The sequence below is a fragment of the Ixodes scapularis genome, unplaced genomic scaffold, assembly GCF_016920785.2.
Source record: "Ixodes scapularis isolate PalLabHiFi unplaced genomic scaffold, ASM1692078v2 PGA_scaffold3__209_contigs__length_174095766, whole genome shotgun sequence".
Taxonomy (NCBI): domain Eukaryota; kingdom Metazoa; phylum Arthropoda; class Arachnida; order Ixodida; family Ixodidae; genus Ixodes; species Ixodes scapularis.
In genome coordinates this window covers 169843458-169915546 of record NW_024609868.1, presented here as the reverse complement: position 1 = coordinate 169915546, position 72089 = coordinate 169843458, and the positions used below count along the sequence as shown (strand labels likewise).

The 72089-nt window shown below is 46.0% G+C and overlaps 2 protein-coding genes across 2 annotated transcripts; one reads left to right on the top strand and one right to left on the bottom strand.

Annotated features, from left to right (window-relative positions):
• The first annotated feature begins 56441 nt into the window (after positions 1 to 56441).
• LOC115318114 lies at positions 56442 to 57790 on the top strand. The gene is made up of 2 exons (XM_029977826.4): positions 56442 to 56509; positions 56600 to 57790. The coding sequence occupies exons 1-2, from the start codon at positions 56476 to 56478 to the stop codon at positions 57574 to 57576; spliced, it is 1011 nt and encodes a 336-aa protein (XP_029833686.3). The 5' UTR covers positions 56442 to 56475; the 3' UTR covers positions 57577 to 57790.
• LOC115318650 lies at positions 57655 to 65519 on the bottom strand. Its single transcript, XM_040214829.3, has 5 exons — positions 65327 to 65519; positions 64946 to 65198; positions 64267 to 64438; positions 62673 to 62784; positions 57655 to 59384 (listed from the first exon to the last, which is right to left on the bottom strand). The coding sequence occupies exons 1-5, from the start codon at positions 65361 to 65363 to the stop codon at positions 58555 to 58557; spliced, it is 1404 nt and encodes a 467-aa protein (XP_040070763.1). The 5' UTR covers positions 65364 to 65519; the 3' UTR covers positions 57655 to 58554.
• Between the last annotated feature and the right edge of the window lie 6570 nt (positions 65520 to 72089).

The following is a 72089-nucleotide window of genomic DNA, read 5'->3' as shown; positions in this document are numbered from 1 at the left end:
GTATTGCTAATACGCTTGAAGACAACGTAATGAAACAAGCGAGCGCGTTTAGAAAACACATAATTTATAACAAAAACAAACGGAATAAAAAAATAAGGCAAACACACACGTCTCGATATTATGCATATGATGAAACTAAGGCGTCACGTTTCCTGACGTATCGACGTCGGAAAAAAAACAACTTCATTTCAATGAACATGGGTGATTCTGATGTGTTCGTTTAGTGACGGCACGATGAATGCTCTCTATCCCCGAAAATGACGTTACCTTTCGAGTGGAAACGGAAGTTTCTAGTGACGCCTGGTCTAGTGAATACGATACTAGGTTGACACTGAATCGTATCCCGGAACTATAGACATAGCCCAAATTTTAATCCCTGACCCTCGCTATGGGAAGGCCGCCTGAAGCAATCTCAGATTTAGGTATTTTTAATAACGAAAACAAGAAATATTACGAAGTTTGGAAAACTGTAAGATGTAACGCGTAGCCGGTTCCGGGATCGATGGCTAGTGCCACTCTGGCCATAACTCCACTAATCATAGCACGCATTGATGCAGTGGCGTAGCCATGATTTTTTGGGGGGAATGGGGAGAAGGGGTTGAGGTGGCTAAGATGTCCATGACTTGCGGTGCTGAGAGAAGGAGGTGGGTCAAAAGGCATGTGCATATTATAGGATCGGCTGGATATCGGGGGGCGGCTGATGCCCCATAAGCCACCCCCTGGCTACGCCCCTGCTTTGATGGAGAGCACCTCAACCTCCCAGGCTGGCTTTACGCCTACACTTCTTAAGATCGCATTCGGAAGCGCGTCGTGTGTGGCTCTTTTACTTTGAAGGTGCCAGCTTCGTTGTGTCCAAGTCAATGATTACAGGCATATAATATCGTAGAAGTACTAAGAGACAAAATAAAACGAAACGGCACATACTATAATATTAAAGACAAGATTTCTAGAAAAACATTTTATGACGGCACATACTATAATATTAAAGACAAGGTTTCTAGAAAAACATTTTATCACAAATATAAAAATTAGTGGATAGGAAAGAGTTTTATAGCCAATTCATTTATTTATTTATTTATTCGGTACCCAAAGCGCAATTGGGCGTTACAGACGTTGAACGTTGAAGTGAGAGGAACAGCAAATATGCTGCATCCTTTTGAAAGTATTAATTTGTACATCTGAGACACTGATCGCTGCATGCCAGTTCTGGAATTCAATTTCATGGTGAGACTCTCAATAAATAAAACAGTGCAAGCGAAGTTTGTTTTGACTGTGTTGGCATGATGAAAACATCAGAACAATAAAAAATAAGCATAATTTTAAACCACTGTATCTTTGTAGTACTGACATCCGTTAAAACAGATACTAAACTAGGTTTTCCTGTCCTCCGTCTGTAACGAAGAATCCCAATCATTTACCTAGGTACTGTTTTATAAAGATCGCATAACACATAAAATCCCGATATGGGGCTGTTTTTGAATAAGAGGCACGCAACTTTCAGTTTAAAAAAAATCTATATACTCAGTTTTATTTTTTGTGCTCACCAGGAACACAACCTCCCTTAAAATATCCTCGAAGCTGCTCCTATAGTCGGGAGTCACTCCTATTGTCCTATTTATTTATCTAATTTGTACCGGGACTTCTACAAGCTATCCAAGTCCCGCCCACGTTCCCTCGGTGTTCTTGTTTCTTCAACATAATCACCGAAAATACGCCGATTTTTGTTTAAGAACCACGAACAGACACTGAAGAACAGTAAATTTCTTGGCAAAACATTAACTGAAAGAACACGCACCCGGATTTGATATAAAAAATGAAAGCCGTTTACAATTGCCTGCAACGTCAGTTTGAGCGCAGCTCTTGTGGAGGAGGATGGAAGCGTACTGAGGGATAGGTGACTCCTTGAGGTGACGTGACCTAGGGGAGGGGGGGTCGTGTGACGTCAGGGGGGTCACGTGACTTCCGGGGAGGGGGTCATGTGACTTCAGGGGAGGGTCACGTAACTTAGGGGGGTCACGGGGCCTCAGGGGGTCACGTGACCTCAGGGGGTCACGGGGCCTCAGGCGGTCACGTGACCTGAAGTGCCCGTGACCTCACGGTTATGCCGACGGCGACGGCGAAGGCGACGCCGCTGAAGCCGGAAACGAGCGCCTAAGAGCTGCGTTCTAATAAATCTCCAAAAGACGGAATTTCATGCTCAACATATACTCGAAATGCAGGAATGGATAAAAGTAGGTAATCGTACCCTCCATTTCTAATTTCCCAAAGGTAGGATAGCACTTTCTAGATTCGACTACCTATAACCATAAAACGCATGCTTTCGAACACGAAGTTTTCACAGAAAGAGTGTAGGAATTAAATATACCACTTGGTAATATTGTTTCAATGCTTTAAAATGACATTACTTCTTCGATCTTTCTTAAACTAAATAGAATAAACATTTATTTCCTGTGTTAAAATTCATATCTCGATAGTCCACTTAATTAGTGCATGTATAGTGGCGTAAATTTTATCATTTTGTCCCATTAAAAATACTTTCCCTACGATGCTGTTTAAGTGCTGAGGTTGAAAAGAATTTATTTCAGTTGAATTTTTGTTTCTCCTGCGGCCCAAAGGCATTACAGAGAGGAGTGACTTTTAACGAAAAAGAATAACGCGTATAACATTAAACGAGGCAAAAGTAGGAACAATTTCTAAGGAATAAAAAGAAGATTAGTGATCGCAATTTTAAAATCAGCAGCATCAGTAATCGAGACTATGGACGCGGTAAGGCGATTCCAGTCTATTCAGGTAAGGGGAAGGAAAGAGGTATAAAATCAAAAGGTGTCACATTTCGGGATGCCTACCTTTAGCTGTTGATTTTTTCGTTAATATAGGTAGGATGATTCTGTAAAAAATGCTTCACGAAGTGAAAGATGAGAGCGATAAATATTCTGGAGTATACTTAAACCGAATCAATTTCTACGAAAAGAGAGGTTAAGTGAGGATAGAGATGCTTTCATAATGGTGACGCTGGCCGTGTGTCGCAATGATCACCCAGATCTCATGACCAATATTCAGGGAGGTCTGTCCGTGCAAGCTTTAAGGAAAAAAATGTGTATCTATTGTCACTTCAAAAGTAAAAAGTGATATTTTCGTGCGAGGGTGTTGTCTGTCTTGTGCAGCGTTTATCTGCAGACTTAAACTTTTTTTTTTTTTTTTTAGAAATGGTTTAGTTGTTTTGTTATGTTGCTTCGTGTGGGCCGTATTTCTTTCCATCTTTTTGCAGGCTTGAGAAAAATTAATGTATGTCGTTTTCATTGGCCACGGCGTAGGAGACAGTCTATATTTATTTCCCTTCTTTTGACTTTCTATACAGTGTTCTTCACTGCTTCTGGGTTTGAGTTGTCATGATCGATTAGTTTTCGCACTGATCTTTATTGCAGTAGACTGGATCGCGGACCGCGGCCTCGGCAGCTGGGGCCGAGTGTCGCCACCGGCGGCCATTGATAGACACCAGCCAATGCATGGGACTCTATGGGAAGAACGAGAAAGTGACGTTTCCCCCGTATCTAAGCTGTTGTCGGCACTGAAACGTTTCGGATGCTTTGCGATAAGCCCGTCAAATAACTTCCGCACACACATTAAAACTGACAGTCCTCGCAGTTCTTATAAATAAATATTTTGTGGTTGAGAGTGACTCCGCTGTAGTGCAGCTCAATGAGGCGAGAGTTACCTAGAGTTACCGCGGAGTCGGTGGTGGTTTCTTTGAGGTGGGTTTAACTGACGACAAGCTCGAAGGCTTTGCTACGCGGAATTCGCTCACTCCCGGAAATCCGCTGTCGAAATGGAACTTCTTTGTCATTCATCAACTTCTGGGCTTCCCTAAGGACGGTCTTATTGACGGCAAGTTCTTTTGTTAACTTCACTACGAGAGCAAGCTTGCCAGCTCAGCCGTAGGTGCTCCGGTACGTTCGATTTTTTTGTTCGGCGACCGGACGTTTGACAAATATTGATTCGATCTCCAAACACCCGTCATAAGGATCGCAGCGCACCATGAAATACTCGCCTCCGAGCACAGCGTACATGCTTCAATATGCTTACTTTTGTGCGTTTCTCCCATAGACTTGCATGTGTTGCCTGGTGTCAAACAATGGCTGCCGGTGGCGACACCGACGGGCTCCCGACCCGCGATCCAGCCTAATAAAATAGAAATCAGTGAGTTTTCGTCCTCTGTCAGACATTCATTTGGTCCGAGCATTCTGGATGTATAGCCGTGAAGGGGATAGATGTCGCCTAGTGCCACAAAATAAGCTACGCTTCAGAGTAACGACACTCGGCCATATTGTGTCTTAATATCATGGTTGCCAGTTATCTGAAGCTTTATCTGAAACCACAGGAAACGCTTTTCCGCCCTCCACAAGTGTTCAAACAGTTAGCGACTAAGAAAAGCAATATTACATGATCTTTCTAACACCGAATCGAATGCTGAGGAAGTCGCGCTTTTGAATCATGACGATTGGCAGTTGCGTCTGCTCTGCATACGAGCCAAAATGGCGGCGTCCGCACAAATGTCGCGGAACGGAGTGCCGATACTCTAAGCGCAGCTCATTTAGTTGCTCTGGTGTCGCCTTGTCAGGCATGTCAATGCCATTTGTGGTGGCCACCCAGACAACTGTATTCCTCGACGGTTGTCTTAATAAACTTTTACTGATTTACTTCGAAGGAATGAAACGAGAGGAAAGATTCTGATTCCAGTCACCAGGAGATGCAAGGGTGGTAACTAACAAAAATAATTGAATAAAAACTATCGTGTTCGACTTATTTGTTGCGATATTTACGAGCAATGCAAACTGTGAATGCATGCGATTTTTAAATATTTTACAAACTTTTCTCAATTCTTACTCTATGGTGGAGTACTTTGCTTCTATTGCTTTTTTTTTTTTCCAGCTACTATTTTACAAACGAATGTTGCGTTTTTTTTTTAAATAATATAACTTGTTATGGTTAGTTAAATACACTCCTAGTCTAAAATGCATCACTTTTCGGTATTCAATTTTTTGCCCGCTTGTCACCGGATGTATAGGGGCTGCTTTCAGGGATGTAGGAGGCATCTACGCTTTTTGCCTTTCCTCCCTGCGGGGATGCCGCAAACAAATATAAGTAAGGACGAAATAGAAACCATTGAGATGATAAAGCTCGGGGTGCGAAAGATGCACATAGATTTTTGCACAAAATAACGCATATAAGATATAACTCTACCTTTTGACAGCTGAACTGAACCACGCAGAGTCATATCAGTTAAATGTATGGGCCTCGTAAGCTTCTCTAAGCGTTTTTGTTTTCTTTATTTCATTTGCAGGCTTTTTGTCGAGGTGATTTTTACTAGTTTATCAAATCGCCGCCTTGCTGACCCCCACAAAGCGTGTAAAGTGTGAAAATGGGAGTAATCGCCAATGAAACAGCCACCTCACAAAACGAAGCTCTGCCTCCTCCTCCGGTAAAAACTTACGCTTTAATGTAATTATATTCTGCATGTATATAAATCCAGCTCTTGAAATATTCTTTCATCGGAAAGAACCATTTTTGTTTTATTTGAACCATTTTAGCACGCCGATGTTTTTTTACATGAACTGCTCCCGCTTCTATGGTTATTCGAGTGCAATTGAATGCTTCAGGAATTGTTCCCGGAATTAAGTGAATTTTAGCCTAGTTACAATTCTCATGTCTGACATACGACGATGTGGTAATAATTACAAAACAAAAACACAAAGTAAGCAAACTTGCGCCTAAAGAAGTTTTAATAACGGGCGTTGATGTCGTCGTAACAGCAGCAACCATTGCTATAGCGAGCGCGCAGAGCCACCGCCTGCTGCATAACAAAGCCGTAGTGCTGAATGAGATGGCGTCACCAGCGAAAGCCAAGGCTGTATACAGATTGGAAACGAGTGCCGCGTCTGCGTTTAGCTTGGAATCAAGTTTGAGCCGAACGTTGACGCTATCGTCGTGTCCGATATGTGACCAGCTTTGACCTTCTCCGAGAGCACCAACTCGTTCAACACTACTGCTTTGTTATCTATGTGATGTTGGCAGAGTGATGTACGGAGCGTTTGATTGTGAAAATTCCAGATTCGAACGAGGGACCACTTACTTTATAAAACTGCATCGCTCAGGTAGAATCAGCAGACGATAAATATACATCAGCGGCAACAGAGTTATAGTTTCAAAAGCTTACTGCCAACCAAAAAGTTATAATAATTCTGGTGTGATATTGCTCGCCTTTTCAATGTCTAAGACAGGTGCATCGGTATGCGGAACACACTAAAAGGCTTCGCAAGAATTATGATTAAAACACTAAAACTTGCGAACGGCTGTTATTGTACAAGAAAGTTGTGATGTTTATAATGAGCGTGCTAGATTTCAAGCCAAAAACTAATAAAAAATAATAATACAATAGATTATGTTGTAAAAAGTCATTTCCTGACTCCATTTACTGCTATACTTAGTTTCATGACATGTACGACTAGATCCAAGGGCTAGAAGATGTACAAACGCAGATGCACAAGCTAAGAGCGCAAAGTCACGCCGCATGAAATGTGCCTGATATACTCAAAGGGAAGCAAAATGGGTTCTTTAAAAAAGCGAGTCAGGGGTGAACATTGCCGTATTTTTGTGCTGTGAAGTTGAATATTTATTTATTTATTCATTTATTTACCTTCATGACCAGAGGTGTTACAGAGGGGAGTTACACAAGTGAAAAAAGACGAGAAAAAAATTGATAGTGCAAAACAAAGTGTAGAGTAGTAAGCGGAAGGTTAATCATGGCAGTTCTGAAAAGCGTACTGTCAGGGATTTCGGCGATAGCTCCGTGAAGGTGATTGCACATTCTTGACGTTATCAAAAAGATTCACGAAAATGTTTTGTGCGACTGGACGAAATGGCAACTTTGTGATAGTGATCGATGCGTGCTGGAACATAATAGGGTTTTGTTTGTAGCCTTTCTTTCATAACCCAGTTGTTTCCAATATTCTACGGTGTGAAAAAATAGGTAATAATAAGCTCGATTTTATTGCAGTCACATTGGATGTGGGGTGATAGTTGGGGAGAATAAAACGGGATGCGGGATTTTGAGCGGATTCCGATTCTAAAATAAGCGATTTATGACTTGGATCTCAGACGGAAGCCACATATTCCAATGAGTGTGTAACAAAAAAAGCGCGCGACAGGAGAGCGGGTGTCATTAGAGCGTGCGTAACGAATAAGGGGTATACACTCGGCGCCATATTTGTGGGCGCTGTTTAGAGCGCATGCTCAGATTGAGCCTACATTAATAGGCTGCTAATACCGGCAATCTTGAGGGTGCGGAATGCACGTTACAAAAGAACTGTGGAAGCTCGCCATCAGCACGCGCTCAAAAGTCGCGCACACAGCTATGACCGCCAGTGAATACTTCCTACTAGCGGCGAGATGTTTTGTGGCGCCCTCCTATGGTGTCCTCTCGTGACGTCATTACCTCGCGGACAACAAGTTGGATGGTGTTTGTGATTAGCATGGTGAAAGCTCGAAATCATTCCGCTCTCGAAGCAACAGTGCCAACACCGTCAAGATTAAAGTTCTCACATTCCTCTTATTTCCGTCGATGGGAAATCCTTTGCTGACGTCATAGTCAGCGTTTGGCCAATCGTGGCAGGCCGACCAGAGCGACGCTTTTGATCGCGCACGTCGCCAATAAGGGGGCCTTCGAATACATGTTTTCGTGGAGATGAAAGTGACACCAAATGGGGTCGCGTTTAGAACGCTTGATGTCATTTATTTTTCTGAGTACGAAAATTAGGCTGGGCGAAGTGGTACAGGCGTGTTGAACGCAGCAGTCTGCAGTCACACCATTTAACGTAATTCATTTTGTTCAGGTGCTCCGCCTTAACACAATACAGTATACCACGCAGTTGTCATCCCTGCCGCTTACCGAGTGCTCCTTTAAAATGTATCCCTACTTTCGCTGTCGGCGCAATCTTATTTGTCACTTTTGTGAACCAGAAACAAAACTTCAATCCCCAATTAAATATCGGTGAAAAAAAAAACAAAAAAAAAACGGTTCAGCGGTGAGTTTTTTTTTTTTTTTTTTGGGGGGGGGGGATTTAATTTGTTTTTCTTTACTGAGAGTAAGGCTGCCCTGTTACATGTCACATCATCATCACGTTTAGTTCTGGCAAACATCGGGAAAACGTCGTTTTTGAGAGTGCTAAAATAATCCGTTAGTTTCACCAGGGATGGGCAAAATACATGCAAATATGTATTGAAATTGAAATACAAATACAAAAATACTTCGTCAAAAATGTATTTAATAAAAATAAAATTGCATTTAAAAGCACATCAAAGTACAAGATACAAATGCAACCAAATGTATTTGAAGTCCTCCAAATACTTTTCCAAATACATTCCTCAAAATTTGAGTCAGCGACTTCAGGGCACCTGCAACGGGTTTCTGTGTATCTCATTTTAATTTTGCATCGCACACTCGGACGTTAGTGTGCGACGCTCTAGTTGCGTAAGAGAAATATAATCACAAAAAATGTAATCATTTTGAACGTAACAGGTGAAAGAGATACAGAGCCTCAAGCAGCTTTTTTTGCCGATTACATTTTGGTATAGACCAACGAAGAACCGAGACGACCAAGACGCGCAGCACTAGCTAGATAATTGTTCATTGTTGCAACTCGTACCAGTTACGAAAATCTGGACGACCCGCGCATTTAGAATGTTCGAGGCAAAAATATGGATGGAAATCAGGCTGGAAGCATCACAAGTTGTCACAGGCACTTATTTAGCCAGTCTGCCCGTGAACGTCGATCTCGTCACTTTTCTTGCCCTGGACTAGCACCGTAATCACAAAGTCACCAAACGCTTGTGCTTTATTGAGAGACACTGCATTCGGTGCAGAACGTAGTTTTCTTGCTGCTCTGGACAGTGACAATAAATTTAAGGGATGTATTTTTGCCCACAAAATTGTATTTAATTACAAGTGGGTGATTCCACGTCAATTCATGCAATGATGGTCCGGGTAATAATTTAGATATTTTTGTTAAAAATATAAATGAAAGCCATGTTTTTGGGAGGAACATTCAGCTAGATATGAACGCCGTAACTATTTTTGTTCGCTGAGATATAAAATAGAGAAGCCTGAGGCGTGAAAATCAAGAAGATTTCACAATGCTAATTTGCACAGTCGTCATTTCCTTATCGAACCTTTCACGGCACCATAACTTTTTTAATAGGTTTTACGAAAGTGATACAACACATACACAAACAATTAAAAATATCCATAAAATATTTCTATGCAAACAAAAATATCAAACATGGCACAAAAACGCGTTTTAGAGACATATTCACAATTTTTTTTGCAAACAAACCATCTTTCATAATACTTCACAAAACATATCAAAATGCGCGCATTTAAATATTCTTTACGATTATATAAAGATAATATGCCCACCCTTAAATATATTTTTGTTATCAACGCGGAAATGCGGCTGATTTCTCAAAATGTGGCAAGATTGTTCGTCGATATTTAAAAAAAAATCCATCTTTTATTTTCTTTAAATTCCCCTTGGCACTTTATAGTGACTTGAACTAACCTGTGATGGCAAAAGATTGAGTAACATATGACCTCGAAGCGGGAAAAGCTACGACAAACCTTCACTCGGAGCGAGCCGACGTCTTCGTCAAGGCGGCTTTGCCGCACAGCACCAAACGTTTTGAGCGTTAGTTATGGCATGTATTTTATATTATTAAAATTCTTTTTTTCATAAGGGCTGAGTATTAGTGACGCGAAAATGGACTTTGAGCTGAAATACCATTAATTAGCTTACAATTCACAGGAACAAAACGGCCCCACTGTGCGAATTCGCTAACTATGCATAGAGAAGCTTAAAACTCTCAGTTATGCGAGTGGCCACGTATACATCCGGCCTCTTGGCATATGATGACTTCCACAGATGAGAAGCCTGGATTCCTCTCACAGGTTTTATGGTGGTCCACTCTGCTTGCTTTACCGCACGAAACTCTCGAACCCGTTCCACAGACAGGTGGAACATGCAGACATTTGTTACTTTTTTACGTAGCACTTCCACAAAGTCTTTAGCGGTGGCAATCGTTGAGTTGAGCGAAGATCTCAACTTGGTGAGCGTTGGTTCTTCCACCTACTTCATCACAAGCGCTTTCTCCGAGTCCAGTGGCTGAAAAGATCCATCTTGCCGAAGAGTGCGGCTTCCGAGACAATTCGTGGAATTGGAAGCGATTCTTGAAATGCGCCGCCGCTCCGTCTGATACAAAAATTATTTTAAAAAAGACTGGGAAATGAACATTAACATACTCTTTTATGGCCTATGTGGCTAGAAGAGCGTGAGCTCTTCTAGCCACATAGGTCATAAAATGTGTCGTGTACCATCGGTGACGACGGCAAAGCTTTGCGTGCCTTGCGTGGACGTAACCACACTTGTGGAGAGGGACACTTGAGTTTTTTTTTCAATGAAAACTCTGCACTTCGGTTAAAAAGAGTACTGTCCATTTTTCCGAAAAATCGAAGTGGAACATCACTGCCTTGGGTGGTAAGGCGGTTCTTGTGTCATGTATCAGGCTTCGTTCAAGGTCAAGGATGTAAGAATGCCTCATATACTTTTCGCTCTCCTATTTCCTCAGGAAGGCAGAAGTGTCCATAACTTTTTTGACGAGTTCGCCAGCGTCCCATAACGCGAAACAGATCTCTTCGTCTTCGTCGAGATGAAGCGACTGCAGCGAGATGCTCTGCGTTTTTGGGCACTTTTCGCAACGGCGCAGAAAGCAATCGTTCTGTGGAGCGCAGCAGAGGTAGATAAGCTTGAGGTCGTCTTCAGTAAATGTCTTCTTTGGGGCATTTGTTATTGCCGTTAAAAGCAACTGAAAATTGACGCAATATATCCATGCGCACACCTCGTGCTCGGGACTTTTTTTTTTACCCATTTTGGTCGTAGGGAATAAAATTTAGAGATGCCTAGTTCGGGATGGGGATGGTCCTTCCTAAACAGCTGGAAAGCTTCCTTAATAGAGCGGGTCATAAACCTTTTTACGACTTTGAACATGTCGTTGATCATGGCTTTGACGACGTCCTTTTTGGTGGGGCTTTGAACAGAGCATGCGAGGTCGTCGCGTGTGTAGTACTCAATTGCAACCCTCACGTCTTCGGCATTCGCCTTTTTCCCCATGTAGGGATCAGGGGTTGCCCAAACACCACCTTTGCGCTTCAGTTTTCATGTTTGATCAATCATGTAATCAGTCGCTTCCGACACCAGACGCAAGATTTTTTTCTTCAGAATGATTGGTGGCGGAAACACGTACAATCGCTTGCGTTCCTGGTGGGAACTACATGCCTTCAGCACTTCGCAAAATGCGTCAAACCACTCTGCGCTGTGCTCACAACTGTCTTCGAGTTCGAGAGTTTCGTGCGCTGAAGCAAGCAAAGTGGACCACCGTAAAACCTGTCAAAGGAATCCAGGCAACTCATCTGTGAAAGTCATCATATGCCGAGAGGCCAGATGTATACATGGCCATTCGCGCAACTGAAAGTTTTAAGCTTATGTATGACGCATAGGTAGCGAATTTGCAGAGTGGGGCCTTTTTATTCCTGTGAATTGTAAGCTAATTAATGGTATTCCAGCTCAAAGTTCCTTTTCACGTCACTAATACTCACCGCTTATAAAAAAATAATTTTAATAATATAAAATACGTGCCATAACTAACGCTGAAAACGTTTGGTGCTGTGCGGCAAAGCCGCTATGACGAAGACGTCGGCTCGTTCCGAGTGAAGGTTTGTCGTAGCTTTTCCCGCTTGGAGGTCATATGTTACTCAATCTTTTGCCATCACAGGTTAGTTCAAGTCACTACAAAGTGCCAAGGGGAATTTAAAGAAAATAAAAGATGGAGTTTTTTTAAATATCTTGCCACATTATGAGAAATCAGCCGCATTTCCGCGTTGATAACAAAAATATATTTAAGGGTGGGCATATTATCTTTATATATTCGTAAAGAATATTTAAATACGCGCATTTTGATATGTTTTGTGAAGTATTATGAAAGATGATTTTTTTGCAAAAAAATTGGGAATATATCTCTAAAACGCGTTTTTGTGCCATGTTTGATATTTTTGTTTGCATAGAAATATTTTTATGGATATTTTTAATTGTTTGTGTATGTGTTGTATCACTTTTGTAAAACCTATTAAAAAGTTATGGTGCCGTGAAAGATTCGATAAGGAAATGACGACTGTGCAAAGTAGCATTCTGAAATCTTCTCAATTTCCACGCCTCAAGCTTCTCTATTTTATATCTCAGCGACAAAAATTGTTACGGCGTTCATATCTAGCTGAATGTTCCTCCCTAGAACATGGCTTTCATATATATTTTTAACAAAAATATCTAAATTATGACCCGGACCATCATTGCATGAACTGACGTGGAATCACCCAAGTGTATTTGAAATACCCACGTTTTAGTATTTAAATGCAAACGTCAAATACATTACCTAGTTCGTAATTAAATACAAATGCAAAATATACAAAGTATTTTAAATACGTACTTCAAATACTTGTATTTGAAATCCTGCTCATCCCTGGTTTCTGCGAATAATGACGAAATATAAAGCTTCACTGACACATTGTCCAGTGCTGGCTGTCGCGGAATAGATGATCTAATGTTTAACAACCCAGGTACTCCAGACCTTTCCCAAAAAAGGGGCTTTTGGCCGGTTTCATTTTCAGCATTCATGTGCTTATGGCGCGTGATTTGCTCGCTTTCCGAAGCGACGGACATGCGCGTGCTGGGCTGAGATGAAGAAAGGGATTCGATGCTTGAACCTTCTGCCATGGATGAAACCACCCAGGCAGCACACTTGCTTGGGCTAGCTGGAGCCAGGATTGGGCCTTGGCTGTAGTAGAGTGGACCTGGACCGCCCAGGGAATTTGGTGAACTGCCGGCCTGGCGTCTCACCGTATTTCCCGGGCACCGGTATGCCACGGAACTGCCAGGGAAGTGATTTCCTTGGCGTTCCTTGTCTTCTCTTGGTCCGAGCAGACCAGTGTAGACAGGCGGCCGCCAACATTGGCGCTTCAGTGTTTTCATTGGCCCCAGGATTCTACGGAACTGCCAGGGAAGTGATTTCCTTGGCGTTCCTTGTATTTTGTTGGCCAGAGCCGACCACGGTAGACAGGGGGCCACCAACATTGAAGTCTTATCGGCGCTTCAGTGTGTTGATTGGCCCCGAGATTCCATGTAACTGCCAGGGAAGTGATTTCCTTGGCGTTCCTTGTATTGTCTTGGTCCGAGCCGACCAGTGTAGACAGGCGGCTACCAACATTTAAGGATTTTGTGGTGCTTCATTGTATTCACTGGCCCCAAGATTCTACGGAACTGCCGGGGAGTGGTTTCGGGTGTCGTTTATCCTTGCAAGATTCAGCGCTCCAAGGAACGACGATCAATTAACGCCGTTCATTATTTTTTGGCTGGAGCTTGCTTTTCATCGGACCCTGAAGTATTTGATACGGCCACTTTTACTTGCATAAACTTAAAATGTGTTTTTAGCTTGCGCTTAAATTCCTTTAATTTAATTTCATTCATTATCACATAGACCGTGACATAGCTTCGTCTACGAGTTCTGCGCTTAGACCTTTGGCCAGGACCAGTATCTTTTTCTTTTTAAGAAGGTTGCGCTTGTCGGCGTGACGCGATCGTCGGGCTTTATTGACACGGCCGTGCCGACAGTACATCGCAACCGCAAGCAGGGTCCGCAAAACAGCACCACGTCTGATTTTACAAAAACGCCAAATACAATAGAAACTGTTGCACTGCATGTGTAAATTTGAAAAGACAATACAACACATTTAATCAGATTCCAGACGCCGGTGTTTATTCCAGAACGAAGTAACTAATCGCAAATCAGTCGGCGCTCCAAGAAAAATAACGTAAAAAAATGTTGCTGAATAAATCTGCATACCTTGCAGCGGTGTTCAATTGTGCGGTCGCTCAGACCCCGCGTTTTTTTTTTTTTCAGACTAAAAAAAAAATTGACCGGGTGCTTGAGTCAAACTCACTGTTCCAACTTTAAATAAATAACAAAGATCAGAGGCCAGATTCTCAAAGCGAACTTACGACGAAAAAAATGCGTACGACAAATTTGAGAGAAAATCCGTATTCTCAAAACGAAATTGTCGTAACTTTTGCGCAGGTTACGACAAAATCCTACGACAGCTCCGAAGCTGTCTTACGCACTTTCTACGATCAAATTAACATGGCCGACAACGTCGCTCAGTTGCTCGGTCGCGACGACCCAACGGACATTTCTTTTTCTACCTGCTCTTCTTGCGCGTCCCGACTTCAAGCAGCAAGAAAAAAACGAAGGAGTACTTGAAACCGACCGCGATGAACGTGAACGCTGGATCCAGACACCCGGAAAAGGCCACAAAGGCGGCGATCCCACCGACCAAGCGAGCTCGGCAGCCCCGAGAGCGAACACAAGCGTCGCTGCGGTCGCCGCGCCCGGATTGGGTGAGGTGTACCGTGACGTCAGGGGGAGTACTCCGCTCCGCGATCTCGCATGGGCTCGCTTCCCAGCACCGGTGGCACCGGTTTCCTGGTTCGGCGTTGTGTGCCGCAAGCTCTTCGAGGAGCTGAACTTCGTTTACCCGGTGTGCAAGACGTTGAGTTAGGCCGATATTGACGTGCTTCCGTGCATTTTATAAGCCTGCTTGTCCCTTTTAACTTTAAAATTGGGTTAAAAATCCCGAAAGCTATCGGCGGAGGCAATTCCGCCGATGAACCTCCCCGTCCGTCCACACGACACAAGGCGAGGGGTCGGTGAAGCGGTGGCGCGAGTGTTTCAGACGCTGGGATTCTGTTCCTTGCACGTTTATGATTTAAGACGATATTACATCCCGCTTTCAAGGCATTTGAAGTGGCATTTATATCATGGGCCTTTGGGTGGTCGGCAAATTAGCTCGCGACCCTGACTCTGCGCTACCTTTCTGCATGCGCTGGTTCGCAGATGTTTTAAAGGACCTGCGTCTGATTATCTTGAATGTGCTCGTGGAACAGGGTTGTTTTCAATAAATGTAGCTTCTTCGTGAATTAATTATATAGTTTACACACGTATGCAGGCATATTTCTTAGAAGCTGCACAATTACTGGAAATTAGTTTGTATGGTAGCAGCAAAAACGGCCTAATTGCCCCCAGTTGTCTGTATGATATGTAATTGAACTGCCTAACTATGCACGGCAATAGTGCCGTAATATGCAATGTTTATACTTTTTCCTGACATTCTTTATTCCAGCCTTGGGTATTACGAAAATACGCCGTTTAGTCTGAATTTTCATTTCCAATTAAAAGGGACACTGCTGCAGGTCCCCAAAAGCTTCATCAGCCTCCAAACTCCCTACAGCTGGACTCTCTGACATCAGAGGCAAACAGGAGTAAAAGCAAGCATTCGAACGTCTGTCCAGTAATAGATGCAGCACTAGCAGCAGTAAATGTGGAACCTGTGAAGGGCGACAGTCTGCGTGAGAAAAGCTTCTGGTATTTTAGCTTCAGGACAATTCGATTTAAGTAAAATTTCAATTTTATTTAAATTTCAATTTTACGAACTGGTCGTCGGTCTTTAAGGGGCTAATAACGTGCTAGACACCTTCGCTTACGTTTGTTATACATTACTTGAGGGTTGATATAAACAAGTCCACAGATATCACCCGTGTAGTCCATTGAAACACTATCCGAATCCAGCAAAGGTCAAATGCGAGCAATGTAGATAATATATGTTCCTTGTTTTTTTTTTGTTTTTTTTTTTTTTTTACTTTGCCCTTGCACTTGGGCTGTCTTACTTGTGACTCTCTCTTCATGGCCCAGACTGTATTTAACATGTTGCTCGAGCAGCATGCAGCTTTTCTGCTTCGGCAATCTTGTTTAAAAACAGAGATACAAAAAAAAATAATATACATAACCTGCCAATTCATTTAGACCATCCGCAGCATTTATTGTGCAAAATGTAAATCTATAGTGATGCTCCTGCAATTGTGGCCATATTTCTTCATTTTCATATACCAGCTGTGATTCATGCGTTGCCTGCCCTGTCAAACATGCTTAAAATGTTGGTTGAAGTTTCGCCTGTAGCTACAGGCCATACCTCAATAAAGGCTCATATAAAAATTTACACTTCCTACGAAAAACACGCCAAAAAAATTAAATAGAAACGAGCGCGCCGTCAGCTAGCGTCGTCACAGCCTCCACAGGGCGAGCGGGCCGAGTCGGGGAAAAATTCTCTCCTCGCCGTGACGTCACCCCGGTTCGCCGTAAGGGGGCGCCACGCGAACTTCTCGGGGCTAATAGGCCTAGCAGGCACTCCGACCCGTTCCGGCGCAGCATTGCTCAGACGGTCCTTGGCCAAGACCGTCTGCCCACGACCGGCTGGCTTGCTGAATGGACTATGCCCGCGCGACCCTTGTGGACCCTCCCCGTATGAATAGTTTGATAGCTGAACTAAATTTCAGAGGTTAACCGATTCCCCTTATCATCTCGATCACCTTGTTTTCCGAGGCAGCGGTGACGAACGCAGTCGTCGAAAAGGGACTCCTCGATTCTATCTCCTTGTTTTGTGTGATATAGAGCTCAAATAAACGCCGTATGGATTACCTTCGCAACACGGTATGTACACTTTGTTATTAGTATGCCATTTTTAACTGTCGAGCTCTATCAGTTTGTGGGAGCTACGCAATGCCGGTCCAACCTTTCTTTGCCGAGTGTCACGTCAGTATCGAGTTGCAATCGTAGAAGATCGGTCCCGAAGCGCTTACCGAAACGCAGTCTGAATCCAGCACTTCGATCAAACGCACGCGTCCGCTCCGAGTGTAAACAGGCATTTGCGCGACTCTTGCTGACACTCTCGTAGTTCAAACGTATCTTTTTTAACGTCGGCTCACTCCTGCATTTCCGAGCCCGCGAGAAACGCCGCGGCGGTTTGTTTCTTTCTACGTCGCTTTGCAAACGACTGGCACGGGGCTTTTACCAACGATGACAGTTGTGTTGACTTCGTTGCGATCGAGTTTGTAGCAGTCAACGAAGCGTTTAAATCCTGTTAGCGTCGATATACCACTGCACGGACACGAACCCCAGACAAGCGGTGGTGGAAAGGTCGCCCGCGTTTATGAGAATCAGCTTGAACACTACACATTTACACACAGACAGGACAGGACATACACGGAGCTGTATATCAACGAGTGGTCAGCCTGTGTTTATTATTAAAATCCACGTGCTCCGAACTATGCCTAGCTCTCTAATTGGTTCGTTTTGCCGAAGACGCCGTTGCCATAGCAACAGCACCGGAAGCCATCGTTTCTCCGTAAGAGGTCGTAACTTTCCTCCTCTCACTTAAGAACGCGTTTGTGAATACCGTTCTCGTCTCATCTTACGATGATCGTAACTTTACGAACTTCGTAGCTAAGTTGTTGTAGGTAAGAGGTTTTTTATGAATCTGGCCTCAGTTTTACATGCTATGTAATTGCAGCCTGGTGGTGCATTTTATTCGCAGAAGCGAACTTGCCTCAAAAGCTTCAAGCAAAAAATGCTTTCTAAAATCGACATGTGCTAAGCCTTGCGACACGCAAAACTTCGACACGAGAAAGGCTTAGATGTTGGCTGGTATTTCTAAGTTCAAGAAAAGGCAAGACTGCTCTTGCTGCACCAGCGTCAAAACTTAGTGTCGCAGTATGATAAACTGATTTTTAGATTTATTTAAAGTGGGAACGATCCATCTGGCTCACCTGACACCACCGACACACGTGGAATGCGGTCCGCACGAACCGCACCACAAAGTTACGAAAGCCTTGGCCACGCGTGGCGTAAAGCAAAACCTTTGTATGTGCAGGTGGCGCTAATGATCAGGTACATAAAAAAAGAAGTTTATTCCATAGAAAATCGCATTCACTGATCAGTGATCGCATCAAAAAGGGGTCATGAAACGCGTTTCCAACTTTTTCTTGCTTAGCTTTCCTCCTCAACTCATAAATCGCGCGTTCCATCAAACAGTTCAAAAAGACGAAAAGAGGGGAGGGCTCTGTTGCTCGGAATCTGGTTCGTGTACCCGGACAGAGCCATTATCCCCCTAGAAGATTAGCCCGTCGCTCAAAATTCAGACAAAAGTTGCTTTTCCCAACCAGTTCACCCCGAAGCTGACAGTGCTATGGAAGCTACATGCTCGTTGGGCCAGCCACACTTTTGTCACGTGATCACGCTCCTTCGCGCACACCCACGCGCAGAAAATGAGGTCAGGTGATGAGAGGGAGGCAGCTGACTGGTCCGGGTAGCTTCCACCACTCTGTCAGCTTAGGGGTGAAGGGAATAAGTGAGGTCCGGTTTCGTGTGACGTGCGTTTAGACCCGATGATGATTTTTTTTTTGACCGCGGATGTATCACAGTGAGAAGGATGAGAGCTTACGAAGGGGAGGAGGTACGCAATAGTCCGCTGTGTTTTCAAATTTTCGCACTGAAAGTCAGGCTTTAGACTTTCTACCTTTTTTCTTTCGGCCCACTGAACGATGTCCTGTTATAATCGGCTACAATTAAAGAAGGTAGGAGAAGCTCCTCCCACAAGTGTGATGCGCCCGTTTCAAATCTCTCCGCAGTCGAAAGAAGAGTTCACTGGAAACGCTCCTTGTTCCGCTTCAATGGATTCCCACTTGTCTCCGATCCCACTTTTTAAGAAAGCGACCTTTGTATTCATCGGAGAGGAAACCGAGCCTCTGAAAGCAGCCTTTGTATCCAGACTTGTACGTAATCCGTTACAAGTAACGAAATTACTTGTAATCCCTTACATTTATCAGTAATTTAGTAACGGAATAATTACATATTTTCTAGAGTAATTTTAAAGTAATTCCCTTACATTTTTGACGTAACGTATTCCTTGTAATTCGTTACATTTTTTTTTTTGTGAGAACACGCCCCCCCCCCCCAATTCTAGTTTTTTTTTTTTTTTTTCATTTTTGTAAAGTCGAGCGCAGTGGCACTGTCACGCGAATTGACCAGCGAAAAGTCAGGCTTGACACTCTTCAGTTCCGCAAAGCCTTTTCTTGCAACACCAAGCCCCTGAAACTATTTTTTTAGACCCTAACAACAACGTAAAAAATCCAAATGAACATTTCTACAAAAAAAAAGGGGGGGGGGGGCAAGTTATTTCCGTTTTTTTTTTTAGTCCCTTTGGTTTTTTGTTTTTTTTTTTGCGGTCGAAGACGGGGAGAGGAGGACACCAAGTGATTGTGCGCCTCTTCGAGAAGCTCGAGACGCTAAGTGCACTGAAAAGAATTAACAATGTCCTTCTCGGTTATAGTGACTAGGACCATTTTCATAATGTCACTACACGAGACAACGCTCCGTCTATCCTACCCTTTTTGTGAGTCAGCTTTTTGCGAGCACTCAGAAAATGGTAATAACCTTCCTTTCTTCTTCGTCCTGCTTTGCCCTAGCAGGACGCGTCTTATCTCAAGCAGATATTTTTACAAATAAAACATATTGGTGGCTGACGTAGACTTGATATTCTGGGCTTGAGGAGAAAGTGAAATTCGTGAGGCGCCGCTTACTTAGTACTCTACCCTTTGCTGCCCGTGGCATCAGCGGACGTCTGTCTGGAGAACACCGGAGTAAACTGCAGTCGGTTCGTGCTCCGTGCGTTTTTGAACGGCACCAAGAAAGGTACACACGGCAAGCGTGCGTTTACATTTCCTTGTTTGAACAGATGTTCTAATTAATTGTTATTATGAGTGTCCTTCGTTTTCTTTTATTACTTATATTTGTATACTGGAAACTTCTTTTTATTCACCAACGTCTCAAGTGAGGCTCGAACTGTTCAGAACCAAATGAAGAAGAATATCGAGCCAAACCTTATTTATTATTTATCACCTTATTGTTACAACTATGTTTTGCTACTCATGACTTCCACAGCTTCGCGATTTAGACAATGGAGAATTTTAGTAGATCGGTCCGATGACTCCGATAACGATATCCGATACTTCGCCGCCGTCTTTGCATATGCATCATATCGTTATCGCGTACCGTTATCGCGGTTATCGGAGGTATCGGAAGGATCTACTAAATCTCTCGAATAGCAAACAACAGCTGCAACGACGAAGCTTTGCTCTACATTCGAGGTAAATAGCACTTCCCTTGCTTCGCTGAAAAAAGCTCAATGCAGAGCATGAAGCATTCGTGAGGAACAATAGGGCACTCCCATCCAGTGCCTCAGCTCAAATGGTGTTCAGCGTAGCAGTCGGCATATTGAGTAAGAAATAACGCAAAATGTCTGACGAGACTTTCGAGAGCCAGCAGTTGCTCAAAATACTCAATGTCATTAAATGGAACACGTTGCAACAATAAGAAATTGAATAACCTTCTTCCCTTTGTTTCTTACTTGAGGACAATAATGTCAAAAGTAACGCCACGAAAGTAACGGATTACTTTTTGGAGTAACGGTTAGTTACTTTTATGATAGGGTAATTGTAATTGTAATAAATTACAATTTAGCCTTGAGTAATTGTAAATGTAATTCCTTACTATTTTTCAGTAACGTGTACAAGTCTGTTTGTATCCATCGGGGGGGAAGCTAATCCCCGAAAGTCGTATTTGTTTCCGTCGGTGGGGGAGAACTCTAATCTCACTCTCGTGGCTTCCACAATGCTAAGTCAAAGTCGAAAGATAAAGCAAATATGTACAGAAAGGCAAGACCCTCCTCGCGCGTTGTCCGCGACGTCACAGAAACGGTGGGACGCTATTGGATGCAAAGGTGGCGGAGGGATATCTGATTCCCTTTGAGGGGAATTTGCCGCTACCTTCTTAACCTGTAACTGACTATAGTAAAATCCCAATATAAAATGATTTATTCCAACCCAAAATACGTTTCATGGTCCCTTTAATGTCACTGATGCGTACAATGCAAGGAATGGAAACAAAATAAGGGATACCGCGAATGTAAATATTTATTTACATTTTTATTTTCATCTAAAAATTAAGCAAGCCGTATTTTAATCCACGTTTGGATAAGTTACACGATAGGCTTAGCTTAGGCAGTCAAAACATAGATTTACCCTGCCATCTACTACACAACAGAAAATATGTGGCAATCATGTCTTTGTTCTATGACTCTTTATTCTCTCTTTCACCACAAATGCGAGCGAAGGAGAGCTCGTGACGGTGTCAACATCGATCTCACATTGCTTTCGCTCGCACTGAGCGTGAAGCGAAGTGCAGGACATGTGGGACACGTTTCGGCCGTGCACGCGTCGACGTACTTTGAACTAATTTGTTCTACGTAGTCAAGGTTACGTCGTCAAGGGTTCTGCAGGGCTCCAATTTTGTCAAAGCTGGGGTGAGCACGTGCAAATTAGAGGCAACACAAAGCCTCGTGAGCTTGCTCTTGTTAGTTGTCTGAATGCGGTGATCGCGTGCGCCGAAAACAGCCTGTAGCTATGGCTCCAGAGAAAAAATGGGGTGTGTGTATGTTTATACAGCCTAGAATTTGGTCTGCCTCAACGGCCGACGAGTGCCCCAGCTGTAGATGAAAAATTTAGCCAAAGCAGTACAACCGATAGCGCGGGGTCTTTAACGTGCATCACGCAGTAATGATACACGACGGGTCCATATCACATGAGCCAATGACATTTTAGCGAACAGCGACATTTGAGCGAATCGACGTTTTAGCGAATAATGGGGGCGCGCGTTAACCCATCCGCCGCGCTGCGCTTTACGCCGCTTCGCCGGCGACAGTCTGTGGCGGCTCATTACAAAAATGTGAACCCATTTGGCCCACCCGGAACCGCCGCTCCGCGGCGTCCGACTATTCGCTAAAGTGTCATTCAATGAAACGTGGGCGTTCGCTAAAACATCATTCGATCCAGTGAGTGCCTCCCATACACGACAGCGCGCCGGTAGGATGTTCATCCAGATCGAAACGGGCAGAGGTGCGGATTGAACCCAGGATCCCTGGGTTCTGTAGCGCGAGCTTTCGCTCCACGTGCTACGAGCTAGTCACTTTATGATGTACCGCAGGAGAGGCTACACTCTCAGAAAAAAAGGGTGTACGTGGGTGTATCGCGCACCCTTACACCCCCCTTCGACTGGAGACACCCGGCGAGCGTAATCGCACTCCCATCATGCGAATCCTCCTCTCCCAAAGGAATCGACGGGCCAGGCGAGGGTGTTGCCAGGTGCACCATTACACCCCTCCCCTCCCCTTGCCTTTTTGAAAAAGCGGAGAGGGAGTGCAATCAGGAGAGCGCAAGAAAACAAACAAAATGCGCGCGGTAATCAACGAGGTAGAGGGGCTTAGAGCGATAAACCGGTGTTCCGGTCTGCACTCGAAAGTGACCCCCATAAGGCGGCTGCCATTGTACGCAAATTTGACCACACGTCACATGACCAAACCAAATACGTGACGTCACAGGAAAGATGGCAGCGCCCATGCAGCGGCAGCCCCAGCTGGGCCGGAGCCTGTCGGATGCTTTGTTGGATGTCGTTCGTCTCGGCGAGTTGATTTCAGACGCGGAAGCCGTCATATGAGGCCGGTGGAAAGCGTCTTCGGAGTTAAGCGTGGTGTTTCACGTAGGTATAACGTGAAAATAATGGAGGAACGGTGTGCATTTCGCTGGTGACCGACGGGGATGTTGCCACTGAAGAGACAATCTGCCCTACGTTGCTCGGACCTTGGATTGATTCGGATACCGCTAGCATAAAATTTAAGGCGACGTCTCTGTGCTCTCGTTGACCATCGGAATCTTCGAGGTTTGCAGTGAAGCGTGTGCAATATATTTGGATACACAGTTTAGCTACGGAAGTTGCGTGAGTCGTGCTTGGCGGTGTGCAATCGAGGTGCAACGTCGGTCAAATGACCGAGGGCTCACTTCGGTTGTGCGGCGCACCGGAAGGCTGCCTTGAAGCTGGTAGTTCCCGTGCCGTGCTGAATGATGCTGTGCTGCTTACAAATTGTTCCGGCGTAGAAGTGCACTTTCACGGAGCACAGGTGTGCGGCGCACCGAAGAGCTGCCTTCAAGCTGGTAGTTCCTGTGCCATGCTTAGGTGATGCTGTGGTGCTTCCGAAAGTGTTCCGGCGTAGACGTGCACTTTCACGGAGCACAGGTGTTGCAGTTGGTATTGATCCCGCTGGTCTGTCGCACGTTTCGTCAACACAAACGTTTCATCCACACTCGTTACGCGAATTGCAAGCTGTCCGGACATTTCATCGAGCGTGTTACCTACCCAGCTCACGCCGTTTTGTGGCAACAGTCTGCAGTGGCTCATTACCAGAAAAGTGGTCCCACATCCATTTCAGTTCAGTTCGTCCACGGCAGCCGCCAAGCCCCGAAGGAGAGGATTTACTCGGACAGAATGCCACTAAAGCAATGCAGCTTCTTCAGTGGTCAGGATAGATTCTCTTCTGCGAGTTTTGTTATACTGTCACGGATCCTTGTTCCAGTCCTATCTACTATCAATATTCACTATTCTGGGGCACTGCAGGTCATGCTCAGCTGTAATCGTATGTTCTGGTGGAGGTGCTGGGCACCCATAGCCCTTCACTCTGTGTGAACCCGGCGGCTCTTCAGCCGAGTTACTCGATAATGGGACACGGCTGGCGGACTATCCTGCGTCTTATACAACCGTCGAGCCGTAAGCAAAGTCCTGACCCGAGCCTGGCAGAACAACCGCAAGACGACCGAATACCACAAGAAGTAACCTCGGAAATACACCACGAAGCACCTGAAATCCGAGCCAATTGCTGCTACCAGGAAAAACCACCGGAATTCGGTCTCGTGTCAGAAAATCCGAAGCTGACTAAGCCAACAATGACAAACCTGTAGCAGCGAACCGTGTCCCCTCCCACCATTGTTTGCATGCCCATCGCAAATCACACTCTGACGCTTTTTCACGCAAGCTGTATGAAGACGTCAAGGACTGGATTGAATATGACAGTGTCGCCCGCCACATTGGGTGGACAGACAACCAGCTCCTGCAGAACCTATACTTCTCGTGGAAGAAACTGCCGGCGCTGGTCTGAGAACCATGGATCCTCCTTAACGTCATGGGAAGTTTGCAAGATCGAGCTGAAGCGCGCATTCGTCAGCCACCATCAACGAGAGAGAGCCGCATTCTTGATTCTGTCCAGGACACTGCCCCAACGAGAGCGCCACCGCACTCGTGGAGGATGTTTCGCGCTTGATCGAGCGCCCGCACCCACGCCGACCTTGATGCTACAGAAGACAAGAACCTAAGAATCCCATGCCCCTCACGTGAGGGACAACACCTTCGGCAGCCTTGTCTGCAACCCCCAACAACAGTCGAAGTGTTCATATCACCGAGGCTTCCAACATGGAATGTGCACTGCATGCCCGCGCCTGCCACTATGAACAACTTCCTGGCGTCTCGACACTCGAGTTGTCCAGCTACTACTTCGACGCCAGCCTCCCAGGCATCCACGACATCATCCACGACGTTGTCTGGGAGGAGATCAGGAAGCTACTTCCTGCGATCAGTTGCCCGGCTTTTATTTTGATTGCCGAGATTGTTTCGGAACAAGTTAGACAGGTATTTCAACCGGACTTCTGCGAGCGAAGCGGCATCTGACAAACCAAGGGCAACGTACGCCACAATAGCACGACGACCGCCACCGGCTGCCCCTTAGTATTCAATGCCAATTCGATGAGACACTCTAACGCCGAAGCATTCCCGACATCGTGTGTAGGTCTGTGCTCAACAAAGTACACCGAGGAAAACGTAGGTGATGCGAATGTGCGACCGAAAACCACTTTGCTACCACTCCATGAAGCCGACCATGTCTACCAAAGCAGCCCGCACCAATGAATTGGTCTGCGAGGGTTCGTGCCAAACGACCCTCGATTACGTCTCGAGGAGCGACCACGGGAGATTAAGGATTACCTTCGGCGACCTTTGTCCCTGATGTTGAAGGTGCTGAATCGAAGATTCTGAATCCCTGATTACCCCGAAGCACCTCATGTCCATCAACTCAACAAGAGGTAAGCACGACAAAGCAGGTGAGCGGCGATGCAGTGACAGTGGATTTGGTGTCGGTTGTCGTCCAAGGACAATACCTAAAAATTTTCTGACATCAATTTTCTGTGTCCACTCCACGAAGCACACGATTTCCAACTTTGAGGGAGAATGCCCCTGAGTGACTTGAAGGAATAGAATGGTTGGTTGCTTTCAAAAGTGAACTGCAAGCATCACCAGACTTGGATAGCAAGCAAAAATTGTTGCCAGCTATCAAGTCAACGGTACAGCAAAAGGCACAGCCACGTAAGCAATACATGCCCGAGCTTGCTGCATTGACGCCGAAAACTACCAGGAAAATTTTCGGATTAGAAGCCAGCCCTGCAGCTTCAGTGCATCAGACGTCAGTGGCCGCACATGACGTATGATTACAAGACAGCATCAGTCGGTCAAAGTTGCCACTCGACCAAACTGGCCACCGAAGTGCCAGGAGAGTCATCCGACAACAAGGTCCACAGGTACTACGACTGAACGCCTGACACGAGACTGTCGCAGAAAGAACTGGTTATGGAACCATTAACTAAGAATCAATAATTATGTAATCAAGTGGAAATAAACATATTTGATACACTAACCAGATAAACATATTTCCGCTTGCCTTCATGCCTTGAGAGTCAACACACCGGGAATTGTGTCCACTGCACACTCTAGACCTTACGAGGACACTCGCATCTCTGACCCTTCAATAATAATTAAGGGGTCATACCAGACTGGCAAACTTCTTGCAAGGGGCTGCGCTCGTTCAACCTTTCCTGAACATGTGGTGCATTCGAAAACCAACTCCAGTGATGTGAAAATGTTATTTATTAATTTATTCCTTCCAGGGGCCTTTGTAGGCATTGCAGAGAGGATACTTAAAACTACATTCATGATAATAGCATTAAAGCACACTGCTGTAACTTGTTAATTGGAAAAACAAACACACCTCTGAGCATATAGTTTAATAGTACGTGTTGATGCATTGTTATATAGCATGACACTTCCTATATGTATGACGCAATAGACCCTTTGCAGAACCTTATCAAGCAACACAACTGTCACCATTTTTTTTGGCGTAAAGCACACGAATGGGCCCCAGTTCACGTCGAACGCTAATGCAGCATTCGAGTCCAATACGTGCTGAGCCGAATTCACAGGGATGGCGGACATAACATCCTTGTCGAACAAACGCCCAAAGTCTGAAAGCTTGGGGTAATTACAGTAGAAGCTACTGTAATTTGTTTCATCAGAATTTGGCAGACGGCAAAGGCTACGGTGTCGGTGAGTCAATACACACATTGGAGAGAGGCACATGACAACATATCACCAGAGTGCTCGTCTGCACAGATTTGTCACACACCTTCGCTCCGTCTCTCTGATTGGCTCGAGGGGGCTGTGGCAGTTGGCCTTTTCCAAGTTACGGTGATGCGAAGTATAGACACCCCACACTTTTAAAAAGAGTCTATTGAAGAGACCGAAAGGAATGGTAGTCAACATTTTTCAACAAGACTGCTCTCCAGGCAAGGGATGAACACAAATATGAATCATCTTATCCAGGTAATTAGAACAATTAAATAATTGACCGACTAATAGAATGCACTCTTGATGGAAAAGAGTATAGCTGCAATAAATCCTACAAAACAGAAAAAAATGCGCAGTTAATCTATGCATGCACCAAAACAGTTGTTCTTATAGCAAGTCGAATAGCTTTGAAGCAGGTGCCTGCAACGATTTATTCTTCCCCATACTCAATAAAACGCCATCCTCGTAGGTGAAAATAAGGGTGCATTTCGCACTCACACACACACACAAAAAAAAAAGGAAGAAAAGCGATCGAATGTAGAATCGTGGATTAGCACAAAAGAATCGCAGGAGCTTCCTCGCTAAAAGTTGCTATGGTTGTTCGGTGACGGAGGGCTGAAACAACTTCCCTTAGGCCCTAACGCGACGTATACATTTCGCGTAGATTCTCAGATATTTCAACGTTCAAACAAAGCTAAGAGAATGCGAAAATTTCATGTTAAAAGCACTCAAAGTTCTATCGGTCCTCGGACATATCCCGGAATCCGAGCACCGGTACGGCGATGCAGAGCTGATGCTGTCTCACAGACGTTAATATCCAGATGATCCAGAGTGATCTTGCGCAAAAACGGTATAAAGTCTCATTCCTTCATATTTTCACATTATATCTGCGTCAGCGAGCACGAAGAAGCCCGAAGTCGTCGGAAAGCAGCTGCACATCACGGCTACCGCGCACCGAACAAACTCGCATCCGCCAGCTCTGGGCGCTGCCATCTTACCTGTGACGTCACGGCTCTTGGGAGGTCACGTGACGAGTGGTCACATTTGCGTAAAATATGGCGGCAACCGGGGGGGTGCCACTTCCGAACTTCCGGTTTATCACTCTAAGCCCCTCTACCTCGTTGGCGGTAAGAGCAGAGCGCGCGTCCTGATTAGCAGTCACTGTTTACACGTCATCCGACTGACAACCTATCACGATAGCGATCGCGTTTCGCGCGTTATCTGGCCTTCGTGTTGCTAGGAGACTTGATCTCCTCACCTCCTGCATTCCATCTCGGCGTGCTTCGGCGGCCATACTTTTGCTTCGGCTGGCGGGTGACATCGCCTTTGTTCATTCGCGCTATTTTGAATTGCGTGTTTTTTTAGAAGGTGGTTGGACAAAGCGGATCGTGTTCACGAAGCGATGCTTGGCATGTAGCTGCACTGCAGTCACAAACCAAGATGTGCCCGCCCGATAAAGGTAAGTCTGCCGTTTACATGCACTCGTTGGATGCTGCGTTTTGCGAGACATGGGGCCTGCTAGCTGGGGACGTGCTTTCCTTTTTCTCCTGTTTATGTCAGAGTTTCTTCGCTTTTGTATTTGTGGCATGTGTGCGCGGTGGCGGTGCCCGGTTCTCTGAGTGTACAAACGAGCACGACATCGCAGCTTCGAGACATTATTCTTGCGTGTAGAGCTGGCGTCATTCAGAGCAACGGGTCTCTATCGTTTCGCCAAAAAACACTTTTTGTGGACAGATGTTTCATGGACTCTCGTTCGTCGACACTACCGTTCCATCGACAGTCGTTACGCGGATTTAGCGTTGTAGGGACATTTCGTCGCGGGTGTATCCTACACGTACTATCCGCTTCGTGGCAACAGTGTGAGGCAGCTCCTTACAGAAAAAAGGTAGTTTGTGCTGTCGATGAAGCATTCTGGCGATGAATCATCGCGTATCTATAAAACGATCTGTCGGTGAAACGTTCGATTGCAGAGCAACATGCTCGCGCTTGTTACCGGCTTTGCTCGCACGTATGGTTATGCAATGCGATTTTCAGTGGGGATGATGGAACTAAGGTGGCGCTTCAAGACAAGGCAGTTAGAGTTCTTTTATAGGTTCCCTACGGGAGTCAGAGTTGCGCGTTCATCTTCGTAGCGCCTTCTTTCCTGCACAACATGTTGATCCAGCTCCTCACGCGACTTTTGGACCTCTTGGCGAATATGTGCTGCCACCTCGACACGAGGCTAAGTGTCGAGAAAACAACGCGCGCGCAAGGCCTCTCCCACCCGTTCCACACCCAAAACGTCAGCTACATCCTGTTCAACCATTGAGGCGCTGCGACCTAGATACTAGGGAGTTTTAGCGAGTCGTTTTCCAAGCACACGGTTCCGAAATCACGAACGGTACAGCTGGTCCGTTCCGTGTAACCGTACGTCAAATTTGACATACTTTAGCGAATCGTGAAAGTGGCGCGACCATGTAAACGATGATGATGATCACGCTTAACGGTGGCGCCATCTTCCAGTAAACTTGTGAAACATTCTGCAACGTGTAAATCAGTGGCAGTGGCGACGGTAGTGGCGGTTCGTGTTTCCGGCGTACGACTGATGTAAACAAGACGGCCGACGTAACATTTGCCGGTCGGAATTTCAAGAACTGCGAAGCTAGATAGAGTAAAAAATGTCTGAACGACCGTAAAGGTATGTGGTGTGTCTCCGTCATCTTCAACTTGAAGGATCGTTCACGTTGTGTGCCGTCGAACCAAATCATTTCGTCTGCTCGCGGTCGCCACGGTAGCTAGTCTGCCCGCAGATCGCAAAAATGTACTAGCATGCGCAGTTTACAGCCTTCACGATCGCTTACCATTGTGAGCTGCCCTCGAAATGATTTGGTTCAACGTCTCAAATGAAGCAGACTTAAACAGGACGGCAAATCGCCTCCCGCTGTCATAAGCCTAACACTCGGCTGGGTCGGCGAAGGCGGTCGCCGAACCGATCGCCATCTTTTTTTTACCCGAGTCGTGAACGGTGCTGGCTGCGTTGCGGTGACGACTCCAGCGGCCGGAATGGGAGAAACGAACGAGAAGAGCCTCCCGACTCCCCGAACGACTCGCGCGCGCATGCGCAGTGGCGTCGCGGATGCGTTCGAGGGCGAACCGTTCGTGTGGAAACGACCTGCTAAAACTCCCTACTGCTTCCCCAAACTCGCCTTTGTCCCCATCGTGCGTAATCTTCCTCCCCCGAGGTCGACACAACGAAACCATATTCCCTCCCTGCTCGGCCACTTTGAAGAGGGAGAGGGTACTGGAACCATTAGGGAGTTTTAGCGAGTCGTTTTTCAAGCACACGGTTCCGAAATCACGAACGGTACAGCTGGTCCGTTCCGTATAACCGTACGTCAAATTTGACATACTTTAGCGAATCGTGGAAGTGGCGCGACCGTGTAGACGATGATGATGATCATGCTTAACGGTGGCGCCATCTTCTAGTAGACAGTCAAACATTCTGCAACGTGTAAATCAGGGGCGACGGTGGTGGCGGTTCGTGTTTCCGGCGTACGACTGATGTAAACAAGACGGCCGACGTAACATTTGCCGGTCGGAATTTCAAGAACTGCGAAGCTAGATAGAGTAAAAAGTGTATGAACGACCGTAAAGGTATGTGGTGTGTCTCCGTCATCTTGAACTTGAAGGATCGTTCACGTTGTGTGCCGTCGAACCAAATCATTTCGTCTGCTCGCGGTCGCCACGGCAGCTAGTCTGCCTGCAGATCTCGAAAAATGTACTAGCATGCGCAGTTTACAGCATTCACGATCGCTTACCATTGTGAGCAGTCCTCGGAATGATTTGGTTCAACCTCTCAAATGAAGCAGACTTAAACAGGACGGCAAATCGCCTCCCGCTGTCCTAAGCCTAACGCTCGGCTGGGTCGGCGAAGACGGTCGCCGAACCGATCGCCATCTTTTTTTTACCCGAGTCGTGAACGGTGCTGGCTGCGTTGCGGTGACGACTCCAGCGGCCGGAATGGGAGAAACGAACGAGAAGAGCCTCCCGACTCCCCGAACGACTCGCGCGCGCATGCGCAGTGGCGTCGCGGATGCGTTCGAGGGCGAACCGTTCGTGTGGAAACGACCTGCTAAAACTCCCTATTGACTCTCGAACCGACGAGGCGCGCGGCGCGCTCAAAAGCAGGGGTGCGTACGGCGGGGCGCGTGCAACGTTACTTCCTTGCACGGTACGTGGTCGGATCTCGTCAAATAGCGGCGCGGCGGCACGTAGAAAATAGACGCGCAACTCTGGCTCCCGCAGGGAGCCTATACAGGAACCGGTACTCTAGTGCAGCATTGAGATTATAGGCTCCAGCCAGAGTTGCGCGTCTGGTTGCCACGTGCTGCCGCGCCGCTATTTGCCGATATCCGATCACGTGAGGAGCAGACTCCAAATGCCGTGCAAGAAAGCCACCGGTACGGCGGCTTCGCCGACGGTGCAAGCGCCTCGGTGTGCATAACCCCCGCTTTTGCCTCCTCCTGTCCTGTGTTGTCCCCCCCCCTGCCACCCCCCTAAAACAGCCGCCACAGGGCAGGTTAAAGACTGGCCGGCGGCGCCCAAGGGATACTAAGAGCACTCCCCCCCCCCCCCCCCCCCTTCCTAACTCGAAAACAAGTTGGAACGCCACTGACCGTACATATTCCCCACGAACTACATCCTCTACAATACAGATACAACTACACATTGTATCTGTATTCCTGAATACGTTTTCACCAGTTCCGCGGAAGTGTCTCGGGGATATAGCATTGCATAAAAGACAATGTATCTCAGTATCTGTATTTTTGGCCTTAAAGCAGATGTATCTCAGTATTCCCGAATACTTTTTGAAGTGTGTCTGCCCAGCCCTGGTTTATGACACATTAATTTATTCTATAATTCTTATTATTTTCCAGGTACTTCGGGCAAATCAACCCATCTGAAGTGCGATACAAAAGTGCAACCAGTGGCATTGCACCGAAGTTGCGAACTCTTCAAGTGCTTTGACATCTGTGAGTGTACCGTCCTTCAATTATACTCCGTGTCACTAGTTGTGTGTAGTGCAGGTGAATGCAACGGCCATGCGAAGAGAGAAAAGGCGAGCACTAGGAAGGCATATGGGAGGGGAGGGCAGGGCTGGGGGAGAGGGGGAAAGCACTACGAATGTTAGATAGGAGAGGAGGTTACTCTCCTCACCCGCCTTTCTAACGCTTGCCCTTTCCCTCTTCGGGCATTGCCTTAGCCTGTGCGGCGCGCAAGTAGTGACTCGGAATATATTCACCATTGTACAGATTATGATGCACAGGCAGGTAATAGATAACTGGGTAAAATTAATCTGCTCAGTGCTTGAAGACGCAGCTCGCGACTTGCTTGAACACGGCCCACAGGAAACCAGCTGCAACCTCCCGTTCTCATAACGAGCATTGCAAATGGCATGCATTATAATGTGTCGCTAATAGACCGATCTCACCAGCTAGTTTGAGTACGCCACCGCTGCCGATATGCATCGTGTGAGCTGTAGTCTTTCTACACGCGCGACAACCATGCTGGAGGTCTGCGCGAGCAGACCACGAGGCAGCATGGGCTGTCGCGTGAACTGGAGTCTGCCTCTTACGAACAACAGTTATGGCGGCGTCACGCATGCGTGGAAAACTTGGTGGGATCGGTCTATTCATTTACGCTGGAAACGTAGCTATGCTCTTATAACATATCCACATAGTTAATGTAGTTTCGTTTTCATTTTTCAGGTGTTTAGTCTCTATTTTTCCTTCCCGTCTTTTTTTTTGTATTTAGCACCTGCACGACAATTCCGCTGGTAGGCTGCAACCACGAGCTCTTTGCCCAAGGATGCACTTCAACTGCATGAACTCTCGCTTGTCAGAAGCAACCACCAAAGATAAATTCATGACCTCTGGATTCTCGCCCTCAGAAAATATCACCATTAAAATACAAGTATTCGCTCAGACTGGTGCTATCAGAAATTCGCAGAAAAGCAAAAGGCATTTTTTCGAGACATGTTGAGCTTGAATATATCCTGAGTGAAATAAGCAACGGCAACAACAGTGTGCTTGTTCCCTTGTCCTCTTACAAAATGCCAGTATGTTGGCGGCAGTACCACTTTAATTCTTGTGATTGTATCAGGAAAGGGATAAGGGGAACACTACAAATGAATCACGGCTAAAAATGTCACTGTCAAGATTGCAAGTTACAAAATGTGGAGAGCGCAAGGTCCCTTTAACAAATTTCTTGACCCCCATGCCTTACAGAAGCCCTCGATCTTTTGGGGGTGGGCTATCTGGCCTCTACACTCAAATGTGTTTGAGAGCACTGTTTTAGATGGTCCAAAATTTTGTTAAAGGAAGCTTGCATTAGGACACCTCTGATGTTGACATTCGTTTATCCGGTTAGGCGCCACAGTACAAGGTTGCTTATGGCATTTTTCGGCTAATTGTGCATTTTATTAGTAAAAAATAAACACAGTTGCAATAAGAAACAGACTGGCATTGTTAAAAACCGCCAAAATCAGTTGTTTAAGTATATTGAAAACACATGCTTTTTATCTGTGTTTTCGGTTTGCCAGCCTTGCACCTGTATCTAAAGTGGTAAACTTTTCACCCCACTATTCTTCAATGGTGTGCAAAATATTTATGAAGTTGGCTGAGCTCCTGGTTTTTGGTAATGCTCATTAAGTAAGGTGTGGGGCCTTGACAGTGTCCTATATGTATCTAATCATGGTATACAACTGGGTTTTGCTTTTCAGGAATACTCCATGGCTCTTTTTGGTGGTCAACACCCAAGGCACAAGACTAAAAGATAAGACATGCAAAAAGAAGAAGAAAGGAAACAAGCGACGTTTCTGGTGCATGCATTCAATGTGTATTTTTGTAGTATATGTTTCACCCAGTGTTTATGAGTAATAAATATGTAGGAACAGATACCAATTTTCGTAGCTTATTTTATAAAATATTGCATGATCCTAACAATATTATATTCGCACGAGTGACACAAAAGCTCTCAATTGTATTTCAGGTTGACAGTTAGGACGTCAAAATGATGCCAGGCCACATAATGAAATTACGATAGAATGTGGGATTGGCAGCTTAATTGTTTTCGGGTTGACAAATGGGACATGAAAATGACACAAAACACCGTCGTTCGACGGTTAAAAGCTTGGAAAAGAGCTGCAAAGACATTTCCTGTCAATTTGATGGAAAATGTTCTAGTGTTAGTTTTGTTTACTTCGCACATGTACACCTAAGAGTGGGGTTTATCGGTTCCCAGTAAGTGAGAACGGTGTGGAAAACGGTATATAAGTACACCTAAGAATGAGGTGTAACTGCATTCCCAGTAAGTGAGAAACGGAATACACGTACACCTAAGATTGGGGTGTATTAGTATTCCCAGCAAGTGAGAAACGGAATATATGTACACCTAAAAATGGGGTGTATCAGTATTCCCAGTAAGTGAGAAACGGAATATATGTACACCCCGGGGTGGGGTGTGTCTTATGCACCCGCTGAGGTGCACATGTGCACCTCAAAATGAGGTGCATGTATGCACCCCTTTTTGGGGTGTCTCATATATACCCATGGGGGTGTCGTATATGGGACAAGTCACATACACCCCACTGGGTGTAAGTACTACACCCTTTTTTTTTAGAGTGTACAAGCGCGAGCTCCTTGCTCTAGGGCACATTTCGGTGGCACATGCTCTCGTGCGTAGTAGCTTCCGAGTCCCGACGTTATGTGCCTTGTCTGGGGTGCAACATAATGTGAAACACGCTGCCGCCGACCCCCGCTCCGGAGGGAAGCATGTCTTCTGTTTAGACACAAAGAGAACGTTAGCAACTGGATTACACCGCTGTACGCAGGCACGTAGCCAGGATTTTGTTTAGGGAGGGGGGGGGGGGAAGGGCCGGCAGGTCCCATGCCCCCCCCCCCCCCCCTCCCTGGTACGTGCCTGGCTGTATGCACTGCGAGCTGTAGCGATTCGGAAGGTCCACAAAAAAAGAACAAAAAAAAACATACTCGGTGACAGATTGAAAATAAACGCTGGGGAGGGGGTCGGCTCCTCTCGAGCGTTCGCTCTGCAAAAGTGGAAAGAGATGGGAGGAACTGCTTCATCTCAAAACTGAAAGTCTTGCTCAGCAAATCCCACGTGGAGCACAAAATGCACGTCTCCTTCGATTTATGTGTATGTTAATGAGGCAAAAAACGCGGTGCCTCTTCTCTTATGCCCATTTAGCGACGCAGCCAGGAATATTTTCCAGGGGGGGGGGGGGGGGGGAGGGGGGTGGCTTCTCTGAAAGCTTCTCCCGCCTCCCCTCTACCTATATCACTGGTATATTGTCGGTTGTACGTGATCTTGAATTTCTCAAAACAACCTGTTTTACTGAACCGCAAAACACGGTATGTAAATCAGACCAAAAAAAAACAAACATAAAAAATATTTATATTGTTTTAGCAAAAAATAAAAACTTAAAATAAATATCCAGTGAATGATTAAGCAATTACGTGTCTTCACAAATAAGAAATCGAAATGAATTAAGCTATTGAACACCGTATGTATGAAGGACGAGATGGACATTAGTTGATCTAGATTTCAATCAGCAAAGGTTATCAAGCAACGTATAACAGGAGAAGAAGCTGCGAAATTATGTCTGCTCGCCTTTGATTGACTTCAAAGTTCGTACAGAGCACGATAACTGCGGTAATGTCCACAGTAGTTACACCGGCCCCCAAAATATGAACTGTGATAGAGTGGGGTCAAAACCGAAAATATTGAGTCGTATTTCAATCCTTGGCTTCCTTGGCTTCGTGCCAATCCATAGCCACAAGAAGCTTCCGGATCCTTGTTCGCCGGAGAGGAGACGGAGGCAAAGGGGCCTGTTTCTGGGAGTGCGTCGGTCGATCCGAGTTTAGGTAAGTTTTGCCGATTTCATATTCATAATGCATGCTAGAAGAATGTCCAGATACGCTAGATTATCCTCTGAGCAACGTAGCTCACGTTGCCACCGTAGTTCGGATGATTTTTCACTTGTTTCGACGATTTGAGTCGAAAAAAGTGAAATCGTCTTAGCACTGACCGGCGGCGGCGCCGCTATTTTGAGAGTCCCGTGAATGCTCTGCGACACCGGAGCACTGGAGAGACGCTTATTAGATTGTTTCTAAAGTACGCGTTGCTATCGGTGAACTGTTCTGTGTTGTCAAACGCCTGAATACGGATGTTGGAACGAACGCCATGTGTGTGTTCGGGAAGGCGACACTCGTGAAGGATTGGGTGGTTTTTACTTTCGCGTGTCGTCTCGTCCTTTCTCACGCTAGCGAAGGCGTTGAGTTGTGCCCAGTATTTTGAAACTCCCGGCCACAGTGAAATCATAACCAGTGGTCCCACTCAAGGCCACTTCTGGTAATCGCGCATACACAGCGCTCCTCAAGCCGGATGGCGACAACTGAAGGTGTAAAACAAAAACAAACAAAAAAACAGAGTAAAAAGGAATCGCAATTAACTAAAGTGAGTACGTTAATGTTAATATTTTTAGAAAACATAATAACCTAAATAATAATAATAAACCAATATGGAAAGAAAAAATCGAGCAGTTACCGTTAGCTTTAAAAAGTTCATTGCCCTAACCGAAGCCATGTTTTTAAACGTCGCCGGTCGCGTTGTCGGCGTTGTCGGTGTTGCTGGGGCCCTAAACTCGTGAAACACAAAGTTGGAGCCGAAAGTTCGCGGAGCACTCCGATTGGACGTCGGCGAAAAAAGTGCGAAGTCATCGTAGTGATAGGCCAATCGGTACGCTCCGTCAACTTCGGATCCAACTTTGGGTTTCACGAGTTTAGCGACCCTGTTCTGCGAATTTCTCTTTCCTAGTACATTTCCCTTTCTGTTGGATCCTCGCTTGGCGTTTTAATGTCACGTGAGTTACCGAATCACGCTATGAATGTGTTCTAAATGGGCCTGCTCAGGCAAGAAGCCAAAGAGCCGGGGACTCACTTCGCCGTTCGAGATTCCGGGATTCCGCTTCAAGTTTGTTGCTGGTGAGTGGAAACATATTAAAGTGCTTGTGCTGTCCTTCGCGTCATGCCATGGCACGATCGTCTTTTCTCCAACGCAGTGTATGTGACTCGGTTAATTTCTTAGACGTATGTACGTCGGACGTGAGTTGTAGAACGGTCGAACGTAATTAATTGCTCGTTCACGCGAAGCCTCACGTATCGAAACTTTCACACCACTTTACTGGAAAAATATAAATATCGTGGCAAAGGACGCGGATCAGGACTGAACCTGGGATTTGCTAATCTGTGAAATCATAAAAGAGAAGTTGGCATCATAGCATAAGATATAAAAAACAAAACAAAAAACAAAACAAAAAAACACGCAACATTATAAAAAGTGCATTTACCAGTTGTTATATATTTGCAAACAGGCTAAACACGTTGACTGGGTACATTGAACATAATTCTGAATTAACTAGTCAGATGGATGTCCCTTGAAGGGAATTAATGGGAATGGCACCTCTAAAAAAAGTGTCGCTCGAACATGCCAATTTCCTGGACTCACACCCGTCTTCTCTCTCTCTTCAGAATGCCCTGTGGGTATGGCAGCATCTGGCACCTGTCGTTCAGCATGCGTCGAGACCTCCCCTCCCCCCCGTCAAGCTCCAGACATCATTTATCTCCGCTTGGCACGTCATGCAGTAAGACCCGCAGTACTTATCTAATTTAGAAGTATAAGCAGGGACAGATCCAAGGGGGGAGGGGCGACGGAGGCGGCCGCCCCCGCGCCCCCCCCTCCCAAACAAAGTCGACCCCCCTCCCCCATCTCGGAGGACAATTTGACATGGCTGGGCCCCCCGGTGCACACGAAAGGGAAGAATAGTATCCTTACAAATTTTCTGCCCCCCCCTCCCCCCCCCCCCCCCAAACGGAGTTCTGGATCTGCCCCTGAGCATAAGGTGGGTCTCACTTCGTCCATTCACTGTATGCTGTTACTTTCTTGTTCCAGTAAGGTGGTTCCTCGGAGAATCACAGAGAATACCACAAGGGCGACGAACGTGTGGAGGCAAGCTGCAAGGGCCGGACACCAGAGACAAGGACCATCAGTAACCAGGGGGATGAAGTGAGAAAACTTAAAAGGCAGCTCATCATCTGAGCCACAAGAAGAAAGTCTGAGACTGTATGCTGGGAAATTTGTCGACCCTCATCTGGGTGGCATGAGCATTTTCTGGTCATATTCGTACGTGAGGTGAACTGTTACTGGAACTAGGTTGACCCATCCTTCTGCAGCTTACAGGGCGTTACCAAAGCTACGGCACCAACGGGACAACCGGAACATTTGGCTGAGGGACGGGACAACATATTGTGGGAGAGCTACGGAGAGCACTCACAAAACTTGCTTCGTTGCTCTGATTAGCTCCAAAGGGCGGCAGTATTTTTTCTTTGTAAAATTAGGCTGAAACAGAATATAGCTGTAATGTGGCCACAGAAATTGGCATTGCGGCATAACATTCCTCGTGAGGGTTCTGGCATCTATTCTATGATCTCTTATGCAATTATGAATGTCGCAGCCACAAGTGATCACTTGACAATAATCTGCAACTCGTCATATTACAAACTGCGTAAATGGTTTGGTAAGTGCAGTAACGGCAGTTCTGCATATCTGGGTAAAAACAGTGGTTGGGAGGGCTCTAGCTCTTCCTCATCTCGATCTGTCTTAGGGTGGGCTGTCTTGAAAACCCCTTTCAGGTCATTAGTCTGAAAGGGAGTTTCTGGGATACCGCTGACGCATAGTAGTTTCCGGCATCTATGAGTTGCAAGTTGCAAACCAGGTTGCAAACTGTGAGGACTACTTAGATCAAGTCCTGCTTTGTACGAGTGGTCTCAGCATTTGTCATGCAAGCTGTGGAGCAGTTCTGGCTATTGGAACTTCAAGCTCCTGAATACTGGAACTGTTCCCACCAGCACGACAACCACAGCTGGTTGTCGTGCCAGTAGACCTCGTTCTGAAGTCACCAGAAGAAAACAACAATAATCAGTTGCTGGCATCATGTTGTGTTAGCCAGTGGTCAAGAACAAGATTTTTTCTCTTGGGCTTGGACAAAGTGTTCTTCAATTAGTTTTCTCAAAGCCCCTTTGACATGCAATGGCACACATAACCTATCTCATTGGACACCCTATCTGTTAGTAGTGTTCCCAGTTTGTGTAATTCATGAAAAGAGCCCTTGAACAATAAGGTAGTGTTGTGAACAAGTAAATCTTTTAATTCCTCATTCCGAAGATTCTCATCTGTTGGAGTTTGGATAGGAGCAAGCTGTGGTCTGTGCTGTTAAAAGCCTTTCTGAAGTCTAACTGGACGATCTCGCACGGAGTTCGGTTGTCGAGGCTGGTGCTGGAGTGCATGGGTGAAAGCTGCCAGGGCCAATTCGCAGCTCCTGCCGGGCGGAAACCATATTGGTGGGGGCTTCATTGTTTGGCATACGATGGAGGTTATGGCGATTGGTCAGTATGAGTGGATGTTAGACTTGAGGGGGCACCGTGTCCCTTTTTGAGAGGCGTTACTGATGCAACTTTCCAGGATTTAGGAACAGAGCTGTGGGAGAGAAAATCATTGAAGAGGCGAGTGAGGACGGGGGAGATACGGCCAGCACAGGATTTAAGCAATGCAGGGTGGAGGCTGTCTGGTCCAGGGCGTTGAGAGGAGTTGACACAGGCAAGGGCTTTGTAGGTTTCACTTTGAAGAATGACTACGGAAGAGAATGTGGTTGCTGGTGTGGCCTTGACAGGCAGAGTTGTGGGTTGGGTGGGACAAAGGTTAGGTGCAGTAGGGTCAAGTAATGCTGCAGCCTGAGAAAACTGGTAAGAGAAGAGCTCTGCCATGTCGTCAAGATTAGAATAGGGCCTGCCGTGATGTGATAAGACCGGCGCGTGGAACATTTTTTTTATAGTGAAAACATGCCCAAGAGTTTGGGCTGGCAGGTTGCTTTTGCTCCTAGTTGCTGTAGGTAATCGTTATGGGAGATATGGATGAGATGCTTGACTTTGGTACGTGCCTGGTGGGCTTGGTTAAGATGAGTAGGATTTAGAGGCGCTTTTTTGAATAGTCAGTGTTTACGTCTGATTAAGACTGCAATCTCCTTTGTCATCCATGGAAGGCTGCCGTGCCTCCTGTTGATCCTTAGGGTGAACACATTTGTGCTGAATTGCTGATATGTTGAGCGAGAGGTCGTCGGCCTCATCAGCCGATGGGTGATCAAACATAATGAACCAGGGAGCGAGGTGGATGAGCTGAGTGAGATGAGGGGAATCGGTTTTTTAGAACTGCTGGAACTTCTTGGCTTGATGACCTCGCTTAGGGGCTGAGCAATGGATATTGGTGAGGAGAGCACTGCGATCACTGCCTGGTAGGCTGGATTTCACTGTGCGGCGGTAGGATAAAGTGGGATTATTGGTGCGGACGAGGTCAAGGAATGTAGCGTTGCTGTTTTGAGAAATGTAGAATGAGGCGTCATGAAGCTGGGTGAGGCCAGCAGTTTCCAATACGTCTAACAGCATGTCATCGAGTGGATCAGATGAACAGTGCAGAGAACTTGCTGGGGTCGACGCGCTGTAGGCTCTCTTGGAGGAGGGCTTACGATTGTTCACGGAGGGAGAATGGGCAGTAGGTAGATGCCAGAAGAAGCTTTCCATGTTTGCAAAATACCTCGACAAAGATGGCTTCTAGACCCGGTGGGGTGAGGTGGTCGAGACGTTGGCAGGGCAGGTGTTTTGGCATGGCGAGGACGGACGCCTTCGCCCCAAGGAGGGACAGTCTTGCTGGAATAAAGAGAATTGTGCGAGATTGATTAATTCCCCAATAATTACCCACCGAAGACATGCGTCCAGCCATGTCTCGCACACAGCGAATATTGTATTCGGGAAAGATTACTTCAGCGGTTTAAAGTCTGGAAGGTTGTTCTTTAGGAAGCAAACGTTAGAAAACCCAACGTGATTGGAGTCTGTAGACTCCGATCGCACACTTTTCACACGACAACTATGCCAAACGCAGAGTTGTCATGCGAACGGTGAACGCTGCCGATGTCGCTCGCCGGAGGCGGGTTGGAGAACTACTTGGTAGAGCTGGCGATGATGGTGGGGTACGCAGGGGCTTCATCCTGCTTAGGAAATGGAAAGAGGTCATCGGCCAGGGGTGGAAGCTGGCATGCCTCACAGAGCCACTCGGTTGATAATGAGGAGAGGCGTCTATACAAAGCGAGTGATACATCTTCACATTTCTGTTGGAACCACAAATCACAAACGTCGCATTGGAGAGTGGCGACATTGTCGAACAGAGACAGGGAAGAGCAGGGGCAGGCGGGACGTGAGCCGGAGTTTGAAGGTACACCCGTGAGCGATATGAAGGTGAACAGCCCTCTTTTTGTTTTTGATGCTCCTGCAAGTTTTGGAACAAGCTCTGTTCCAGAAGAGGGCTAGAACGCAAAGTTTAGACCGCAAGCTACGTACCATTTGAGACGTTCAGAGTTAATATAGCTTTAGGGAGTCGTAAAACAGGCAAGAATCGAGGTAAGGTGTTCACCTTCATATTGCCGGCGGGTGTGCATCACCAGTGATCAGCAATAATGGGATTAGGTGAGGTTGTTGGCGAGGGCGACGAGTGAAGAATGCTCAGCCAGGAGGTTGCTTCCATGGCCGGCAATGTTCGATGGTGATACTGCAGTCAGAAAGTGGCATTCTAGGTGCTTACAGTTTGTCGATGATAAGTGATATTTCTATCGAAGGGCCAGTAGCCCCGTTAGGCAGATCAGGATACGGAGAGTTGTAAAGGCGCGCTGTCATCGAACCTAACAGCTAAACATTGTGCTGAAGATATTGACTGGCTAGATTCAACATATCTCATAGGAAACTGACCAGGAAGGCAATGTTAGACAAATGTCTTGTTTCTCCTCAGAAGAAAGGGAAGTGATGGAAGTGACGATATCACGTCTGATTGTTTAGAGGCTCAAATGACAAAAGAGGTAACTTTCATCATTTGAGCCTCTAACCAATCAGACGCAATATTGTCACTTCCGTTTCTTTTTAGGAGAAACGAAACATTTGTCGCACATAGCCCCCCAGGTGTGTTGAACATTCATCTTGGGGGGGAAAAGGACGGGCAGGTCAAATGCACCTCCAAACACAGCTTTATTCTTTACCACATTAGCCTGTAGTTACTGGTAAAGTAACTGGTTAGTAATCGCACTCGTTATGTAAAACAATGTCGCGTCTGTGCAGATTTTTTTTTTTGCTCCATGGTTTATGAATAGTTGTTTTGAAATACTTTTACCGCGACTTTACCTCTACCTGTTTAGACTGTTTGTTGATCTTAGGTTTATCATTTTTTTATGCACATAGCCTGAAGGCTAACATTGAAACTGTTTGTACTACCGTGTCTGTTCGATAATACCCGTCAGCAACCGCATCATTGCATGTGCTGTTTATAACGCTTTCCTATAAATTGTACTATGTAGAGCGAAAATAAACATTTGCCTGCTTGAAATAACTCTTGTGTGAATAAATTACCTGTGATTGTCGTCCAGTGGTGCGCACGTCACAATAAAAGCAAAAACGCAACGCAAGCGGACGCGAGAAGCGGGTACACAAACTGCCATGGGAGCCGCCATCTTGAAAAGCAAAACAATAAAAACGAAGCATAAAATGTGGTTAGTTACCCCATCCGTGGTGAGAGGGCGCTTTTACGAGTTTAAATAATTGTTTAAGGAACTTTCTTTCTTTTTGAATTATTTGGTTATCAATATAATTTATATTGTGTGAGTAATATGTAATGAGTTTAGTTCTAAGATGCACTTTTATTAACACAGGGCCCTCGATCACGTGGTTAGCGATTACCACAGGCTTATTCTACAGTGGGCAAACTGTGTATGATAAACTGTGCTCCCGGCGTGCGCGCTCTGGCTTTTCGCGCCGCGTCCAGCGGGATGGCGCGGTTCGAGTGCTGGTGTGGCGCTGGCGTTTCACAAATTGTTAATTCACGCTCCTAGCTGGGCGTCGTCGTTACGCTCGTGTACGGCGTGTGCCTCGCGCCAGCCTGCGGTGCGTGGCGTTGGGTTTGAGGTGCGCGGGCCCAGAGTTTCTTAAAAGTGTGGACCGAACCCTGTTATTCTCATCGTTCTTGTTGTTTTCTCCTTTGTTGCCTGTTCGTTATTTTAATCATCTTGCTCTGGTTGATTGGCTAGCAGACGATCGTGCGCACGCGCCCCTGCATATATGTCTAGCCTTGCGAGCCACCCAGAGTACTACTGTCGCTAATAAAGATTATTATTGCTTGCCTCAGCGACGTTTTAATTTGCCCCGGCTACATTCGTGACATGTAGAACTCGTGGCTGCGCAAATAGTTTACATGGCTGAGGAAAGAGATTGAATGATTTGATTAAATTGCTCTGATCTGGTATATAACGTTTTGTGGTACAAAGGTTGTAATCGAAACTCACACATCTGGCAGGCGCTCTAACATGTACTGCGGAGACGCGTACAAATCAAGGAGATCCAGCTTTGAATGTGATGGCTTTCTACTTACTACAACTTTTAAATACCCGAGGCTCTGGTAAAGTTGAAGGGAGTCTCTTAAAACATTTGTGGAAAGACCTAAAGCTGAATACAATTTTAGTCTAAATGCTGGTCCACACTGTTGCAACGGACTAGGACTGACTCCGACAAAACCAGTCTTTAAGCCTCTTGTGACGGCTTATGACCACGCCGTCCAGCAGTAATGGCAGTCGTAAGCGGCTTAAAACCCTGTTTTGTTCAACTCGGTCGTAGTCAGTTGCATCAGTGTGAACCAGATTTAACGCCTCTTAGGTGCATGCACAAACAGTAGCTTCAGAATAAACTTGCACATTGCACTGCCCCAAAGTATTTCGATCACATCCCCAGTGTTTTTTATCTGTATCCCTGCACTGCAGAACACGTCAAAAGGGCTGTTGATTGCTCTGCATCTGTCTATCAAGCGAGCTGTGCTATTTCTAAGTGGTGTTTAATTTGTTTATAGCTTCCCGAGATTTCTTAAGGTGGATCTAAGCTCTACATGCACACTGTTCTTAACAGGCACTTAGCCAGGATTTTGTTTCGGGGGGAGGGGCACCTATGACAAAGTGTTGTATTAGGGGGAGGGGAAGAGGAGGGCCCAGCAAAGTGGAAGATTTCAAAAAGGGGAAGGGGGCATGCCCTTCCCCCCCCCCCCCCCCGGCTACGTGCCTGATTCTTAATGCAATTACGTCATGAAACTCATTTTCCTTATTTAGTTGAGTTTAATGGTGGTGCCAACATGGTCTTTGCACTGTCGACAACTTGAGAAGCGTAAGGTTGGCACTAGTTATTTTGTTGATCTGTGAAGCAAGTTTTTTTTTTTTTTTGTTCCATAATGTGAGCCTTGTTTGTATTCATGGTATTGCAGGAAGCCTGTATCATCAAGAAAAAACTGCAGGTGGCTGGAAGCTGCCGATCAGCTGCCAGTCTGGACATTAGCCATCAACTCAGCAAAGGCCTACAGGCGAATCAGCTTCACCCGTTTCTATGCTGCCATTCGAGACAGGATTCTTTGTAAAAGGTGAAACGGGGCCCATGCACTGCTTCTGCAGAGCCCTACTGTTATTTATCTGACATTTTGTTTTTCTAAACAAATAGCACCATTACAAACTATATTATACTGAGCAAGCGCCCACTCTAAATTGGGGATGATCATGGAGAGCTGGGGGATAGGGTAGGTAATAATGCAAAGTTGTACATGGCCGGGTGGTCCCTTGGTCTGACCACGGAATTACGAATAGCTGTCATTTGCAAAGGTAGTTGACAGTGCAAACGCGTAAAAACAATGTGTCTGTTTTTTTTTTCTTTTCTTTTTTGATTACAAAGTAACATTCTAAAAAATTTTTGCTTACGCATTTGCTTGTTTTTGTTATAAAGACTTAAATTTATTCTTCTGAGTTAGAACAAAGATGCAACCCATCTTTTCTTGGTCACAGCTTTCTTTGGCAATGAAGAAAAAGCTAGGGAGGGAGGAGGCAGGCAGTGCTAATGGCTCTGTGTTTCCGCACCAAATAGTTTTTTTTTGGTCTTGGTTTCAGTTTGGGTTTTGGCGTGTCAACCATGCAGTTGCTACAGTGCATGTTTTTGTACAAGGATTGCGGTCGAGGGAGCTGAACCGCGATCGCGGAGCATGCAGGCATAATCACATCTATTTCTGAATGCGTCATCCGTTTTTGAACGTAAGCCAACGCTTTGACTGAAGCACTCAGACAGACTTCCAAGGTAAAGCTCACCGTGGTCATTCTCTTAGAATTTTATTTGTCTCTCAGCTGACGTAGATAGGCAGTGTCGATTCAGGGAAAGCTGCGAATTTCACGATCGTAGTAAGCGCCGGAAAAACACAGACAAAAATTTGGCACGCAACTAACATGTATTAAAAACAAAATTTCTTATATAGCTGTGAAAAACGTCAGTCATGACTACAACTGGTGTAACCCTCTATCAAGAAACTCATCCTTTTGCCGATAATGTTATGGATATGTCACATGTACACCTGGTGTCTTTGGCTTTAATCTCAAAAGCCTGGTGTAGCTCATTAGATTCTTTATCTGGGTATCTGACCACAATTTGGTGTCATTAAATGACTGGGAGCAAAAGAAGCGTCTGCAGTGTGTGGCCAGATGTCCTGATGGAGGTTGCTCGTGTTGCCACCTCATGTTCGCGGGCGCAATCATTAATACATAGGCCTGTCTGACCTGTGCACACAGAACCATATGACATTGGGATTTCGTGCACAACTTTGGTTGTGCATTCTGTGAATTTTTTGCAGTGTTTAATTTTGCATTTGTCTTTTCCAAGCGCCGCAGGTGCAGCGACCACGCACATCAGCTGCTGCCCTTGCTTCCCGTCATTTAATGACACCAAATTTTTGGCCAGATAGCCAGATAAAGTATCTAGAAAGCTACACGAGTTGTTTGAGATTATAGACAAAGGCACGAGTTGTACAAGTGACACATTCATAACCTTATCAGCAAAAGAATATGAATTTCATGATAGAGGTCTACACCGGTTGTAATCATGACTGACATTTTTCACGGCAATGTAAGAGATTGTTTTTCCAATAAATGTTAGTTGCGAGCATAGGTCGGCATTTTAAGCTGTCCTCACTCAAACTCACGATCACTATTTTTTCCTCAATCAGGACTTACGCCCACTCACGATCACGATTTATCCAAAATAGGGTCATCACCCGGACTCACCCTCAAGGTTAAACACAAAACCAAAACTCACTCGCCGTCATCATCGCGGTCGTCACGCTCACATATCATCACGGTCATCACGCTCACAGGTCATGACAAGTCATCAGACTCACAAGCCATCAGACTCACAGGTCATCACACTGACATGACCTCACGGTCCTCACACTCACAGGTCATCACGGTCCTCGCACTCACAGGTCCTCACACTCGCAGCTCTACACGGTCCTCACACTCACAGGTCCTCACGGATCTCACACTCACACAGGCCCTCGCGGGCCTCACACTCACAGGCCATCACGGTCCTCGCACTCACAGGTCCTCACACTCACAGCTCCTCACGGTCCTCACACTCACAAGTCCTCACGGTCCTCGCACTCGCACAGGTCCTCACGGTCCTCACACTCACAGGTCATCACGGTGCTCGCACTCACAGGTCCTGACACTCACAGCTCCTCATGGTCCTCACAGGTCCTCACGGTCCTCACACTCACACAGATCTTCACGCTCATCTTACCCACAGGTCCTCACACTCACAGGTCATCACGCTCACAGGTTGCTTTCTTTGTTTTTCTTTTGTTTCTCGAAAGCCGTTGGTCTGTCTCCGCGTGAGTCGTGCGACGGGGAAACTACCCTAAAACAGTGAACTTCTGAACCGCTTATCCAATTTGAAAGAAATGTACTATGTTTATGTTTATGCTCCGCACATTTCTACCAAATCTCGTTCACCCTGATTAGTTACGAAAATAACTAAATGCAAGCTGACGAAATTGGGTGTGTTGAACTTTCGCCTGCTGACAAGGGGCAGCAAAAAAAACACAAACGCGCCTTCCGACAGGTTACACAGACAACGTCGCAGTGATTAGAGCATCGCCTCGCTGTGCATACCTCGCTCAATTGTACACAAATGAACGATTAATACATATATCATCCCCGTTTCTTTTTTCGTGTGCCGCCCACACGTAATTCTACGGAAGTTTATGCAGCATATATATAATAAACACATGCACTGACCAAATTTTTTTCTCTCTTTTTTTTCTTTGGGGGGGGGGGGGGGTTGGGGCGGTATTGTTAGGTAGGGTGACGTCCGTCTGGTTTGAAATCTCACCATAATCCCTGTTGGATGTTTTGGGTGAGGGGTTCCGCAGTTCTGATGTGTCCGTCAGTCGTATGCTGTTCTATGAGCAGAGACCGTTGGAGGCCGAGTTTTCCTTCTCACTCGAGCTACTTCTGCTTTTGTTGATCGACCGTGCTTGCCGCACTAGCCTGCGATTTAAGGAATCATCAGCCGACATTGTTTTTCAGTCATCTCGGCCTTTATAAAATACTAGCAGCATTTATTATCTTGATACGTGCAGCCGTCCTTGGATTGGTTTCATTTGGATTGGTTTGGCATGGCTTTGCTTAATTTGGTTTAGAGTGGGTCGGGGGTTTGGGGTCGTCTCCGTGTGTCTCTTTGTCGCGCTCTCGATCACGTAGGGTGCGCCACTTTTTATGTGGCAAGCCGCGCCATTCTTGGCGCGCAGTTCATCGAACAAGTTTTTATAGACAGATCGTTTCATTGACACTGCATGCGATGTTTCATCGGCAGACCGTTTCTTCGACATTCGGTGCTTGACAGAGTTTGCTCCATTTCGTCAACACTTCTTTTTTTTTTTTTTTTTTACTCAGACGTCTAGACGACATTTCTCTTTCTCTCTCTTTCATCGACGCGGCTTCTTGGCGTCTCGCGTTCTTCGCATGTTCGCAGCGCACTACGGTGGTGTCCGCTACGGGCAGGGCGCAGGTGGCGCAAGCGCAAATGCTCCTCACTCTTTGTACGCAGTGCGCTCTGCGCTTACGTTGCTGGAGTGGTGCGTGCGGCGAGGCGTTCTTTTTGATATGTTTGGCTGTACGGGCGCGTGCTCGGCCTGTCTAGCGGCTATTTGTTTACGTAAGGAACGTGCCCTATGACGCTGAGGCTCGGCACTCGACAGCCAGACGGCCGGACGTAATTGTTGCTTTCTGTCGTGCTCTTGGCTGCGTGCACACTCGAAGCTTGCGAGATGCATAATCGTTCCAAACTTTTTCTAAAGGAGTGTTTCTTGACGCGGTAGTGGCCTCGTATACCGCTTTTCTTTTTTTTTTTTGTAGAATTATGTAAGGCTTATTTTGTGCCCAGCAATACACGCAAAATACCAAAACTGATGTTTTGCATTCTCGTCTTGCAAGTTTTCCGAAAAAGGTAGTGATGTAGAGGTTAACCTGTCGGCCCGGTAGTCTTTAAGAGTCGATGAACAAGGTATTTACATTGTTGTAGTGTGTAGAGTTGGAGCTGGCGGAGATCTATCGCCTACTTCGTCTTCTTTGCCATTGGGCAGCTGACCGATTCTACGTGCTGGAGCTCTCGCTGGAAGCGTAATCCTATTTATATAGTGCTCAACAGTGCTCATTCGTGTGTACTGTAGTGAACATTTCAGGCCGACATATCAATAGTTTCTTGTTATCAACCAGGAAAACGGAATATCTGTAAACACCTCCCGACAAAAAATGAAAACCAGAGCTCGCCGTTCGCTTTGACCAATAGACCGATCTCACACACTCTCACGGCTACCACAATGACAATTGTGGTAGCCGTGAAACGCGAACTTAATCGCGCCGCCGCTTCGCGGCGACGCAAGAGACCTGTGTGACTCATATGAGTCCTGAAAGAGACACAACTACCAGCTAGATTGCGGGCGTCGCTGTTTCCCATGAGCTATGATCTGCACACCGCTCTACATTTCCTCTCCAACTTTTCCTCACATACGTTGACTGATTGGCGCCCTTCCGCATATTTACGGCCAACTATTTTTACCCTCACCAACCGTCTGGAGCGTGCGTGACGCAGCCATATATATAGTTGTACTTCACAGGAGGCAGTGGTAGTGCACGAGACGGCTCGTGATCGACACTCGCAAGCCTACAGCGGCGTTGACCCTCATGCGGAAAGGCTACTCTTCCCGTAATGCATTGCGCCGGAGGAGGCGTAGCGAAACTGGCGGTGGGTCGGTCTATTACCTCAAGCCCGGTTCACACATCTGCGTTCCGAGCGACAGAAACAACACGAACGACATCACACCGGGACGATTCTGTTCGTATAACAGAACGTGACAGAGATGGCAAAGAGCAGCTTTATCAAGCGATCATGTGTCACGGTGGTCCCGGTGTCATGTCGTTCGTGTCGTTTCTGTCGTTCCTCTAGATCGGAACGCAGATGTGTGAACCGGCCTTTACGAGCCTACTATGATGTTACGCTTGAACGTCACGGAAAATAGGTCTTCCCGCCTTTTCGAGGCGTCGCCACGGGTACGAATACTAGCGGGGTCTATTTAAGTGATTTCTTCGGCACACAAGCGTCAGTACAGGTTATGAGTTATGACTAGGGATGCCGCGAACTTCTTTCGAACCGAAGGTTCGATGATCGTTTCAAGCGGTTCGAAATATTTCAAACCTTTGAACTTTACATATCGAGAAATTCGACGGAAATCGAATTTCCGAACTTGTTAAACTAAGAAGTTCGACGCTTTTAGAAATTTTGAACTTTACACGTTCAGAAACGCGATGTTTTTCGAACCTTCGAACTTTTTACGCTAAAAAGTTCTATCCTTCTCGAACTTATTACGCTGTGAAATTGGATGCTTGTCAAACTTTCGAACTTGATAGACTAAAAAATCGATGATTTTCGAACTTTCGAATTTCTTCCACTAAAATGGTTGAAGCTTTTCGAACTTTTGAACTCCCTACTCTAAGAAATTCGATCATTTTCGAACTTTCGAACTTGACGGTGACAGCGCAGAGAAAACCAATCTCAAACCAGACACTCAGGAAGACAAGCATACGCGCTTGTCTTCCTGAGTGTCTGGTGTGAGGTTGGTTTAATTTCCCTGCGCTGTCACCGTCAAGTATGGTTCAACAACTCGCCCAAGCATCCATCCTATCAAAGAACTTTCGAATTTATTTATCTAAAGAATTCGAAAATTTTCGAACTTTCGATTCCTGAAAAGTCAAAAGTTCGAAGAACTTCGAACTTTTAGGGTAAAAGTTTCAAGTTCGTCAACCTTCGAAAGACGGGCGGGCGGTTTCATTTGGATTCAAGCCGTACGATGTACATTCGTAATTTCTCTTCTCAAATTTCGACATGCGTTGCCGCATTCCTTGCGAAAGACAATGCCGTTTATTTCAATTATCTGACATGCTTGGTTTTAAAGAAATAAATTCCCGAAGGAGCAAGCAAGGACGACGGGTTTTTGACAATTGTCGTTCGTTCCATATTTGAAGCACGTTATAGCCGAAGCTCTGTATGGTACAGATGTTAAACGTTTTAAGACTTATCTATGTATAGCCTAGGTAAGTGTCGTCTTTAGGTAAGAATATTGCTGTTCAAAATGAGTTTCGAAGAAATGTCCAAACATGTATCTGCGGGCGATTATGCCCTAAACTCGATAATTGTTTTCGTCTCGCATTTAAATTAACACCACAGACAGTACATATTATTGCCATCTGCAGAATACAAAATGATGTATTTATTGTTTTTTCACGTTGAGGAATAAATTAACGCATGGGGGAGGTTTGTAATACTGTTCAAGTTCAGCACGTCATTAAAAAGAAATCTTTTTTTTTGTCGTTTTACGTTTTTGGAACGTGTTTCTTTTAGCCTGTACACATTTTGGTAGGAGAAACTTGTTTCGTAGTTCTGGGCCTCTGAATCTGCAAGAATACAACACCTCCGGCGGATTCTTGATTGTTTCTTTTTTCTCGCCAGCTTTTTATTCCCGCATTTATTGTTATATTTAATTTTTTTTTTATTATTATTATAATTGGCATAGTTATATAGGTTGCAAAGACATAGCTTTGAACTTCCGAACCACTGAGCATGTGACGAGTAGTGACGAGTTTCTAACAACGACCACCTACGCGATCTTTTATGCTGTGTAGGACGACGGTAGCTATACATATGCATAAATAATTTCAGATTAAAATAAGCTCGTATTGTTTTCTTTAACAATCCAAAATCCCCCCCCCCTTCTTTTTTTTTCCTTGTCCCCAGTTTTTACTTTTCTGACGTCACTGGTATGGTAGAACGCTCCTCGACCTCGAGTTGTGTCGGCTTCTGTGCGTTTTGCTCGGCGTTTCTTCCGTCCCGGAAAATAAGAATCTAGAGCAATTACAAACTGAAAAATTGCCAAGGTGCAGGCGAGCTGGTGTATGTTGATCGTGATGCAAAATCCTGAGACTGGATATGAAATTTGAAAGAAAAAGTGTAAGAAGACAGAAAAAAAGAGACAGGACAACGTCTCAAACTCGACGTTGTCCTGAGCTAGCTGAGTTTGAGACGTTCTCCTCTCGTTTTTTTTTCTTCGTACAATTTTTCTTTCAAAGTTCATTCCATCATGGTTTTGCATCACGTACAAACTAATATTACTATATGCCAGCGTCACTCGGGCGGCGTTCGATCGGATTACTATCAGCGTGCAAGGGGGTAGGGAGGCAGTTTGCCAGATCGCTTCAAGCTTTTCTGAGCCTCAATCTTTTGCCTTCCCCTGGCCGTTTCATACTGGATGAGTATCGACTGTATCGTTAAGCATTGCGTTCATGTGATCACTACTGCGTGATGCACGTTAATTCACCCCCCCCCCCTCCCCCCCGGGCTGGCGGTCACAATCACTGTTCTATGGTCACACGTCGCTCTGCACTGGCAAATATTCCAGTACATCCGGGACACTCGTCGTCTCATTTAATTGCCTGACCAACTTCGCACAGTCTAAATTCAATAAATTCAACCATGTGCTAAATATCACAGCCGAATTTTTCTAAACCTGATTTTATGAAAACCACTGAGGCGTGAAAACAATATTTGAAACTGAAACTGTGGAGGAACATGAAAACCCGACTTCGAACTTTGCGCACTTGGACTTTAAGGAAATTCGAAACCTTCTAAGTTCTTTTCGAGTTTAGCCTTAAGAGAAAATTGAAACCTTCGAACTTTAGAGCTTTGTACAGAAATAAATTCGAAATCTTCAAATTTATCGAACTTTATGTCTATAAAAATTTGAAACGTTCGAATGTTTCGAAATTCAAATCTAAGAAATTCGAAATCTTCAAATTTTCGAAATTCAGATTCAAAGAAGTTCAAATGTTCGCAGTTTTCTAACTTTAGATCCTAAGAAGTTTTAAATTTTCGAATCTCTCGAATTTCAAGTTAGAACAGTTGGAAATCTTCGAATTTCTCAAATAACAAGTAAAGAAATATTCAAAACAATCGAATCCGAATTTTAAGAAACCGTAAAAGCTTCGAACTTTTTGATTGCGAAACTCTATGGTGTTTGAAAGTTGCGAACGTTTCGAATTCGAACCTCAGTACTGTTGAAAATATCGATATATTTCGATTTCGAACCTCAATTCGGTTCGAAAATATCGAAACCTTTCGATATCGAACCTAGGGTGGTTCGCGGCATCCCTAGTTATGACTTTGTCAAGATTGCCTCAAGCCTAATCCAATTGTAAAATAAAATATTGAAGGTACACGTGTCTTCATTTTCCTTTTAAGTGTGCGTGCTTGCACGACATTGTAAGGAGCCGCATCGCGGGGGTGCGGGCCGATGGCGGCGCGGGGTCGACCTTGAGAACAGGTCTCGGCGGGTTGAAGTGGCGAAATGTGTCGTCACGGCGAACGGCGGTGACGTCATCAGGGTCGCCGGTGGAGAGGGGCTCAAACAGGGCGAGAGTGAGCGTGACCGCGGCAGGCGAGGGCAAGGGAAAAAAAGGGAAGACGGACGGGTGGCACGCGGGAGCGGGCACTTGGTCCCGAGCACGAACGGACGAGCGACCCCCAAAAACGCTGCCTGCCTTGGACGGCGGTTGCCCGAGAACGCTACCAGCCGAGTGCAGCTGTAGCCTCCACCGTGGTAAGGAGAAACTAGCGCCACAAGTCGCAAGTGGCAGAAAGTAGGGCGTGAGACTGAAAAAAGTAAATCAGTCAGTCAGTCAGATGGGCCAAAACTTTTTTAAAACAGGGCGGGCATTTGTAGGAGGAGTGCCTCTGATATCGTGAATAAAATAAAATCAAATCAAATATCGGGAGACCGCCAGATGGCGCCACCAATGTCGTTGGCGTGCGCAGGCGCGGCAGGCGCCCTCCGGCCTTCCTCCTCCCCCTCTCTCTGCTCTCTCTCTCTCTCTCTCTCCCTCCCGCTCCTTTTTGTATTATTATTATTTTTTTTTTCGGTTTGTTTTCCTCGTTTGCTCGATCGGTGTCGCGCTGGCCGCTGCCAGCGGCCAGCGCGGCACCGGTCGAGCAGACGAGCCGCGCGCGCTACACTTCACAACAAATGCGCTTCGCGAGATATTAATTACCAGTGCAATAAAACAAAAACAGCACGTTCATTGAAATGTATATTTTATTGAACACCATTCAAATTAGTTGCAGTATTCCAAGCACGTTACAAACTCCGTCGGCAGTCCACCGCCCCTTGAGCGGAACCAAGAACTGTAGTTAGCAGTAAACGTTATCAAATATGTAAAAACCAAATTAACCACTTTAATGTACAAACTAACAGAACAGCACTTATAATCGAATTACCTAAATGCGTCTATAAACAACTCCTACAAACAAAAATGCTGAATACCCAAACAAACTAATCAACTCCGATATAAAGCAGGCTTGCATTTTAATTTAATTAACGCAGGGTTGCAGGCGAGCTCCATAAGAATAAACGATAAATAAACCATAAACAAACTCCCTAATTGGCAACGCAAAGAAGAAAAAAAAAATCTTCTGGAGTGACTGATTGTGGGCGCTTTTAGGTACTCTATCCTAGAAGCTGCCAAATTAACTAAAGACTCTGACAGCAACTCACTTGGAGGAACCAGTCCTTGCAGCAACGGATTCGTAACAAGAACGGTGAGGCACGTGTTTTTCCGCAAACGAATCTTCCTACATTTTGCAAACGCGGTTGCACCGGCGTGCTTGCTGCACAGACGACACGGACGCAGCTTGCTCACCGGCAGGCTTCCAAAGTCCTGGCGCTTTGCATACGCAATCCATTTCGATGCTGTAATGGAAAGATTGAGAGATCATATATTTCAATGCTTCCAGTTTCGAACGTTGACAAAAAAGTTTGACATAAAAGCTCACCCGCCGTTTGTTGGAAACCGGAAGAATAAGCACTCCGAGTTATTTTGAAGAACTGTTACTCCACTTGGCCGCACAGTAGACTCCGTAATACGCCGTCATGAGGCACGCAACCCACTCGGCAGAATCTCTGTCAAACTAGAGACGTCTCTGATCCCTCTAACCATTTTCTGAGCGCAGACGCGCAGCTCCGTACTCCGTGAAATCTACACTTTCGATTTCAACACGCGCGGAACGGTTTGAAAGCTCGGAGTGACGAGCTCAAGCAAAAAGAGAAGACAAAAACGGTCGTTTGCCCTCACACTGAAGGTTGGTGATTGGTCGGAAGAGCCCAGAGTGCTTCGGTTTTGGTAGCGAAGATCCTATTCACGACGCCAGCGCTCAAAAGTACAGCGGCGAAACAGTCTGGCGTGAGACTGTTGGCTAGACCAACGAATCTGCTCTTTGGGTGGACGTACGAGAGAGAAGCCAGCGACGCGGCGCCCCAATCGGCCCAACCGGGAACTCCGTTAGCTGCATTCGGCTGACGCTACCAGCGAGCTGATCCACAGCTGCCGCTAGCCCGTAACATGCCCGAGAGCTGCCAGCCCTGGACCTGCCCATGACAGACGAGGGAATCCTCTCGAGCCACCCCCGAGCTATTAGCCCCGTGAACGAGCGCGAGCGGCGCTGCGGTCGCCGCGCCCTGATTAGATGAAATGTATTGTGACGTAAGCAAAGGAACGCGGCGACAGAGGCGACCCGAGTCGTACCTGTCTACGGTTTGGTCCACGCTCGCACGGTCTCAGCTATGGTGGCATTCTGTTCGGTGCCACAATGCAAATCCAGAAAAGAACCAGGTATCAGCTTTCACCTGTACCCGAAGCCGTCGAGATTGAAGAAAGCGTGGCTGATTAAGTTAAGAATGGGAAAGCCAGCGCCAAAGTATGCCCTTGTGTGCAGCAAACACTTCCAAGAGAGGGATTTCGTCTACCCCGTGTATAAGGTACTAGGTAAGATCGATACCGACACGTCTCCGTACACAGCATGAACGTATTTGTTTATTTGTCTCTTATAAACAGGTTACAAGTGCCGGAAATTATCGGCGGAGGCGATTCCATCGGCGAACCTCCCCGTGCGTCCCCAGGACAGAATGCGATCGTGTGAGGGGCCGGAGAAACGGCGGCGTAAGTGTTTCGAACTCTGTCCCTAGTTACAAAAAATAGCGTAAAAATATTAGATCCCTGTCTCACTGGCATTCCAGATAGCATTTACGTCTACCGCCTTTAGGCCAGCGGCGAGTCAGCTCGCGATACTGACTCCCGCGCGCCGCTCGGCAAGCACTCGCTCGCTCGCAGATGCCCAAAGACCTACGTGACAGAGGAAGTCTACGCAAATGCAGCTGCATCACGAATGAACTGTGACCCAGTTAGTAGACATAAACAAACTTTTTTCTAAAAAAAAAAAACAATTTTATGGCAACCAGAAAACAGTCGAATTCCTACGAGTTCTGTGTAGGTACAGAGCAATTTCACTCCAGATACTTAGTGAACATTTTGCTTGACTGCACTGCCCTTTTTCCATTCTTGTTTATTAAGCCAGTGCACAATGAAATTGTTCTTTTCAGGTGAAAGACACAATGCTGCACATCCTCACCAGCTTCCACAGCCTTCCATCTCCATACAGTTGGATCCCCTGATAACACGGGAAAGCACGGAGAACGGTGACAGCTGTCTAGTGGAAGATGTCTCGGGAGTAGCAGCACAAGGCGTGGAACCCATGGAGGGTGACAGTTTACGTACGAAATTTTTCTGCTTAGGCTTTGCCACTTTGTTTTTTCTCTTAAAATCAATGTTTTATTGCCCATAAAGATTAAATCTTCGAAAAAAAAGTAATGTGCCTAACACGCTACCTCACATTGGTTTTGTTGTGCATCAGGCAAGGGCCGATATTAATGAGCCCCCAATATCACTAAAGAATTCCAGTGAAGCACTATCTAAATCCAGCAAAAGTCAACTGTAAGCAGTGTAGACAGATATAATGAGCAGGTAGAGACACAACGAAGTAAACAAAAAGTTGGGGTGCAAACGAGCTGGGGAAGATTTAACATAATTTAAGACAACACCCCCGAGACAAGGGAAAAGACGAAGGACAACACAACACAGTCTCAAACACAGCTGATTTTTATTCCACAGAAGTTTGTATTTATATAGTGTTTCGCTGCCCCCACGAACCAAAAAGAAAGTGGAAACACTCTTTACACAAACGCAGAAGAACTCAAAGGACTTGGCACAAAGGTGAAAGAAGTTGGGTTGAACCTTGAAGTAATTAGTATCCTTAAAGTAATTAGGATATCTTGTTTCCATTGTTTGCTTGCAGCTGTACATGGGATAAGTTACCTGTGGTTCTCTATTTGTAGCTGAGAAATCTGTTTAGCGTGCTGCTCAAAAAACAGCTTTTCTAACGTGTATATGTTTGGAAAGTGGGGATACCATAAAAAAAGTTAAAACACGCAACTTCTAACTTTGCTTGAGCCTATCATAGCATTGCTTGAGTGATGTAAATCTATTGGCATGCAACTGCGGATGTCACAATTTCTTTTCCGCTATCAGTGATTCGGATGCTACCCACGCCTGAACCAGTTGAAGCCTCGACTGCAACAAATGCCAACGCCTCGCCGATCCCCGACATGGGTCTCGACAACCACGTCCCAACTTGTGAAGGTAGGAAGTATATCATTGGAGATTTATTTTCATTTGTATGAATGATTGAATTGAGATTTACACTCGGAATTCGTTTTCTTTTGTTTGAAGTGGTCGATGCGGAGCTTGACAAGTTCCGACAGGAAACTGGGGTGCAAGTTGACACCACCAGTAGTCCCTTCCGTGATAACCAACTGATCACAATCTCCAAAGTAGTGGATGAAAACGGGTTGCTCGTGCTCTCTGGAATTTGCTCATTTGAGTTGTTCCACAATATTACGGAACTATATACAGAAGCCCGCACTCTTCGGTCATCCCGTAGCTTCTGCTTAGGTGACGACGATGTTGTGCTGCTCACATTCATGAAGCTTTACCATAACATTACGTTTTCCCTGTTGGGAGTGCAATTTGGTATTCACCGGACCACAGCCTCCAACATGTTTAAAGAATCCGTAGTAGTTCTTGCAAGCATCCTAGAGCATGCCGTTTTCTGGCCCGAGAAAGAAGCTGTGGTAAGTTGTCTCACCACATATTTCTGGCAGTACAAAGAAACTAGGATGGTACTCGACTGTACAGAAATTGAAATTGAGCGGCCCAAAGACCTTGTGTCAAGGTTACTGACATACAGTCATTACAAATGGACGTACACGGCCAAGGTCCTGGTGAGTGAAACGCCGGGTGGCTTAATTAGTTATGTTAGCCCAGCGTATGGCGGAAAAGCATCCGACACGTTCATAACAAAGGAGTCGCAGATCCTTGACAAATGCATTCCACACATTGACAGTGTCATGGTTGACAAAGGATTTCTAATTAATGAGCTGTGCCGGGAAAAAAATGTAAAGATGATAAGGCCTCCGTTCCTAATGGAGAAGCAGCTCACTGCAGAGGAAGCCAGGGCTAATCAGTCGATAGCCAGTGCTCGAGTACACGTGGAAAGGGCAATTCAACGAATGAAGCTCTTTCGAATTCTACGACATCGGTTTGATCTGGATCTTCTTCCGTATATTGACAAGATCTTCACTGTAATCTCTGGCATAGTGAACTTATCGAAGCCATTATTCAGCGAGAACAAATTTTTGTTCCAGTAGAGCTGTTGATGATGCACGAGTCCAACACAGGTTTAGATACACAGCCGTTGCGTGCTATGTGTGCGTTTCTTTTCAATCATTGTACAGTAAAACCTCGTTATAACCAAATGGGATATAACAAACTAATGGATATAACAAATAATCATAATTCCCCTTGCTTGCTAATAGTGGGAAGAAATGGACATTGGCTATAACGAACTAATGGTTATAACGAAATAATTACGACCACTCCTTCAACTTTGTTATAATGAGGTTTTACTGTAACTTCCATTTGTAGCATTTTTGGCTGCTGTAATTAGGAAAAAAGCATTTGCTGTTTTATGTTTGTTTTTAATGACACTGTAAGATGGCAATGAGGGGAAATATGAAACAGATTACAAATAACAACCAGAAAGATTAGTTCTGAAATGCTACTGAACAAAAATTTCAACTTTGTTCAAGCTATACATATTAAACAAACTTATTGCTCCAAAATGTCTTAACAAGACCGTGCAATGTTATCTTACCAAGAATAATTCCTGTCCCCAAGTTGTTGCTGCATTCTTTTCTTAATAAACAATATGATTATGATGTCCATGGCTTTTCAATGTGAGAGTATCTGCAAGAATTGGCTTAGCTTTGCTCTAAATATTAGCATATTTTAAAAATGATAAAAATCCACATCGTGTTTTTAGGTCACAAACATTAACAATTAATCCTGATAAGTACTGTAAACGACCGATTTCTTGCGGGCTCAATATTTCGCAATTTAGGTCAAAGCTGAAGTTTTGGAATAATTCGCGGGTTCTAATTTTTGCAACACGGTGGGATCTCGATAGATTCCACTGTGTTTACATTTTACCGGAATTATTCGTGGGGCCTATTTTTTGCAAATTGTAGGAGATTCGCGACAATTGTGTCGTTTACAGTATTTAACAAATGAAAAAATAAAATCATTGTATTAATTCTAAGGAATGAGTTAAAGTGAGAAAATTCCCCTTAGACCACGCAAACCATCTGTGGCAGCACATACTTCTCAAAAAAATATGTGGACCTCTCAACTACATCCCTGAAGAATTCTTCATCAAAGTCTACAGAGATGCATTCATACTCTTCGTCACTGATGTAGACAAACAGGTCTCCATGCTTTACTCCTGTCAGCCCCATCTGCACCTGCACTTGGCAAAAGTGCGGGCTTGTGCGCTTCAGCTTTAAAGGAGTGTTGTCCGTGCCCTTCTCTACGTTCTCTTGCAAAAACTTTTTCATTATCTCTGGGCATTTTACTTCGAGCACTCGGTTGGCGCAACACTTGCACTCTACCAGTCCATCTGGACTTGCACCAATGTAGGGCCGTCCCTCCATGACAAACAACCCGCACCCTCTCACAACCAAGTCCTCATGCTGAGAGTGCTTCTCCTCATAGCACTTCTTCCCAGGGCCTTCTAGATCACTGCCCCGACGCATTGCAGCCGTTCGGACATTCGTTTGCCTTAGGATCTTTCTTAACAGGGGTCTCGGGTCATGCGGACCCATCCTCGTTCTGAGTGTTTTCACTCGCGTATATACGCTGTATGCGACGGACGCAGTTATCATACCCACTCTGTGGCGCATCCAGAGGCTGGATTTTGCCTGATCCCGCGTTGCCCTCTCTATGTCGTCAATGTCTTTTCTACTTTGGCTCTCCTGTAGGTGCCGAAGCACCTCCTCCAGCGGTAGCCCAACGTTGCGGTTTCCAGCGAGTTCCCTCAGCTCATCCAAGGAACCCAGAAGGGTTAGATCCCTGGAAGCAGGCTTTGGTGAAGCGTCCAGGTCCCAGGTAGCTTCCACAGCTGCACAACAACACAGTAATGTTAGCAATAAAACATGACCCACTTCAAAATATTGCGCAAACCAGAAGCAATATGCATATTAGTGAGAAACAAACTAAGGCTTTATGCTATGCTGAGCACATCCACTGATTCTGTGAGCTGGGATTCAAACTTTGTTGAATGGGAGAGAGAATACTTCGAAGATTACGTCAGTGCAACCACAGGGTGGCTACTACCCTTTACGCGCCTCAACTGGAGGTTCCAAGACGGGCCTTCGGCGCAGTGGTGGCGACGACACTGAAAGCTGAGCAAACCACAGCAGGTCTCTTGCTCAGCGGATGAGTTTTTCCCCCTTTATTTCCAGCTGCATTGGCTTCGTGGATCTCATAACGTCACATACTCTGTTAAGAGAGAAGCGGCAAGAGACTGATGACTGCAGATGTGGTGGCTGGAAACGATGCGACTGTGCAATAGACTTTTTCCGAGAAGCGTTCTGTACACGCGCGAGCGCCCGACGCCAAGCGGCGGAAGTCGGCACCAAAGATCTAGGAAATTCAGAAGGAGGCTGTGGATCAGCGAGTAGAACAGGTAATTGCAGCATATATATAATTGTGTCACACAAAAAAAGAAAGCGGATGGAAAGAAAAACACGACGTTTAGGTGGACGCCACGGATGCCCTTCTTTAAAGTCGCATTGGGCACACGCCACAGTTCAGAGAGCGAAGAAACTGGTAGCGTAGCTCCCATTATCGATTGGTAGCATAGGTAGGTCACTTCCTCGATTTTTAGTTTGTGCAGCCACCACCTGGTGCTGTCGGTATGTGAAAAAGGCCCATTGGTGCCACTAGTGTGTGCAGATCAAAGCTAGGGCTACTACTTGGTCGCCACCTGTTCACTCCCATTTCTCTCATAGCTAAAAGGCCCTCGTTAAAACAGCATGCTGGGATGTTTACATGTGGTGTAAAAGTATGCAGCATATACGAGCAGCGACCAAGTAGTAGGCCCAGCTTTGATCTATGCACCCGAGTGGCACCGGTCGCAAAGTTCCATCATTTCTAGCCACCACATATACGGTAATCAGTCTTTCCCTGCTTCTCTTTGAACAAATCATTGAATGAGAGGAGATTCACATAACCGGTGCAGTTGAAAGCAAAGGAGGGACAACATACTTGCCAAGCGAGAGGCCTGCCGTGGCCTGCTCCACTTTCAGTGTCGTCGCCACTACTGAGCCAAAGACCTATCTTGGAATCCCCAGTGAGGGTGCATAAGGAGCAGTAGCTACCCGGTGGCAGCTAACCTGGGGAGTCTTCATGTGCGCTTTGCTAGGGTGATGCCACCCTTTGTAATACCATTCGCCGACAAACCAGCAGCCATTTTGTTCCTCGGCGATAATCCGTGGGGCTTATAACCCTCCCGGAAACAAGCACCTTATCTCACAAGTTCGGAGCAGCGTTGTGGAACCCACGGAGGGAGGATTAGCATTTCCGCCCTTGGATGGAAGGATTGATAGACACAAAGGCCACTTTCCGGCGCACGGAGAAACAATGAGAGGAAGAAAATGGCGGTGGAAGAGGGTGTCGGAGAGGGAAACAGGCAGTTGGCATCACTCTATGCGAAGCGCACATGAAGGCACCCTAAGCTAACCACGTTGCTAATAGGACAAGTACTCGTCCTGTCTGCTTCTATTTTCTGGTGTCTGCATCTTTGTGTGCCGTATAAGTTTTTTTTCAAAGTTATAAACCAACCTGCCAGCATTGTTACTTTAGCCTCGTTTACATGAAAGCGCGTTCAACGTATTGACTCCACTCGTTCGTCAAACGAAGCCGACGCGGCAACGTTTACATGAATGCGCACCAAGCCCTACACGAAGGTGGCATCAGGCCGTGTCGAAGCTCGAAGTTATGCACTTCCGGAACCAGCCGCTACACGTTTTCCGGTGCATCGCTCGTGGATGCCTCGGAGGTCTTTTGACGCATTCAGTGAACTAAAGATTGTGCCCTCTGACTTCGGTGCTGTGGAAGAAGTTACGAGCGGAAGAAACATCAAAACCCAAGCGTTTATGGCTCCAGGCCGGGCCGCCGGGTCACTCTGGACCAGAGGCGACGTGTGTGCGCACGCTTTGAGGAAGCCTCCGCGCTTCACCGCGCCAGACCTCGCCGATCGCGACCGGACCCCGAGTCCGAAAGGCTCCTGCGCAGCCAGGAACGGCACCGAGGTAGGAGCTGCTCGTTCTGCGCTACCATGAGTGCTCCACAGTGCTCGGAGCTCTCGGTGTCGTTCGGGCTTGCGCCAAAGCCTTTGGGACCCCTTCGGACGCGCAAGTCGTACTTCGCAAGGCTTGGACGGGGGCCGCCCTCACTGAGCAAATCCGCTATATTCCGCTTATTTATGATGGAAATAAAAGCTTGCGTTTGTTCTCGGGGAAAAAATTGCGGGCGACTATACATGACCGCTCTCCGCGCCGCCGACGGGGTTGGCCGCCGCCATGTTCTCAGCTGTTCACTCGCTCCCGCAGCGAGCGCCTTCCCATAATCCTCCCCGTTCCAAAATGCGATGCAACCTCCGTTTACATGGGCTGAATGAATGTGCACTCGCCATCTCGACCCACCTCTCTCTGGCGGCTTGAATGCGATGCGCTTTCTTTGTGCATTATGCCATTTACATGACCGCATTGAATGCGACACCTAGATTCGATGCGACTAAGTCGCATTCATGTAAACGCGGCTTTTGATTCAATTCCATTCCTAATACTGTTAAGCTACTCCCAGTAACTACTGCCTTTTGCTGCTCAAAGCCTGCTCTGGTGAGCACGATGTGTTTGAGCATCAGAACCATATTCAAATTAAGCATGTCAAATTCAGCTATGTGGACCTTTAGACAGCAAAAAAGTAACCTGCCACTCAAGTATGGTGCCTAGTGGCTTTGCTGCGACAGAAGCATTTAAGACCATGCAACTACTGCACCTCCCAGAGAAGCGGTTGACAGGAGTGCACACCGAAATAAGAGCCATATGCACGAAAACTGAAAGGAATCAGCATCAGACTCATAACACAAGAATTTGGAGTACCGGCAAGCTGTGCTGTATTGACACATTAAACTGCCATGTCTCCAGTTAAGCATGGTTAAAAGGTAAACTTGGGGAATTACATGCTAAACCAACGAAGGGCATCCAGAATGACACATTCAAAGGACTGATGATTCATTTTGACTGCCTGAAAGTTTTCGTAGTGCAACTGAAATAGTTGTATTGCAAACCATTATTATACGGTGTACTACTGTACTGGAAATCAGTCATGTGCATCTGCATACCTGTTTCCACTGCCGTTTCCGAGTGCATTTTCGCTGCAGATCGATGAGGAACATTCTTCAGGAGTCTCTCGAGGATGTTCCCTTGCAACTGCGGAGTCTCCTTCAGAGTTACCTTAAAAACAGTACAAAGCGATGTCAAAGATCAGGATGCGCATTCCGAATAGAGGTTACAATATTGATTGATTTCTCCACAGCAGGCAAATGCTTCGCTTGGACGTGTTCTCTCGAAGCTATATTTGCTTGATCAAAAAAAAGTTAAGAGGGCGCTTTTAGTGCATGAAACCTGAAACAACCGGAAAAATGATTAGCTAGAGCAGTGGGCCAATATCTGTAAGGAATAAAATTGCAATTTTGTCACGAAGATGCTGTGAAACAATCGGTGTCACTGTTGGTGTACCCAAACCACTCGTTCATCAAGAAACATCGCCGCAAAAAACCTACCTGAACTTCAAAGAGAGAGCCAGGCAACGGTTAGTGTGACACGGCAATTCTCCGAATGATTTCTAAGGCGGTAGTCGGCGGGGTCGTTATTGCGGGGGCCTATGCCTCACCCTCGGCGAGGGCACATTTGTGACACTTCTTTGGCCCCTTGGCCTTTGAAGTGCAAGGTTTTCTGCTAGAAGCTCCGGCTGTCTGACATCGGGTTACCAAGACCTAATCCTCCGAATTCAGGAATAATTTGAAGCTGTTAGGTGTGTTTTTGTGATGCTTGTGGGATGGTGTGATGGTTGTTTCGTTGAAATGGAGGGAACGCGCAGGCTTTATTTTGGTGATGTTGGGTTTCAACGAGCTGTGCACACCACTTTGTGTTCAACGGCGCGCCAGTCGATGTGGAGAACTGGTAGCCAGCAGTCATCTGACCCTTGGACTCCAGATGCTGCCCCGCGGGCGTTACGGCACTGAAGGGGACTCGATTTCGGCACCGAGTGGCTGATCTCTGTGTGCCAGCCCTGCGAGTTCTTCCTCTGTTGTACTGCTACAGAGCGACGTGGCGTCCAATGAATCGCCTAGGAGAACTTGCGGCAACTAGCCGCTAGACTTTTCGGCTCCGGATGTCACACCGCAGCAGTGAGGACTCAGTTTCGACACCGAGTGGCTAACCTTCCAGTGCCAGCCCTGCGAGTTCTTCCCCTGCTTGATTGCCCCAGTGTGACGTCCCCGCAACTTCACTTGCCGTACGTGGAGCAGCACCACACCACAACGAGGAAAGTCTGAGGAACTTCGGCTCCTCCTCGCAAGCCGCGTCATGCTGGACTGGTCCATTGTGCAGTACTGTCTCCATCATTTTATTGCAAGTTTGTACCTTGCCCTTTACTAGTGAAGCCTCTGTACCCGTTAGTGATGCCGTATTATCTGCCCTCCGATTAAATTCCTGTGTAGCGTTCTTGTGTGCTTTGTTCTAATTAATATTTTGGAAATGAATGTGTTTATTATCCAGTTCACCTCAGTGTTTGTCTTTGTCCCCCGCGTCCCTTGGGCCTATGCCCCGTGGGAGAACCGACGTCTAAACTTCCTGTAGCGACCCACGCCAACTGCCGGGTCATGACACGCTTGCTCTTTTGAAAGTGAAAAAGTGCCAAACTTATTATCATACCTTGTTTGCACAGGGCAGGTCAACCATCTTCCGTGGCTCATACTTCTCCATGACTCGCTCCTTCTGGGCTTTTCCCCATTTCTGGGGCTGGTCAGTTGATGAGAGTTGGTCGAACTCTCTTGCTGCATTGATGTGCAGCAAGACTGCTACGATGTGCTTGCATTTGAAGTTGCTGTAAGACAATAACAGAAGGCACGTCTAAAAAAGTGGACTTTAAAAGATGTGACAACCAAATTTTCCACTGTATCACAAGCTGCCACAACTACGGAAGTGGTTAGGCAGATCTATTGTGGCAATTAGCGTGGTCTAATCTTGCCGAAATTCTTCTGTCGCACGAACGAAACATTTTGAGCGTCTGATTTATCGACGCAATCAGCGCAACCTAGAAACGCTGAAATTGTTCGGGTGCACGAGCGAAGAAACGCCTGTTTACACGACGCATCAAATGGAACGCACGTATCGGCGGCGGCTTGAACTTTTTCGCCCGAGACAGCTGGCACTATAAACCGCATGTGAGCGATGGTTCGGGTGACGCGACCAGGCGAAGCGACGAGCATACTCAGTCCGTTGCTCGATGTGTGCGAACCGCACCCAAACGACTTCCCTGCGATGATTTCATAACCAAGGAAAAAGTTGTGCTCGTAGCTGACAACTCGGCACGGCCCTAAACGGAGCATACCCTGCCTTGCACGAACAGCTGGCTTGGTCCACCTCCGACCTGCAGATGGTGATTTTCACTTCGTGCGGGGCACCAGCGATTGCAGTGGTCTGCAGGACGAACGCCAGGAATGTAGCACGGCTCCCGAAGATCGTTGATACCGCGCACTCGACAACGTGGCCTGCGTAGTACACATCTTCGGCCTCGTTGAGGCAGCGACTGGTCTCGCACGCCTTGTCAATGTATCGATTAATACTGCTCACCGGCAGCGCGACTGCAAAAGAACAATAAAAAAAGCGCCGGTTACTCGCCTGGCTTACAGCCGCTACAAAACTACACCACACCAAGCATTTTCAGACGGCGTACCGCGCGAAGCGGAGAACGAAGAGCGAGCTTGCTTACCCGACACCCGATCACTGCTGCGTCCGTCGTCGTCCATGAGTGAAACCGGAACTCCTCGACTCAATTTCCGTTCATACAGGTAGCGAAGATTGTTCAACGCATAAAACAAGAAACAAATACTCGAACTTCGTTTTAGCAACGCATGAAGAAAAGAGACCAAGTGCACTGTGCACACCAAACAACAACACGGTAGACGCGGCAGACTCAACAACCGTTCCTTTGGTGACGTCAGTTAGCTAGTTCCCCGCCTGGGCGTAAGAGGGCGTCACCTAAACTTCTCGGGGGGACCGAGGGCCCTGGGGGCACTGAAGTAACTGAAAACCCAACAAAGTCAGGAGAGGCACCCAGGGTTAAAAAGAGGAGAAAACGTAAGAACAGGTATAAAAAATCAGCACAATCAGACATTGGATATATTAACATGCAGGGTGGTAGAAATAGGTTAAAATGGGAAGAGGTAGAGGAGCAACTAAGAAAGGAGGATTTAATGGTGTATGGGTTTGTGGAAACACATCTCAGAGACATGGAGCAGCCACCTTGCAACCCTGACTATGTGTGGGAAGAATGCAACAGAATGGAGGGAACGAGGAAGGGAGGTGGAATTGGAGCATTCATTAAGAAGAATATGAACTTTCAAAGGATCAGAAAGGAGTGCGCCGAACATTTGTGGCTGAAAGGAAAAGTCGCTGGGGAATCAACAGTCCTTGGAGTGGTTTACTTATGGACAGGGACAGGTGCTAAAGAGGAAAACAGAAAAATGATTGATTGCATATCAAGAGACATTAGTGAACTAGGGGAAGGCTCCGAAATAATTATTATGGGAGACATGAATGCCCATATTGAGGGTCTGGATGGGTATACGGACTCAACTGGAAGCATATTACTAGAACTGGTGGAAAAACATGACTTAGTTTTATGTAATACCAGTCAGAAGTGTGACGGGCACATAACTTGGGAAACTGGCAATCTGCATTCAACTATAGATTACGTACTCATGTCACACAAAATATATGGTAAGTTACAAGTAATGAAAATAGATGAAGAAGGTTCCAAAAGTCTTGGTAGTGATCACAAACGTATTAAGCTGAATTTTGCCAGAGAAGTAAATGCTGAAACTAGACAACATAATTCAAAGCAAACTTTCTGCAGCGACAAAGAGTTGGAAATAGTTGTTGAAAGAATAGAGGCAGCAGTTTCAGGGCAACGGCATACAGATTGGACCTATGAGAGCCTAACTAGGCTTTTTTCTCTAGAACTAGACAAAGTTAAGAGTAAACGAAAGGGGAAGCAAGGACATAGACCAAAAAGTTGGTGGGACAAAGAAGTGAAGCAAGCGATACAAAAACGTCAGGAAGCCTCTAGAGAACACAGGTATTCCAAGCGTAGTGGGGAGTCCGAAACGGAAGTAAAGAGAAAATGGGACAATTTTGTAACATGTCGCCGAGAGGCATCCAGTTTGATCAATGCGAAAATTCAGAGAAAGGGTGAGGAATGGATGAGTAATGTAAGTAAGAAAGATAGAAATGCTGCCAAGAAGTTTTGGGAGCACTTGAACTCACTCGGTGAAACAACGCAAGCTAGACAGAGGTTTATACTCTCGCATCAGGGAGATCAATTAGAGGGAGATGATGCGATACAATATATAGGAGCAGTGATGGAGGAGAAATTTCGGGAACGGGTACATGTGGAAGATAGGAGAACCGAAGGAAGTAGCAGTCCAGTTTGTGACATCGCGGATTTTGGACAAAGAGAATGGGAAAAGGCGGAACGAAGAGTCCCTAGTGGCACGTCGACAGGCACAGATGGTATCCCTATCAAGCTGGTGAAGAATTTGGGTCCTAAATCTAAGGCAAAACTAAGGGAGGTAGTGAGTACCATGATAACAAAAGGAAATATTCCAGATGAATGGAGGCTTAGTAGGATGAGTATGATATATAAGGGAAAGGGAGATAAGTCTGATATTAGGAATTATCGTCCTATAACCGTGACACCGGTTATTTACAGGTTGGTAATGCAGATTATAAAGAACAGACTGGAGGAATGGGTAGATTGCGAGGGCATACTGGGCGAGTTACAGAACGGGTTTCGAAAACAAAGAAGGTTGGAGGACAACTTATTTTCTCTAACACAGTGTATAGAAATAGCGCAAAAAGAAAACAGACAGCTCTGGCTGGCATTTCTGGATATCAAGGGTGCCTATGACAATGTGAACCAAAGAAACCTGTGGGACATAATGGAGAACTTAAACCTAGATGAAGGACTAACAGCACTATTAAGGAACATTTACAAAGATAACAAGGTGATTATAACATGGGAAGGAATGGCGACAGGGAAAATAGAGATAAGACGAGGCCTTAGGCAGGGGTGCCCGTTATCGCCTTTGCTGTTTATGTTGTATCTGAGAGGATTGGAGGATAGACTAGAGAAGAGTGGGCTTGGGTTCAACCTTTCTTACAGTAAGCTAGGCCAAAAAATTCAGCAATCCTTACCGGGATTGATGTATGCGGATGATATTGTACTAATGGCTAACAACAGGACAGAGTTGCAGGAATTAATGAGCATCTGTGGTAGGGAAGGAGAGGAATTAGGTTTAGAATTCAGTAGCGAAAAATCGGCAGTCATGATTTTTAACGAGGATGAAGTTGAGAGGCTGAAGATACAGAATATTACAGTTGAGAGAGCTAGTAAATACAAGTATCTAGGAGTATGGATATGTGATGGTGCAGAATATCTCAGAGACCATGAAAAGTATATAATAGGTAAGGGCAACAGAAATGCAGCTGTAATGAAAAATAGAGCACTTTGGAATTACAACAGGTATGAGGTGGTGAGAGAGATTTGGAAAGGGGTCATGGTGCCTGGCTTGACTTTTGGAAATGCAGTGCTATGCATGAAATCCGAAGTGCATGCGAAACTAGAAATAAAACAGCGCGGAGTAGGTAGACTGGCTTTGGGGGCGCATTGCAAAACGCCAAACCAGGGAGTACAAGGAGACATGGGATGGGCATCATTTGAGAGCAGGGAAGCGGTGAGCAAGGTAGAATTTGAGGATAGGTTGAGGCTAATGGATGGGGAGCAATGGGCACGAAAGGTTTTCAGCTATTTATACATGAGGAGTGTAGACACAAAGTGGAGACAGCGCACTAGGAAATTAAGAGGAAGGTTTTTGGGCTATAGCGAAGATACGGAAGAGCAAGTCTCAGTTAAGAAGAAAGTTAAGGCCACAGAAAGAGATCGGTGGCTAGAGGGAATGCAGACAAAGACTGCTCTGGAAAGCTATAGATTAAACAAAAGAGTTATTGCCAAAGAAAGCATTTATGACAATTCTAGGGGAAGCTCATTGCTGTTTGAGGCAAGAACGGGTGTTCTGCGAACCAGAACATACAGAGTGAAGTACCAGGAAATTGATACAGTGTGCACTGCTTGTGGAGAGGAGGACGAGACGGCTGAGCACTTGATACTCTACTGTAAAGGGCTTCACCCTATGCCTACTGAAGACAACATAGATTTAATAAAGTCATTGGGTTTTAGAGACAGCGAAGGGAGAGTGGATTTCAAGACTGTAGAGATTACCAAGCAAAGATTAAGTGAATGGTGGCAGAAATCGAGAGAAAACTAGGTATTTTCTTAATCACTGATGGCAAGGGGGGTTTCATAGCCTCACTTTCTTTGCACTGCGGAGTGAATATAGATTTCACATTTAAATATTCTAAGCTTAAATGGTAAAACAAAATGGCTAGGTGGCGTAAGCTACCGCCCGATCCAAAGGGCTCAGCCGTATTCATCCATCCATCCATCCATCCATCGGGGCTAATAGTCGGATGCAACCTGAGAACAATCTTTTAGCTCCACCCACAAGCGCATTGCGGCCATCTGAAGTGCCTCCGCCGTCGAGAAAGTAGTTCGCTAGCAACGTTGCTTTTTCTTCCTCCAGGAAACGTGTCTTAAACTACTACAATATTTATTTAATTGACTCCGTAAGTGTGACGTCAGGGGTCCAAACAAACCGTTGCTAGGGTCGTTGTTATGGACAAATACATGTGGCTAGGTTTCGCTACAAAAACCCGACCGCTCAAAAATCGGGAGTAGGATTTAAACTTCTAAAAATTACAGGTATAGAAAGCTTGAATGTCATATATGTTGCTACAGAAGTGTGCCAAGAATCGCTTGTTTCTGAAATATTTACGACTGCAACTTCCGGTCCTCAAGATGCCTGCAGCAGACGACAAATGCAAGAAGAATGCCGTCTGCCACACACCCGCCGGCCAAGCCGGCGCCGGCGTCTGAATCGGGTGAATCAAGACGATATTCTGATATTGCATTTGTTTGAAATATAATGAGTTTCAGACACTTATAAGAGTTCATAGTGGGGTGCGATGCAAAATAGGGTTTATCGAAAGTCCTGGCGTCGATCGAGATGATCGGCTGCTAAAAGATCGCAATGCACCCGTGAGAAAAGCACTTCAGGCGATCGGTAGAGATCCCAAATTTTGTTTGCGGACTCGCGCTATGGGAGGGTGCTTCGTATCTGATTCTAACCATCGCGTGGAGAAAGATTCTTGCAGTTTCTTCAGATTTCCGCAAAACCCCAAAACGCGAAAGAACTGGATAAAAAACATAAGGTGAGTTTATTACAGATTGTACTCTCATCGCGGTTCGATGGAGATCTTCACCGAAAGGGCACATCCACTATATTTAATCTATACAAAAAAAAAAAAATTGCGAAATTGCGACAGACCTGCAATATTTTAATAACCTGACAACCTCAATAATAATAATAACAAACGACTTATCTTGATGGCGTACGATTTGTTTCTTATGCTGGCCTGCACTACGCCGGTAATGCACTTCAGGTCGTCGTCGTAACTGATCTGCATGACGTGGTTTTATTTTACGGAATTTTCGCCCCTCTGAACTAAGCTGGGTTCTTCACAGAAAAAAACGCACATTGCGGAAGCCTCTGCGGTCAGGGCGATGCACTTGCTTGTGTTGCTCGTTTACCGACGCAATTCAATGAAGACGCCCGCTGCAACAGAGGCCAGCAAATCTATCGTGTCGTCTGCTACCAAAGCAAAGTGGAGTGGAACACTTCAGAAATGGCTTTCATCGTTGCAATATGACGCTGAGATGACAAGAACACCTTCATAATTAGATATCAAGAAGTTAGGTTGATTACAAAAAATTATTTACTTACTTATAAGCGAAACTCTAGCCTCGTGTGGAGTCTCCATGCATTAGTCCATAGCAACGCCCCTAGCAACGGTTTGTTTGGACCCAGACGCCAAGTTGTGACGTCATCACTTACGGGGTCACTTCATTCAGGACATTTAAAGAAGTTAGAATACGTTTTTGTCAACGAAATAGCTGTTTAGTAAAGAAAGAAAGTCATGTCCAATGTACCGTGTTCCCAATTCATTTTCTGTCCAAGATACTGTCTAACATACCGTCTAACATACCTCTCAGCAGTGCTAAGCCTCGCGACCGCTTCGAAATTTTCGTTGGCGATAGCGTCGCTGGATTCTCACGTTGTCGCGCAAAAACTGCTGCAAACGCAAGCCGATACCATTAAGATTTCTTGGCGTAACCTCGGGCATGTAAAACACGGTGCAGAAAAGCAGAATAATTGTCACGAGAAACTAGCGTCGCGTTGCTAAAGCCAGCAGCCATGTTGATCTTTTTTTTTTTTTTTTTTTCAAAGGGATCGCGATTGGTCCACGGATACGTGACGTCATGAAAACGATTGGCTGGCGTTTCTCGGCGTAGGATTACATTTTCCTCTGATAGGCATTTCCGTTTTTTTCTTAGCTTGCAACCGACTATACCAACCGGCGGACCACGAGGAGCCAACGAGCCACCCAAGAACGACGCAGCCCGTCGACCTGTGCAACAGCCCCCTCAGTAAGCGACCCGACGACGGCGACCATTTCAGCCAGCAGTATTAAATTGTTAAAAGTATTTCCTGTCTCCTGCTTGCTCTCCACCGAGGGAGGAACCCCGTCAACTCAGTTTCGCATCGAAACTTTACATTGGTGGCAGCGGTGGGATCCTAACTCCTTCGGGATTTGACGCGACAGAAACACCCCCGTCTAAGGAGAGAGCAGGCTGGAGACGGGATCGTGAGCATTTTGGTGCGGGATGAGCCTAGAGCAGGAAGTCGCGATTTGACCCAGTGTGCTGGCTCTGAATACTATGGTTCCAGTATTCTCCGGGGATGGAAAGGGAGTTAACGTCCACGATTTCTTGGATACCGTTGAGCAGGTTGCGTTGATGGGAGCGTGGGAGGACAAACATAAGCTTGGAGTGGCGAGGTGCCGCGTCTCGGGGGGCGCATACGACTTTGTTTGGCGAGATGAAAAGGCTAAGGAAGCGAAAACGTTCGATGCGCTCAGGGGCGCCCTCACGGCGAGATATGACACCGAGCCGCTCAACATAAAGCTAAAGCGTTTCGCAGAGGCTTCTCAAAAGCATGATAAAGACGTTCGCACGTTCGCCACGCGTATACAGGCGCTTGGTTCGGATACACTGCGTAGGAAATGGGAAGGTAGTACGGTAGGTAAGGATGAACAGAGAGCAAAAATTGCTCGAGAGATGATCAGGGAACAGTTGTGTTCACAGTTTGTACAGGGGCTTCGTGATCCTGTTCGCCGGCTGGTGCTGTCGCATCGGCCTAAAGATTTTGAGGAAGCGGTTGAAATAGCGTCAGAGGAAGAGGCGAATGAAAATCTGGTCAATCAGGTTCAACCAGACTTGGACGTAGTTCAACTAC

Bases quoted from the DNA above. Each gene is read 5' to 3' on its own strand.
- LOC115318650 (XM_040214829.3), bottom strand. From the start codon at position 65,363: ATGGACGACGACGGACGCAGCAGTGATCGGGTGTCGG. The intron at 64,439-64,945 runs GTATGCTCCGTT...ATTGTCTTACAG, and splicing joins AGCTGTTCGTGCAAGGCAGG to CAACTTCAAATGCAAGCACA. The intron at 62,785-64,266 runs GTATGATAATAA...ACTGTTTTTAAG, and splicing joins ACCTGCCCTGTGCAAACAAG to GTAACTCTGAAGGAGACTCC.
- LOC115318114 (XM_029977826.4), top strand. From the start codon at position 56,476: ATGGGTCTCGACAACCACGTCCCAACTTGTGAAG. The intron at 56,510-56,599 runs GTAGGAAGTATA...TTTTGTTTGAAG, and splicing joins CCACGTCCCAACTTGTGAAG to TGGTCGATGCGGAGCTTGAC.